The sequence below is a fragment of the Amia ocellicauda genome, chromosome 7 (assembly GCF_036373705.1).
Source record: "Amia ocellicauda isolate fAmiCal2 chromosome 7, fAmiCal2.hap1, whole genome shotgun sequence".
Taxonomy (NCBI): domain Eukaryota; kingdom Metazoa; phylum Chordata; class Actinopteri; order Amiiformes; family Amiidae; genus Amia; species Amia ocellicauda.
Window position 1 is genome coordinate 44,505,898 of NC_089856.1, and position 69,076 is coordinate 44,574,973.

Consider the following 69,076-nt stretch of genomic DNA (forward strand, 5'->3'; position numbering starts at 1 on the left):
GAACTATTTGTACAAACAAATACCAAAAGGATACACCCACTTCATGTATAATACAGTGAGCAATAGCTTGATAAGCTGTAATTGACAATTTAAATATTTTAGGCTGGGCTAATGACAGTTAACACATTTTCCTATTCACTTAAATCACTGAAACCATTTCAAGGTTATGTCATATGATGCTTTCAGTACTTTGAGGAAGTGCAATCTTTGATAGCCTCTGAAATGACATGTTCGCATTTAGAAATCAATTAAAACTGCCTTCAACAATGCACAATGATTCTCAAATAATTTGGGGATCCTGACATGCAGGACATATTCATACAAACCCTTTAATGTGATGAGTGACCTTTTAAAACAACTTTCTTCTCAAATTAAAGACCATCCCCACACAATCCCACATGGGAATTTACAACAAAGCAGAAACTGATGCATGTCTATACAGTTCTGCACACAATATCCAATATTCTGAAGCTAGGCAAATTTTTCTATACAGTAAATATAAATTTAGACCTAAAGGGAAAATTGTATATATTCCCATTTTCATGGATAGTTTTTACAATTGGGGTTGTAATCAGATCTATAAACTCTGTAGCTGCTTTCCTACAGTTATTCTGTATCTTTTTGGGAGTTTGCGTGGACGGAGCCAACAGACCAGTTTGAAAACATCAGCTATAATGTCAAATCATACAGCTGGAATGCTTTTCTAATGGAGAGGACAGTGGATTATAAAACAGTGGGTTCTTGACTCCAAAGTTAGTGCTAAACAGTACGAACACTGAATTCACTCATAACCCCTTGCAAGTTTCCTATACAATTGCTTGATTAGGATCTCATCAAATCTTGGGTTGAATAACATTTTGTTTGGAGCACACTGTGTATGTTTGCAGTGTCTTTATTTTTCTACCGCGTATCTTAGACTTGTGTAGGTGTTATTCCTCCTTTTGAGTTAAGAATCCCACAGATACTTCTAATATATTTACATGAGTGCTGGAGTTGTAGAGAGAAAAATATGAATGATATTAGGAAATCAACCTCTAGCACAAATGGTGGACTTGTACAGATTTTCAGTAGTAGGGCATAAGCCACTCTCTCTCCAAGTTTGTATGGCTTTTAGTCAACACTGATCTCAGTTGATAACTTTCAGTTCCTTGCTTTTGACATTTTGTATGGCAAAGAAACAAAATAAAAACAGAGCCTTTAAGTTTCATCTTCCTAGGGGCCACACCTACCATAAAGCAAACCACAACAAAATGGACTTGTCCCGTAGCCACCTCTCAGGAATTTAAAGAGATAAATATCTATTGCCATGACTATTACATTATTTACATTGTTCAACATTGCAGCAGGAAGTAGAGGTACTGCATTGGACACCCTTTCTTTACATACATTCATCCCAAAGTGCATGTTTGCTATAAATACTGAATGTATTCAAAGAACGGGAAAAGAAAGTCTTACCGACAATGTTCAGCAAGTGAAAAGGAAAAAGAACCTTCAAAAGTAAACGTGAGAACATTACAGGGGTGCACGGGTCCAGTCCTTGAAGTAATCCATAGAAACACGCACCTACAACGTAAGCCATATGGATTAACCATACTCTATATTCTTCTAGGAAAGGCAGTGCAAAAAGCAATACCCAGAGAAAAAACAATTTTTAACATTTTATTGTGGACCGTAAACCATACTGAGGCAGTGCAAACTAAAGCCGGTTTGCATAACATGGGAGGATAAGGAGCTCTCACACAGCATTGAATTAGCAACACAAAATAACATAGTAAATGTACTGGAACAGTTAACATTAAAATAAAAACTCTCCACACATGAACTGCACCCATCCATACGCTTGACTAAACCGGTCTGTGATCACCAAACTACAGAGAGAAATTCGCAGGATTTTGTCACAAGTCTGAAAAACTGATGGACAGCAGTAGTGTAGGTTTACTGGAGAGGAATAGGTATTTGCCTGTATGCAAGCAGTTTAATAATCATGCATTCCTGTAGAAGGGTATACTCCCAGCTTGCTTAAGGAACAAATGCTTACTCATTTGTCTAGCAGCCAAAAAGGCAGAACAAAAAAAAATCCAAAACCGAAGCAGTGATAATGTAAGTGCACTCACTACCCAAGCAGTACAAATCACACTACTGCAATGTTCCCAATGTTCTGAACTAGCAAATCCATTCCCGACTACAAGCAGTGAGCATTTTTTACTTGGAACTTATGAAAACACCTTTAAACTGATCGGGTCACGAACAGTCTAGCAACAATCATTTAAGACCATCATTTCCCTAGAGGAGGAAATGAGTCGAGCTTTCTCGAGAACCACGGTCACACACTAGGACCGCTAAATAATCTGGAGACAGAAATCCAAAGATTTTAAGACTCGACACTGTCCCCTTCTGTACAGGCATAAATCACAGCAGACACCTGAAAGTATGGACAGACTTCTCTGGAAAATAATCAAAGTACACTAGAGCTTTGAAATGGATGAAGAAACAAGATTAATCCAAGCGCAACCAGAAGCAATGGGCTAAAGATTATAGAAGAGAGAGACAACTGCAACCACTGCAAGGAATGCATTACCAAGTCTAGCTGCCTTGTTTTGGAATGGGACAACCGAAATGTGCGAGATAAGCCAGAAACCCGAATCTGGGCATCCAAATTCATTAGTCCCACTTCTCATTTTGCACAAATCTCTGCCCTTTGCCAATAAAGGGATTTACTCTGATCAAGAAGCTGCAGAGAGATCAATGAAGTGGTTGACTTTACAGAAAAGCTTCCTCACACTGTACAGGGTTTGGAGAGAGAAGAGGGGGGGGGAATGACTCTATGTAATCTTTATTATGAATGGAATGTGCTTTACACAAGTGTGGTCAGAAGGGGAACAGACTCCTGTACACATTACATTTCAAGGGACAGATGCCTAAAGTTTTGATTTGGAGAGGGCCGTGAAAACCAGCACTGAAGGGGATAGGTGGAATTTCCGCTCCTCAGTTAGCGAAGGTCGACCGGACGGCCGCGACAATGCACTTGGCGCTGATGCCATACAGGTCGAGGAGCTCGGTGGGCTTGCCGCTGCGGGGGACTTGTGTCACCGCCAGCATCTGCACGAGAATATCAGGCTCCTCAGCCACCGCGCTGCACACCGCCTCCCCAAGGCCACCTAGGGAGACCAGACAGGAGACAGGAATTAGTCCGAGTGATCACAACTGGCTTGTTAATTGTAATACAAGACCGAACCCCTGACTCTCAAATGCTAGCTGGAAGAAAATCAACATTGAATGGTTGGGAAAACAGTGGACATGTTACACTGGTGTAGGAGTATAAGCATTGGAAACCCATCAACCATTCAGCATGTCCAAGTGTTTCAGATTACCAGGCATATATGGTCTGGATCCTGGAAGCACCAGCCCCTTCACCCACCCACCCACCCACCTCCAGAGCTAGGTCCAAAAGGCTCCCCCAGCCTCACCTTCTTTGTAGTGGTCCTCCACCGTGATGATTCGGCCTCCGGTAGCTTTAGCGTTGGAAAGAATGGTCTCGGCGTCCAGGGGCTTGATGGTGAAGGGGTCGATCACACGGATGTGCTTACCTAAAGCAAGACAAACATCTGTGTTGGACACACCAGAGCTCACACAAACTAACCCAGGTGGGGGAAATTAAATACTGCAGAATTACGAGAAAAGGCAGACATGAGTTCTGCACAAGGGCAACCGGTTACAAATCTTGGATGTTATTAAGCTAAAAAAAAAGGCATTTCTGGATTTCATGTGGCAGCAGTGAAATCAGCATTTGCCACCAGGGGGTGCACTTACCCTCTTTAGCCAACAGGTCAGCAGCAGCCAGCGCTTCATGCAGAGTCACTCCAGCTCCGATGACGGTCACTGTGTCATGATCACTCTTCCGCACCACCTACGGAAACAGTCCAGTCAGATGGCTTGGACAAGGATTTCAGATGGGGAGCCATTTATTTTTCCAAAGCCTCTTGACATCGCAAGAGGGGGTTAAGGTTTAACCGGTTGCTAGGCTATACAGGCACACTGGTTAAGGCATAAAACACCAAGAGGTAGTTTCCCATTGTGACCCTGATAAAGGCAAAGGCATACCACTACATCAGCTATGGGGAAGAGGAGAAAATGAGGGCTGTGGGGGAAAATAATACACAGCAATCTTAAGTATTCATGGAATCCCTTCCTTCACAGACAATGGGGCTTTCATAGTGAAATTTGCATTCAACATAATGTGATACAACCAATTACACCTTCCACACGGCATCAGGGTGTGAGCTCGACCTGGGACGTACATCCGTTTGCAAATGTGTTGCGTCTGGTCAGTGTGAGGTGCTTAGCTGTGCGGCTGCTCACCTTGGCTTGTCCCACTTCGAACTTCTCATCTGGGGAGTAGAGGACAGCTGTGTCAGGGCGACTGCTGCGGATGAAACAGATCCCCTGGAGAGAGAAGATTAAATGTTACACCTCTACGAGACTGGGACAGGGCAGGTCACTATACACTCACCTAAAGGATTATTAGGAACACCATACCAATACTGTGTTTGACCCCCTTTCGCCTTCAGAACTGCCTTAATTCTACGTGGCATTGATTCAACAAGGTGCTGAAAGCATTCTTTAGAAATGTTGGCCCATATTGATAGGATAGCATCTTGCAGTTGATGGAGATTTGTGGGATGCACATCCAGGGCACGAAGCTCCCGTTCCACCACATCCCAAAGATGCTCTATTGGGTTGAGATCTGGTGACTGTGGGGGCCAGTTTAGTACAGTGAACTCACTGTCATGTTCAAGAAACCAATTTGAAATGATTCGACCTTTGTGACATGGTGCATTATCCTGCTGGAAGTAGCCATCAGAGGATGGGTACATGGTGGTCATAAAGGGATGGACATGGTCAGAAACAATGCTCAGGTAGGCCGTGGCATTTAAACGATGCCCAATTGGCACTAAGGGGCCTAAAGTGTGCCAAGAAAACATCCCCCACACCATTACACCACCACCACCACCAGCCTGCACAGTGGTAACAAGGCATGATGGATCCATGTTCTCATTCTGTTTACGCCAAATTCTGACTCTACCATCTGAATGTCTCAACAGAAATCCAGACTCATCAGACCAGGCAACATTTTTCCAGTCTTCAACTGTCCAATTTTGGTGAGCTTGTGCAAATTGTAGCCTCTTTTTCCTATTTGTAGTGGAGATGAGTGGTACCCGGTGGGGTCTTCTGCTGTTGTAGCCCATCCGCCTCAAGGTTGTACGTGTTGTGGCTTCACAAATGCTTTGCTGCCTACCTCGGTTGTAACGAGTGGTTATTTCAGTCAAAGTTGCTCTTTGATCAGCTTGAATCAGTCGGCCCATTCTCCTCTGACCTCTAGCATCAACAAGGCATTTTCGCCCACAGGACTGCCGCATACTGGATGTTTTTCCCTTTTCACACCATTCTTTGTAAACCCTAGAAATGGTTGTGCGTGAAAATCCCAGTAACTGAGCAGATTGTGAAATACTCAGACCAGCCCGTCTGGCACCAACAACCATGCCACGCTCAAAATTGCTTAAATCACCTTTCTTTCCCAGTCAGACATTCAGTTTGGAGTTCAGGAGATTGTCTTGACCAGGACCACACCCCTAAATGCATTGAAGCAACTGCCATGTGATTGGTTGGTTAGATAGTTGCATTAATGAGAAATTGAACAGGTGTTCCTAATAATCCTTTAGGTGAGTGTACAGTGTTCAACATTTTATTTCTTCTATCAATTGGACCATCCAATCTGTACACAAGAAAGTAATTAGATGGACTTGCTGACAAACGGGTGAATTTCTGGTGTGATGAACATACCAGGTAAGAGGGGAGTTTTGGAAACCATTTAAAACAAAAAGGTCAAAGGATCTGCAGGCACAAGTTTACTATTCACTCCTGCTTCTACACGTTGGTCAATTTTGTTGTGCGATCTGTCAGTTTAAGTGGTACATATTCAACTTCTGGAGTAACTGAAGCAAAAGCTCAGTTCTCAAAATATCACCCTTTGGATCCAAGGACAACATAACTGGGTTTCACTACAGCAGTGAAGTTTTGTAAAGTCACCGTTCTGTGGGTACCTTGGTATTGGCAGAGATCTCCACTGCTTTCTCCATTGAGACGGCATCGCTGGGGTAGAAGACCGTGCAGGTGGGGATAGCACGGAACATGGCCAGGTCTTCCAGGGCCATCTGAGAGGGCCCGTCCTCACCTGGACACAGGGCAACAAAAGCCTTTAACACAATGACTATTGCAAGTGGCGGGGGGGGTGTGGCAATTCAATAAGTGCCGCAGTGAATCCAATCCACCGGAGGGAGCTGCCGCCAGCCTTACCGATCGAGACGCCACAGTGGGAGCCGCAGAGGTTGACGTTGGTCTGGGAGATGGCGCCCATGCGGATCTGGTCATAGGCCCGGGAGAAGAAGGCGGCGAATGTGCTGGCGAACGCGATTGTGCGATCGCGGGTGGCACAACCGATGGCCACGCTTACCTGCAAGCCAAGAAAGAAGTCATCGTTTACCAGGGGGGAGAGAGGAAAAAACTACAAGACCCAAGACTGGAGCTTGACCGTAAACACCAGCAAGCAATAGACAAACTCTCCAACCATGACATACCATGTTCTGCTCAGCAATGAAGCACTCGATGTAGCGGTCTGGGTGGGCCTTCTTGAAGGTCTCTGAAAAGGTGGAGTTCTTGGTGTCTCCATCCAGGGCCACCACACGGTCACTGGCTTTTCCCAGCTTGGCCAGGGCATCGCCATAGGCCCGGCGAGTTGACACCTAGACAGAGTGGGGATTTAAAAAAAAAAAAAAAAAAAAAAGTTTAAAGCCTTTCCACATTAAAACAAGCATGACCCTTTGAGGACACTACAGGAGGGGCTCAGTACGTACCTTTTCCCCCAGTTTGTAGCCAGGAGGTGAGGGCATGGCGACACTCGTGATGTTGACATTGGGAGCATCCTCTACTGGGCATTCAGGAGACAATGGCTTATTGGTCTCAATCGCCTTCTTCAGGTCAGCCAACAAACCCTCCACCTTGTCCTTGGGGATGGGCTTCCCGTGCCAGTTGTCAGCATCCTCAATTCCTGGCAGGACAAACCAGTACAGGTTTACAGAGATGGGGAAACTTGCATCAAACTAGCCCAGCTTTAGAGCGCAACGCAGATTGTTCTCCACGTGGAGAACAGAGACAGAACCACCCGCGGGACATTGAAACATCAAACTGAATCTTCTGCTGGATCGGGGACAGAATTCAAAAGCTTAAAGTTTCAGCAAGACCAGCTCTCTATTTCCCCTGCCTTCTCTCAGCCTGCAGCTTTTATGGGTACCTTTCAATTAAAAACTGATTAAGGCCCAGAATACTAGAAATTAAATTGTGTTTATACTAAAGATGAGACCTGCAGTATGCATGCTGTAGTTGCCCATTCTCTTTAGGGGCTTTAGTGGGCAGACAGTAGCTCCTCACCTTTGAGTCCTTTGCCCTTGTAGGTCTTGGCCACAACAGCAGTGGGTTTGCCCTTGACTTGCTGAGCTTGCCAGAGCGCTTTGCACAGCTCCTCCACATTGTGACCGTCCACCACATAGGTGTTCCAGCTGGAAAACAAAGCGCAGTGGAAATTAGTAAAGCGCACAGCTGAGCCCTTAAATCAGGTGACCAGAATGAATACCGCAGCAAGCAACGGGCTGATGAGCAGCCCATACAGGACCATTGGAGCTCCATTTCATACCAAAACCCATAAAACCTTCATTATGAAATCAGTGTCTTCATGGTCATCAAGAACATGCAATTTCAGAACAGATTGAGTGGGTTCCTTGATTAAAATAAGGTTTACACTCCCTCACTATTTATTTTTAAGTTTCCTTTAAAAAGTGGACATTTGGGGAAAAAAGCAAAATATAAAAACAGATTACCACTATGATAAACATCCATTCACATCTGGCCTACCATAGCAAATTGTGAAATGAAAAATGGTGTCGTTAACAAGATTTGGGTTACACTGGCAAAAAAGATTAAACTGTAACCCTCTTCACTTAGGGACCAGAACATGCAGATTTACATACCAACTGCGATGCAGTAGCCAAAATAGTCCCTTGATATAATTTGGAAGGAGTAAAGTACAGTGCATCTCAAATCTCCAAATAAACCTGGAGTTTTTACTCCACGAACGATGAAAACCAGAATTCCTGGAGTGCTTGAGACTAAGCCTAGACAGACCGAGGGATGATCATATTAAAAGGGTTCAGAATGTCACAGGAATGGGGATATTGAGTTGAACACTGGTATGGTGCTGCATTTGTAAAAGAACAAGCATCTCCTGGACTAGATCCACAATGACTCATCCATTCTGCTATGCTGTGCAAGTCGATATTGATTTTCCTTCAATTCCATTCACTGCAACTGCCTTCTAGAATATACCATAACGATCAGTCCCATTCACTCACCCAAAGGCCTCGCAGCGCTTGCGGTACATCTCGAGGTCGTGCTGGAGCGGAGCTGGCTCACTCTGCCCAAGGCGGTTGACGTCAAAGATGGCCACCAGGTTGTCCAATTTGTAAAAGGAAGCAAAGGCCATCGCCTCCCAGACAGACCCTTCGGCGCATTCTCCATCTCCAATCATGCAATAGACACGGTAACTGGAGATGGGGAAAGAGGAGAGGTCACACGTGGGCTTAAATCACATGACTGATATACTTTGCAAATCAATAAACTCAAGTAATACCAAGCAGATTTCACCAGTGGTTTTGTGCAACTGGCTACAAGTCTTTCCAAATCAAGTGATGTGACCGAAAAGGCAGCGAGGGATTTTACACTATAAAACCCATATCCCCTTCTCGTCCTTTCCGTTTCACACTTCAGCCTTCCCTCCCTCTCAATCAATTCAGATCTCACTTCTCTCTCTCTCTTTCTGCTCAAACAAACAGCAGCACAAACTGCTCCCACAATCAAACACAATCCTGTAAATGGCAGCTTTGTGAGCATCCAAGTCACATGCCTGTGCCAAAGAGCACATAATTAGGGACTGTATGCCTGCATTCTCAAAGACATGCAGCCAATTCAAATGTTTAACCTCCTTTGATGTAAATAGATTAATTTATTGCATTTACTTAATGTCTTGGAAAATACCTTAACCATTTCCAATCACGTACAAAACATGTGACAGTTACCGAAAAGCATCATTGGACTGTGCATTTCAGTCTGTTTAATGACTTTGCTACAAATTGCAGCAGAACAGAAAGCAGAAGAATTGAGACACCACTATCGATTGCTCGGCTGCTCTACTGGGGACAGAAGGTGAAAGTACAGATTGAAAGGGTCATTCACTCTCCCCATTCACCGTCCTTTTTAAAAGCAACCAAAGCCCTTGTATAGCCATGTGTTTTTGTAGAAGCGAGTCTTACCTGGCCTTGTCAAAGTGTTTCCCAGTGTATGCCATGCCACAGGCTGCCCCCAGACCCTGTCCCAGGGAGCCAGTCGCCACGTCCACAAAGGCCAGTTTCTGGGGATGGGAAAAAAAGCTACATTATTGATTTGAGGTTTGAATTATCAAGCCTCAGGTGGAGCACAATTGTCAGAAGACGACATTCAAATCCCTTTGCATAATAACTGGTCCCAGACTTAGGTTAGATTCATAAACAGATTCAGATATTTTGAAATATGGAGAAAGCAACTAGCTGGTGTGATGATGATAGAAGGGACTCACTGGGGTGGGATGTCCCTCCAGATCGCTGTCGATCTTCCTCAGGTTCAGCAGGTCGGCCTCCTTGATGTAGCCCGCCTCGGCCCAGGCTCCGTACAGGATCGGGGCAGCGTGACCCTAAACAGAGGGCAGGAGGGGAAACTGACGTTTACAGACAAGGCACATTACAGATCCAACTACAGCTCGAACCGCAAGCAGGACATCACCGCTCCACTGTGAGGAGGCTGAGAAACTTCACATCAAGTTGCCCCGATGCAAGTTAGAGTATTCCTCTGTTGTCAAGAACATAAGACAGCTTACAAACGAGAGGAGGCCATTCGACCCATCATGCTCATTCGGTGTTCATTAATAACCAAGTAATCCAAGGATCCTATCCAGTCTATTTTAAAATAAGAAGTTATTCATAAAATACACATTGGACGGACAGGACGTTGTGAACTTCTGGTGTTGAAGATGCACATCCCTTCCCGTTTTTACAAGGACAACATGCAAAAATCACAAAGTATGAGGTCACCATGAAGAACACTGCATGGCTGACCTATAAGCATTTAACAAGACGGATTTAATTAAAAGGCGCTGTGTTCCATCGGGCTGCTCAGCCTCAGTCGCTACCCCCTCGCATTGGTGTGACGGAAGAACTCACCTTGGACAGGATGAAGCGGTCATTATGGGCATTGCGGGGGTCTGCTGCCTTGTACTTCATGGTGTGGAAGAAGAGGACAGACATGATGTCCGCTGCACTGCAACAGGAGGATGGGTGGCTGGAGAGAAAATCAAAACGTGATTATACTGGCAAAACTTAAAATGTATACATGCCTGCATGGGACTGCTGCATTGAAAGGGCAATGTGTAGTGTCAATATAAATACAACCCCAGACAAAAGTCACAAACACACACAGACATAAAATGCTCCTACTGGGCAAAGGGACACGACTCAGACCAAGATTAGACATGCCTAAAGGGATTTTAACCACTTGGGCTGCTTTTGTACTTTTAAAGCACAAACTGATCAAAGTAGGGATTGCCAGTTCAATTCCAGGATGTGCACAGTACCCTCCGGTATTTGTTCCAGCTGCCTGGCTTCCTCATTTAATAATTTAATGTATAAATTTGGCAGAATGACTTGAAGTCTGAAGAACCTTGTTGCAAGAGCTTGGCGGGAGGCAATTGTGTAACGTTCATAAAATGGGAAGAGAGTGAAGTGACACGTCTGAAGAGGGAGATCACCATTCCCCATATCAGCAAGGGTGTAGTTTCAGCAAGAGCAGTTGTGACACCATGTGGGGAGACCAACATTTCGAAAGCACAGGTAGGAGACCGACTGCAGATTACAACACTGTGCAGCTTACATGTTTGCAACAGAACAACCTTGGCCTCTCAGCAGCGACACTTGCAATTGCAATACCATACCATGTTTTTCCCCCAAGAAGCATTAAAATGCATTAAGAGAAGGAAGTATATTAAATAAATTACGAGATGAAGTTGTGGCTCTCTTCCCCATTTGATTTGTTTGCCACAACTTTTGAACTCACTTTTATTGATTTAGAAAGGTTATGCATTTAAAGCTACTGAAACATCCATTAGGAATAAAGACAGTATCCCACCCCCCCAATTTGCTCATGCAATTAAATGGTGGTTTTGATTTAGGCATTTTTGTTAAAGCCAAAGCAGTTCAGTACATTAACAGTTGTTCTTAAAGTCTGCACTTCCATTCAATACAAAAGTCGTTGTTAACAAAAGCACAACTCTTTCAACGCAGTAGAGGATTAGATGTGAAGATACTGGTTCTTGAGAAGACCAGATTTCTACAAGATAGCCGGTTGTTTTTTCTGAATCATTAAGGGACAATGGGTGGAAAAACTATGAGGAAGGAGAAGAAAAAACGCCTACGCACGTCTGTGAACAAATCTGAAGGATTTACAAAAACTACATTGATATTCACACCCTGGAGACCCTGCTACCCGTTAGTGCAGCTCCAGTCCCTCGTTTCTGCAGGTGTAGATCAAAACGGACGTGCATGTTGTAATTAACAGTATAATTCGTGTGCATGGCGGTACATGTAGACACATGACACGGGGGGAAAGCATGGGTCGGACATCACTGCGGCCCGTCAGTCAGCACGGCCTGCACGGCTCGGTTCACACGGGGCTGCAGAGCACGGAGTCTGCGCGGCACCACGTGACCTGCGCAGCGCACCGAGGCTGTCGCAAATGAGCGCACAAGCTGGAGGCTGACCCGCATTCAATCAGGATCCACAGCCGCCAAGTTCAACAACAAGCGCCATTATATAGAAAACTATCGTCGCATCATAACGTGCAAAGTAGCTACACTTCAGAAATAAGCAGTTTGCAAATGTTAATTCATCAAGCAAGGAAATATCAAAATAAATACCATTTCATGTATGCAAAATATATCTTCTGTAGCGTACCTATAAGCCTCAACTACCGTAAGCCATAAGCCTCAGCCATGCCGGCCACACGCACGCACGCACGCCAGGTGAGCCCAGGCCTGCTCATCCCGGCTCCCGTCAGCCGCCGCCTCAGCGCAAACACTGCAACCACGCGTGGGGTTTCTGCACAGGACCGGGATGCGCCGACACATGTGTCCTGCTAGTGTTCCTGCAATGCAACATGGGACTCGGTTTGCTCTACACACCCGGAGTTGGAGGCGCATGTCGCCTTGACGGAGTGAATCCTCAGCTTGTTGGCCGTGTCCCTCAGGCACTGCAGGGTCTTCTCGTCTGGCTTGTGATAACTGGCCATCTTCACTCGGCAGACTGGAGCTCTGTGCACAAGGTGTGTCGTCGCAATGGAAACCCAAGCCCTCACTCGCCCTCTGCTCCCTGCGATGGACGTCCTCGGCGACTGAGACGGACCAGGCCGGGAGAGAGGAGGGGAAGAGGCTTTAACACGCCTTTCCGGCCCGCCCCCTTTCTCCAAAGAACCGCTGGCGTTCTTGCAGCGCAGATGTCCTCAGTTCTGCGCAGATCTGCGGAATCCCCGGATGCCATTGGTGGAGCCGCGCAGAGCTGCGGACATCTGCGCTACACGATCGCGTCTGCTGTCAGCTGCCGCACAGGCGAGGCGGAGTCAGCCGGCCGCTGCATCACCCCACCGCCGCGCAGGGGCTTTGCGCGGATACGGGTGGCTTCTTCATTTAATCTGAGCATCTAATAAGGAGTGTTTTGTTAGATGGTGGTTTTTGTCATGTACAAGTACATAATCCTGGAAAAAAGAAACAATTTGAAAGTATTTGTAACTTAGACCAATTATCTATCAACTTATAAACATACAGTTTTAAAAGCACGAAATAAATGGCACAGCGTTTACAATTAACTCTCAGATGCACGGAATGCAGCATCAGTGAAGTCATATAATTGCACATTTTGTTTTCAACAGGAAACAATTTAACAATATTATTTAACAATAAATAAACGCCTTGCAAATGCATGCATCGTTTAATAGATTAAACTAAGAAAGTGACCAAACAATAATACAAACATACATATTTTTCAGGTGCATAGTGTTATCAGATTTGATGTAAATCAAAGTTTTCTGCACGATTCGCATGAACCCGGTCTAAATCTGCCAATGCCTTGAATAAGCAAACATGACCAGGCGAAATGTTATCTTCCATATGTCTACAATACACATGACGCATTTGCAATTTGCATGTGTGCAAGTGTTAGACAAGATTCAGCTATGATTAGATGTAACTAATATTTTAATTGCAATTATTACTCACATTCAATTCCCAGATTAAGTTGGCCCAACGTTGGTTTATTGTTGGCTTGGTTGGCAAGTGGTCGGTTGGCACACTAACCATTGGCCAACTTTGGCCCAACCTAAAATTGCTGTTGGGTTGTAATTGATTGTCTGTCTTACGAAGAAGAACGTAAGAACTTAAGAATATTTTCAAACGAGAGGAGGCAATTCAACCTATCGTGCTCATTTGGTGTCCATTAATAACTAAGTGATCCAAGGATCCTATCCAGAAGAAATGTAGCACATATAATACCTTTCACCAATACTTTCAGTACCGTGAACTTCCAATTGATAACATTATATTAGCACACCCCCCTTCACTTAGGAGAGCTGGGCAAAGGTCAGAACATATTTATGCACTACTAGGTGGGTTTGCCAAACTGTAGCTCAATGGTCTGGGTAAGCCGTTACAGTCAGTAGTTAGTACAGTTTGATGCCTCTAGTGAGAAAGTATGTTCAGAAACTCATGGGAAAAGTGCTGGACAGCAGTTGAATGAGGGAGTGTTGCCGAGGCGTATCCCTGGCATGTGAAGTATCAGCGAGGCGCGAGTGGAATGTCGCAGCTGTTTTGCAGAGCCAAGCTCACTTAACATTAGCACTCTCTGTGTCATTCAGTTTTGTTATAGCAGAGTATCCACTCAGGAAACCCTCGGCCTCCTAGGTAGTATCTATTTGTTCCCCTACTATTATATAATCTTGAAAACACAAAACCAGACATCCCAAACTCAGCTCCTGGAGGGCCACAGTGTACTCTGGCTTTCGTTCGAACTAGGCTCCCATGTTACTTCATTTGTCTGCTTACCTGATTAACTGGATGAATAATACTATGCACATAGGCTGAATATTGAGATATGGAGCAGTGTATCTTGAATAAAAATAATTTTCCTTAGCCATCAACCTTAAAAAATCTTAACAATGTTGTACACGTCCAATCGATACGATAACTAGGTGAATGAGAGGTGCAGTTGCTACTAAAGCCAGAAGACACTGCAGTCCTGCAGGAACTGATGTTAAGACCCCTGTCATGCTCTGCTAATAAAATGATCATATATTTAGTATAATTAGCGGGGACAAAAAGCGAAATATCTATATACAGAAGTAAACAGTTTAAGACGGGTCAATAACATATGAACTGAAATGAATCTACTGTATCCATTCGAGATACTCAAAACCACTGTGTGTCAGAGATATTACTATCAACATTATTATTACTATTATTAGTATTGTTATTATCTGTTTGGGATTCTGTTTAAGAGCTTAAAATGTGGTGCTCATACTAAAACAATTCTGTCTATAATATTTTCAGGTTTACAGTAGTCATTTACTTAAAAAAAGTCCTATACTTAAATGTTTTGGGCTATAAAGGATCAGACTTGACAAGGGAGATCTGAGTGTAACCCATCTGTCTCCTCAGGATTCAACCCTTCTGCTGCAACGGTAAAATGCTGAGTCACAAAGTGGATACTGTGAGCCAGGCCGACTGTGGCTCAGTTCCAGAAGCACAGTCCTTGCTGCAGACAGTTACACTTCCTCAACCAGAAATTCAACCTGTTTTCACCTTTCTCTCTCTATGGCACTTTTTACAAATCACTTCCTTAAAGAAATGAGATCAGCGGCACTCCCTGTGTTGCCCATTCACAGTGACTCTGGCAAATGCATTATGGGAATGTTTTGTGAAATATCATTCTGTGTCACTTTTGGTTGTATAATCATGGTTTGTACCCTACGGTCTGTTATATTCTGATGTAAGCGCTGTTGAATGTAATGTTTGTTTTTCTTTTGAAAAGAAAAAAGTACATGGCACACTATATAAGAAATCAAATACCATAAGCAATACATTCATATTTTAAACAAGTAATACAAAAGGCTCAGCAGAATAAGTGTTAATTCAAGAGATCAAGCTTGCAAATCAGTTCTTATTGATTTGTTCTTAACTGAAACTAAACCTACATAGCATCATGCACTGTATTTTGCAATTACTCTTAGTTCATCTCCACTTATAACTAAATTGTACAATGCAATACTGTGGCTCTTACTGTATTATGCTTCATGAAATATAAATATTTAGTGACAGCTGTAAGTCACAACTGGTGAGGGTGCTTGCTGAGTAAGAAATAATAAAACCCACCATAAAGAAAAATATGCAGTACAGTAATGAAACAGGGATGTGTAGTTTAAGATCAAAATCGTACACACCCCCCGGTGCAAATATTCCCCGCTGTAGCTTTAAAGGATTTGCTCAGAGTAAGTCTGCCGTTGCCAATAAGGAAGTGTCTGTAGATCTGCCATCTCATACTTACTCTGCGCAAAACAGAGTGAGATAGATTACATTTTGTATTTTTGATCCTCTTCTCCTTTCTTGTCTGTGGTTTTTATTTCTTCATTCATTGTCCCAAATTAACTTTCAAAATAATTCACAAAAAAAACATGGTTAATCACCAAGTAAAATGATGACTAATAAAAAGGGTTTCAGCAAAAATACTGCATTTCAAAAACTGCTATTGTTCAATTGGGCGCTATACCTAAAAGCACCTTTTATTTCTCATTAAGGTTTCCTGGAATTTAACACCCTATGCAGCAGAGAAAGTGGCCATCAATTTCTAAGTATTTGAAGTGACAGACCTGCTTCCCATACTTTGTCACAACAAACCAGTTCAGCCAAAGTAACAGCAGAAAGCTGCAGCCCAGCACTTCACAATATCATTACTAATCTGTTAACCGGCTAGGCTCAATTCCAGGAGTTGGGATACCCACTGAAAGCTGTTGACACTTTAATGGATCCTCAACAGCTCTAGGAATGTGGCAGCTGGGAGGTACAGGATGCCAAGCAATACTGTCTCACAACAGCCCTCTGCTGGCAGGAGACGGCATGTGTTTAAATCTACACATTTTCTCTTTAGTGTGTAGAAATAGAATTCACTTGGACTGTGTTCTACAATATTGCGTTCAGGAGGGCACTGGCTCTTCCCGAAAGTGTCACAGATCATGAGGTTGTGACCCCCCGTGCAGATGCAATATCCACAATTATCCAATTAGATTTAATGTCTTTTCCAAAGCTTTTGCATGCGTACCAGAGATCACAAGGTACCATCCAAAGATGGCTTTGGTCTGTCAAACAGGAGCAAGCTTTGATAGCCTGTGAAATGACAGGCACATTCAAACAGCAATTTAAATTCAAAACTTATAAATCAATAAATAACATTGGGATATTGTAACTGCAGTTTCTGCATTAACGAACATCTAAGATACTTAATCCTGTAGCACTTCCCCCTGCCCCCCCCACGCCTATGGTGAAAGTAACATATCTCAAAGCTGTCACTTTAAGTTGTGAGATTCAATTGCACAATGTAAGGTTGCAATGCCACCCTGGTTCTCTAAAATGGAAATGCACCCCCCAGGCATGAGGTTTCTGGGATTGGACAATGTTTAAGCTGTCGATGGGCCCTTCTGTGCGGGGAAGCATAGAGGAGAAGCAGATCTAAGGTGGCTGTGGAGATGTGACGGTGCGTGTCCTTTAGGTACAGGGCGGGGAACCAGTCACTGAACTGGACGGGCTGGGGGTCGTGCTTTAGCATCTTGAGCTGCAACACCTTTAAGCAGAGCTCTAGAAAAGGGCCCAGGTGAAGTCAGGGGCCTTTGGAGGAGATGCTAGTTCAGTCTCGGTATCTGACACTGGGGGACTGGGCACCTTTGCAGCAGGGTGAATGTGTCAGCCTTGGCCTCAGACACCTCCAGGGAGAGAGAGAGTGTAATCCCTGCAGTGTATCTGCCCCAGGGCTGGACACATGTCTCTGGTGCAGAGAGAGTGGAGGGAGGAGCTGCAGTCTAGCAGAGAATCCCCAACAGGTGGCACAATGGTGGGTACTGTTTCTATAGATGTTGGGTGGGCATACTGAGGCACTGCTGACTTGTTCATGTAGCATGGCATGGTGTCAATGCTCTCGTTACTGCAAAGGCACTTGATCCTCCTTGGGGAAAAAAAACACATATACAGATATTTATACATTGATGTATTCATTTTAATGAGTAAATTTCATGTTTAGTCTCTGTAACATGTCGGCCCTGTCCTGGCACCGGTGAGGGCTGGGTTGTCTCTCCTCAGTGTCCACAGCTATGTCTCATTTAGAAGCTGTGGTGCACCAGGTAGTTGGACGCATCTGCACCACAGACGGCAAACAGTGCCCTCACCACAGCTGTGCCACACCCTATTTAATCCCTGTGTTGTTTCTTTCATGCTGAGCCCTGATCACCGCAGCCTTTTGTAAGCCTTGGTGCGCTGGAAGAAGCTTTACTGTATTTGTTTGCCTTTCTTTTGTCAGTTTTCATTATTTTTTTTTAACTCCATGAGCAGGATATCGTTATTTGATTGTTCCGATAATTTGAATGTGCTGAATAATTTAATAATCTCTCTCCCGATTACAGTGTCTTATAAAATTCAGGAGCTCAAAGTGGGGCTAGTACCCACAAGGCTAAGATCAAGAGTCTAGTTACTGAGCAAACCATCCCACATTGGAAAACCCAACCTTTGCCAAAGTGATGGCTTCTTTTAAGAGATCCACATAGATTCCCTCCAAGTCGTGCACGAGGGACCCACGTCGCTAGTCTTTCAGTGGACACCGCACAAACACAGAATATTTAACATTCGATTCAGTGAATGGGAAGTAGGTAGGCGCTGGACAAATCAAGTCTGCTCCCTTCTGTAGCTGTGACCTCTCTCCAGGGGCCAATACAGGAGCCACCCTCTGCGGCCTTTCCATGCCCACCTGCAGCCGACCTCTGGCCTGCTCACTCGCTTCCCTGTAATATTCATTGACTGGCCTGACACCAACTCTCCTCTCCAACTACATCAGGGGTTCCCAATCCTGCTCCGGGAGGACCCCCTACCCTGCTGGTTTTTGTTCTACTGAACCTTCATTGATCCTTAAATGAAGAAACAATCTGGTTAGATTTGACTTTTAAAATTGTGTAATACGAGTTGGTCCTTTAATACGTTATTTATACAATTATATACTTAACTTAAAACCCCTACTGTTTAAAATCGTAAAGGCGTAAACTTATTATAGTCGAGTCGTGCTGTTATTCCAAATTTCCTCTGAGTGTACTTGTCCATAGATTTAAGAAGGACACGTTCTGTGCATGTTAGACTCGACCTGGGTGGCACCTCTTTACGCACAGAGCAGTACGTGTCCGTAGACCAGAGCTGCCAGAGTCATACGACTGTTAGTCAGACAGTTGGCATCGGAAAGCAGACACAGCCAAAAGCCCGAGGGGTGATGACTACCGTGCCACTCCCTACTCCTTACTCACTGAATCGAAACTGAAACATGCTGTTGTTCTGTGACTATATTCTCACAGATCAGAGTTGTTTCATCCGATATGCAATCCGTCGGGGACGACCTGGAGAGACTCCGCGGGGACCTAACGTGTCCCATCTGCGCGGAGCTCTTCAAGAAGCCGGTGATGCTCGGGTGCGGTCATCACTTCTGCCTGGCCTGCATCAAACGGCACTGGGAGGCTGCCAAGGAGGGCGCTCGATGCCCGCAGTGCGATCAGCGGGCATCGACCCAAGCCCTCCAAGCCACCCCGCTGTTGGACAGCGTCGTGGCCAGGGTGAGAGAGCTAGGGTCCCAGGGAGAGGGGACGGGAAAACGGAAAAGAGGGATGTACTGCGAGACACACGACGAGAAACTGAAACTTTTCTGCCAGGAAGATCAGGTGCCCATCTGCGTGGTGTGCGGCTGCTCGCAACAGCACAAGAGCCACGTCATTGCCCCGCTGGATGAGGTGCTGCAGGAGTACAAGGTAAACCGAATATTACATTATTAAACCGAGCTGTTTTTCTCTTAAAAACATAAACCAAAACCAATATAGACATATATAGACAATATCTGCTTTAGTGTGTGTAGTCTCTATGCATTTAAAATTGAAGTATAGCGGTTGGAGGGTAGAGGCTCTGTGCATGTCTAGGTTTGCATGTAGTTTAGTTATTATTATTAAAGTTTTATAAATAGAAAACAATCAATGCAGTCGGTTGTATGTATGTAGACTACCCTACACTAAATGTCCGTGATTTAAAACTGTTAAAAGTCGTGTGTGTATCTGTGATTCAAACGCCAGCCTGTGTTCCCCACTCACTCCCAGGTGAAGTTGCAGGCCCTGGGGCAGCAGATCCACACAGAGCTGGGAGCAGCAAGCCAGTGTCTTGGCAAGGTAGAGCACAGGATAGCAGCTCTTAAGGTGACTCTGTTTAATATACTGTAACATTTTCCACAGATTTGGAATAAGTATTTATTTTTTTCAGAAGGCTGTATAGGTCTGAATGAACACTTTCTGAAACATACAGTTAATCTTTAAAGTAAATCATAGGCTAGAAGCTGGGAGTTAGTCCTTTGGATTTAAGTCTGCCTTTTATTCCTCTTTTAAGTAAATTGTGGGCAATGCCGATTCTGTGTTATATCCTTTGAGCAAATTAGTTCTCTCATCTGACTAGGTCCCAGACCAAATCTAAACTTTCCATTTCAAAAACCTTTATTTGTAAGTTGTAGAAAGTGCCTTCTGTAATAAATTAAGTCACAATTATTATTAATGGTTTGTTCTGCGTTTTCACAGTGTAAGCACAGTCTTCTTACTTCCTATCATTGTTTAAAGTTTTTATCCATTGCAGAAGTCAGCAAATAAAACTGAAGAAGACAGCTTTTTTAAACAAAACCAGTGTGATTAAATGTTCCCTGCTTTTGCTTCTTCTGTTGTGTTATCTGAAGATCTCTGCTAGTAATATTTGTCTCCATGCAGGTCAAGCATTTGTAAATGTTAGGCTTCTTTCCAGGAGGACAGCCAAGCCATACAGCTCAAGATAGCAACTGAGTTTGCCCACATGCGGGCGCTTTTGGACCAAGAAGAGGAGGCTCTGAAAGCCCGCGTTCTGGAAGACGAAGAGGAGAAACGCAGAACGCTGGAGAGCAACCGGATGCATGTTAAAGGGGAAATGATTCGGCTAGAGCAGGCGGCGAGGGACATGCAGGGGGAGGCAGCCCTCTGTGACAGCCCTGCTAGGATCAAGGTTTGACTACCAGCACTGCTAAGATGGGTCTGTATGTGGTATAGAACCGAGTTAGTAGGCTTGTTCAGTTTGCACAAAGAGAGGAGTAACCAGCACTGTAGGAAAACAAATGCAATAGTTTAGGAAACACAGGTTGCAAGAGCAGATCCAGCTTTGTAGATTGACCCTGAATGTGTCCAGATAAATAATGTATCTGATTTATATGGTTTAAATCCCCCCCCCCCCCCCCCCCCGGGTTCTATTTCTCATTATAACAAGGTCTTAATCACTGTTGGATACATTTGCATACTAGCATGTCACTGTGGTGGGAGACGTTTATGTATATATTTGTTTCAAACAAACCCACACAAACAAATATACTCAAAGTGACTTAATTTCTTTTGGTCTCTTCACAGGATCTTACAGTTCTCCTGAGCAGGTAAGAGGTCACCCGTCAGCCAAGCAGAAATTTAATTTGCATTGATGTTTGTAGAAAATCGTGTATTTCCATTGTTTTCCACTTTGTTCTTATTTGACTTACACCTACCTCCTGACCTGCATTGGAAGAGATCATACAGGTTTTGGGGCCTATAGGAAGTGTGTAAGGGAAGAAATAAACTGTTGCACAGTCCTCTGAAGCTCAGTAATGTTAATAAGATAAAAACAGTGTAACATTAATATGTCTCTCTCTTTTTTCCCGTCACACTCAGTTGAATCTTCAGTAAAATAATATTTCTTCTTATTTTGCAGTCTCCGTTATTGCATGTCACTGTCAGTCAGAGTGTTTACACGAGCAGGAGAAATCTGACAATTCATTCCAGTATCACATACAGGAGTTTAGGAAATGTATGTCAATTTTTCTAGTACATTTGTTTCCAAGTCCCATTATAATTTTTTCTGAACACTAGCAAGATTTCAAGGGCCCCACTTCTTAGGTTAAAGATCCGTGTAACTCTACTCGAACGTTTAACTGGGTCTCCATATTAGGAGAAAACCAGGTATCTGATTCAGTTTTGCAAATTCATTTGTTTTCTGAAAGCCTCATGTCCCGAACACAGTAGGTGTGCTTTGTGTCCACAGAGGGGACTGGGCTTTTAAAAAGCCTGTGAGCGAGAGTGTCCGCCTGTCTGTGGAGGAGCACGTGGGTCCGCTCCAGTACCGAGTCTGGATGAGGATGAAGCAACTGATTTCTCCAGGTATGGGACAAATGGGAAACAGTGTTCAGTGGACAGATTGCCGCTAGTTAAAACACCCGCTCTAGTGTAGTAAAAGAAAGTGTTGGGAAACAGACGTGTAATTTCTCTTCTCTTGCTGGCTTTAATTCAATCTATTTTCCGCTCTCTTGTCAGTGTCTTGCATCCCTTTTATTTAGATGTGGGGTTGAGCCATTCATTATACATATCCTGACAAAGAAAAAAATCTAATGAAATAAAATACATTTTAATCAGATGTTTTGTTTTTATTTTATTTTACATTTGAGTGGATTGGCTTTTAAATGCATGTCTGTTGTAGAAAAAGTAACATTCATTTTATGTAAAGTCAGGCAATCACTGTTACTGACACATTCGTGATTGTTAGCCTTTTTGATGGGTTACTGCTTGGATGCCGAAGACAAGAAAACTATCTTTATTCACAGTCGAACAGCTTGGGAGTCTTCAACGCAAAATTAACATGGCGTCCATTGTTCTGCCATTGTTCCAGGTCTCATTCCCTTGACCCTAGACCCTGATACAGCCAACGCCTACCTCAATCTATCCAGTGGCAACACTAGTGTGAAAACCACCAGTATCAAGAGAGAATTCCCTGCAAACCCAATGCGCTTTGAACACTATCTGGGCGTGCTGGGCTCCGAAGGGCTCAGTGCCGGGAGGCGCTATTGGGAAGTGTGGGTGGCCAAGAAGACAGAATGGGAGCTGGGGGTGGTGGGGGAGTCGGTGAACAGGAAAGGCCCCCAAAATGTGGTCCTTCCCAAGAATGCTTGGCTCCTGAGGCTGAAGGATGGCAAATACGAGGGCCACGGGGAAAATGTGGTCCGTCTGTGGTGGAAAACGCCACTGGAGAAGGTGGGGGTGTTTGCGGATTACGATGAGGGGAAAGTGGTGTTCTATAACGCCGAAGGTATGATCCCACTGCTGGCCTTCTCCCATCGCTTTGAAGAGAAGATCTTCCCATTGTTCAGTCCCGGCTTCCGGTACTGCTTTAAAAACAGGAGAGCCCTGAAAATAGTCACCCCCTGAATATCCAATGTCATTTGCTGTAGTACAGGGCTCTCGAACCACAACAGGGCACTGTAATCACTGTACAGGGGACTGATAGTTAGGCCATCCATGCAAAAGTGGTGGAAATGTATGCTGCAACTGTAGTTTCTTTATGCTTTTGATCCTTTTTTCCACATCATAGTAAACATCTACAATGCGTGTTTTCAGGGGTAAAGTGTGACTGTTGTCTTGTTTTTCATTCCACGTAGAGCTATCAGTTCATTACTTAATCTAATCACTTTGTCAATTACGCACATCTAACATTGTTTTATGGCCTTTTGCAGTTGATGGCTTAAAACACAGTCCTGATCCATGTGAACCCCAATCTAGTTGGTTTCATAGCTGTATGTTGCTACTGGCATTGGCCTCAGCTACACTGATAGTAATAAACCAAACTGTACTCATCTGTGCTAAATAATCCATTCCAGTGTATTGTGTAAAGGAGAAATTGGGAAAAATCACACATTTGTATTTAGGTTTGTAAGTGAAGGAACATTTGCTGTTGAAATGTGGACATTCATATGGATTTCCACCACACCCACATTTAAATGAAGGTGACCCAGGGCCTGATACATACATATAGATGTAAACAAAATAAAGATTTCATATTCTTTAGAAAGAATCTAAAGTTGCAGATGTGCAGATTCCAGTGCAGATTCCATATGAAAACTGCACAGGGCTATTGTCTGCGGGCTGGGGGCCTCTAGTGGCGCAAACAGGAACTGCAGACACGCTGACTAACCGTCTTATTTGCAGATCCCCACCTGGAAATACGCCATCGTCCACATTAACACATCTCCCTTCAGTTCTGTCACTGTTTCTTTTTGGTTTGTCTTTATTGTTTAATATAAAAACGAATAGTATCACATTAAAACACTACATGCAATGCTTACGTCCTAAAAGTGTAAGTGTAACTAATGTGTATTAATCTCAAGAGAAACCATTGATTGTTGCTGTATTTAAACAATGCATTCTGGATGTAGAATTTGCGAAATTAAGCTACACTCGGGCAGGCGCATGCGCACATCCACTGAATGCACTGAACACAGCCTATGCAACGCATTCATATAATTAAATTGAAATCCTCAAACGAGTCCGTGAATACAATGGAAATTAGAAGTGTATGTCTCGGTACACCTCGCTGCACAACAGCTACACCTTGTGGAAAACTGTGGCGTTGACACCCCGGGTAACTGCTCGTCATCGATTTTTCTTTATAGAGCGCAAGTCACATCAAAAAGACATCCCGACGCACTTAAGCCTATAGTAACATAAAGTCCGAAAGGAGTTTAAACGCAATATATGACAACACAAGCAGAGCCCCTGACACGGCAGAGCAGCCTTTGATGATGGAAGCGTTGTCATGGAACTCATTGGGACGTCACAGATGTCAGAAGCTCGTCATAGAGCGGGTCAGTCTGCGCACAGGCCTGCAGACTTATTTCCGAGTCAACCCGGTCGGTCAATTACACGTTTCGACGTTGTTTTTTTTCACAAATCTAATCGCTAGGTTGTGTCAGGTAAATCCAGCATGGGTGCCAAGCTCTCAACAGCAATCACCCCCAAGACGATTGTACGCCTGTCTGCCGCAGTGGCCTCTGCTCTCCATCTGAGTCCAAAGGCAGACTCAGGAACTGCCTCTTTGCCGTTTTGCCTCTGGATCTCTGAGTCTTAAGAGCTCTCCTTGTCTTTTTTCCTTTTATTATTAATTAAAGCACAAGTGGTGCAGTCGGTCAGGCTGAATATATAAATGAGAGATTCATCCTCCAAGTCACGACAGTATTATTAAATATATGGATAGCATCTACGCTCCTGTGTTGTACGGGGGCCGAGTGAGTGGACTCCTGTGCCCCGCGATGTGTGATGTGCGATGTTGGATGTGTATAATTCATTTTCAGTGCAGTAGAGCTTCCCATTGTCTGCTCCTTGCTGTCTGAAGTTGAGCGAGGGACTCTGCTCCGGTCTTCATCGGAGGGCCAATGACCCAGGGCCTCATGTACAAAGACTTGTGTTGAATTCATACTAAAACACTGCGTATGGACAAAGCTGTAAATGTGTTTACGCACAAAAACTTGGAACTTTGTCCTCCAGAATTAATAACAAAAGGAAAAAAAATGAGTGGGAGAGTTTGGCTGACGCCGTTAATGCGGTGGGATCTGAAAATCGCACTGTAAATGACCTTAAAAAGAAATGGTCTGATATAAAGGTGCAAGTTAAGCGGAGAACTGCTGCGCACCGACAAAGTGTGGGTAGAACAGGCAGTGGTACAGGGTTCGATGAACTTACACCCTTTGAGCAGAGAGTTGCCTCTATCATGGGTGTCACTTTACTCTCTGGAATAGTATCTGATGCTGTGGGAGACTCGGATTTACTACAGGACTGCCACAAAGGTAACTCATTTCCCATTTGTTTGCTTAACTGTGGTACACATAGCTTACCAGCCTGCATTTAATTATCAAATGCATGCAATGTAGCTGACCAAAAGTACACCAGAGATTTTACGTATCCATTGCATTTATGGCAAATGCGTGTACCCATCAATAAGGAACAGACTCAAATCTCAGTTAACATGTGCCTGTGTTTATTTTGACTTATATGTTGCAACAGCAGGAATGTCCACAGGCACGTTATGGCCATCGGAGAAATTAACAGTCACCTGAAAAATATCACTGACGCACTCATAGACATAAGCCAATAATTAAAGGAATTGGTCAAAAAATTAACTTTGTCTCTGATTACCATTTATATTGTCGCAATCACATGTTGACGGGCCTGAATGGCTTGTTGGTTGGGCTGCACATACATTGGTCCTGGGTCTGGGTCATCTGGCGGTGCTGCCACCTCACCAAGTGGTATGTCGTGCCTGTGTGTGACATTGTGCAGCACACCACAGCCCAGTACGATGCGGCACATCTTGTCAAGGCGGTATAACAGCATCCCCCTGGTCCTGTCAAGGCAGCGCCACCGACATTTCAGCTGCCCAATCGCACGCTCTACAACTGACCGAGTGCGAGAATGGGCATCACTGTAGCTGCGCTCTTGAGGGGGGTTAACAGCCACATCTTTAGTGGATAACCGCGGTCTCCTGATGGGCAGTTGGATAATTAAACGGCAAAAACAATAATAAAAATAAAATGAGATAGAACCATAAATTTAAGCATCACTCACCAAGAAGCAACCCCTCATGCACCCTGCCAGCTTGGAGCCTCATCCCAACCATGCTGTTTGTAAGGATGTATGAATCATGGGTTGACCCAGGCCACCTTGCCACAATATTTGTTAGGCACATTTGTGCATCACATATTATCTGCACATTTATTGAATGGAAATGTTTCAGATGGTGCCTTTATAGCAATGTGTGTGCAGTCGATCGCTCCAATTACCTTAGGAAAACCGGCTATCGCTGCAAATTGCGCATTAATGTTTGGCTGGTCAACTGCATCGTATGGGAACCTTATATACCTGGTAAACATGCGGATGATCCCGTCCCATACAGCTGGCATTGCGCGGCTCAAAGACGACGGGCTTATTCCTGAGCAGTCTGCCAGTTCCCTTTGGAAAGAACCAGTTGCCAGGAAACCAAGTGTTATCAGCCCCTGTAGGGGAACGGGTATTGTGCGGCTCCTCGCTGTCTCTCTCTGCAAATTCAGACCCAACCCCTCACAGAGCTCCAAGAGGATAACCCTTGGAAATCTGAAACGGCTGATAAGACAGTCAGCATCGTGGGCCAGAAAATCATTGTGGTCCCTAAAAACTTGTTCTCCTCGGATTCTGCCATTATAGCAAAGTCCTCCAATAAGGCCAATGCTGCCATTGCCATAGACTAAGGGTTGTATCAATCTGCACATGCTTTATATGTTCTTACTTAATTGCATAATTGATAGAATATTCCCATAAGGCTCGTGTGACAATAGTATTTTATTATAAATTTCAAATTAATAGCAATGCTTCTCACAGGTGGTGGTGCGATAGACTTGTACAACAATTCGTAGTGTAATGTTTGCAACTTCACTTCATTGCCTGTAAGAGTCGCCAACGGACAAAAACCATGAGAAATATATGTACGCCAGACATGAAGTTGGCGTGGAGGAACACACATTCTTGCGTTCATTTCACTGTTAGTACATCCGACTGTGAGCGTGAAAGATGGCGTACGCAAAGTTTTTGTGCTTATGCAGCGTTGATACATGATCCATGTGAGGGTCCATGAGTTGGACTCCTCTTGCTCCACGTTGAATAGTTAGGTTGTTGTTTCCAGCGGAGGCCGCCCAAAGCACTGACCACAGGTTACAAAGTTGCGTGGGAGTTCAGTCTCCTGGCAAAGACGCAGTTCCTGTGTGTGTGTTACCATATACACACACGAAACAGCAAGGGACTGTCTGGGTGACACACACAGGGGCATATATGCAGCTTGGACAGAAAAAGTTATTAGGCCTAGATGTGAATACATTTTTTAAAAAATCATGTGGAGTGTCAGGTTTATTTCTTGCTAATTATGTAGTTTCCTAAAATTATATTTTTTAAATCTAGTTCTGAAGCAGTTTTAATGTGTCTTGCTCTTGATTTGTGGAGTTGGCTGATTCAAACTTGATCACTCATTTCTTTCTGTTTAATGTTATAGGTCAAAGCAATCATCTAGTAAAATCATATTATACAGGTTTAATTCGGGGGGGGGGGGGAATATATATGTTTGGTAATAAAAGTGAAATTCCACTAGCTCAGATTAATGAGATGCACAACAAACCTCCATGATTTCTCTTACACACGCATGTATTTTGTGTATGTTTCCACTTGCTTCAATCTACAGCTTCTCTACTCCATGTCACGCCTGCAAATTTAATTATTTAATCTTTCCATCTTTTATATGGTTGTCTTCTTTATTAGTCTCTTGGTATCCATTTAATAGCCTCCTTGGTCCATCTTTCATCTGTTCTTCTTGCAGCATGTCCAGCCCCTTGCCATTTTAACATTTTCACTCTTTCAATTATGTCACATTTTGGTACTCGAATCCATCTCTTCTTATTATTCCAAATATACATCTACCCATGCTCCTTTGTGTCATCTGCAGTCTCTTATAATTCTTACATTAAGGGAAAAGGTTTCGCAGCCATAAGTGAGCACTGGTAGTATGCATTGATCAGATATTTTTCTCTTCAGGCAAGTGTGTAGATTTTTTTTCAACAGTGTGCTGTTTCCTCCAAATTTATTCCATCCCATTTTCCCCCTTCTTTTCATTTCTTCCATAATATCTTGGTTTGCGCTGATTTGTTGTAAGTAGGTAGGTTTTGACTTCTCCGAGTGGTCTCAAGTTTTCTTGGATTATTTTAAGGTCCAGTTTTCTTGTGTCTGAAAGTTCTTGAAATTTAAGTCGCAGGTCTTCATGTGTTTTTGCAAATATGATGCCGATATGATGTCATTGGCAAATCGTCAGTTGTTCAAACAAGATCTGTAGATATACACTCACCTAAAGGATTATTAGGAACACCATACTAATACTGTGTTTGACCCCCTTTCGCCTTCAGAACTGCCTTAATTCTACGTGGCATTGATTCAACAAGGTGCTGAAAGCATTCTTTAGAAATGTTGGCCCATATTGATAGGATAGCATCTTGCAGTTGATGGAGATTTGTGGGATGCACATCCAGGGCACGAAGCTCCCGTTCCACCACATCCCAAAGATGCTCTATTGGGTTGAGATCTGGTGACTGTGGGGGCCAGTTTAGTACAGTGAACTCATTGTCATGTTCAAGAAACCAATTTGAAATGATTCGACCTTTGTGACATGGTGCATTATCCTGCTGGAAGTAGCCATCAGAGGATGGGTACATGGTGGTCATAAAGGGATGGACATGGTCAGAAACAATGCTCAGGTAGGCCGTGGCATTTAAACGATGCCCAATTGGCACTAAGGGGCCTAAAGTGTGCCAAGAAAACATCCCCCACACCATTACACCACCACCACCAGCCTGCACAGTGGTAACAAGGCATCATGGATCCATGTTCTCATTCTGTTTATGCCAAATTCTGACTCTACCATCTGAATGTCTCAACAGAAATCGAGACTCATCAGACCAGGCAACATTTTTCCAGTCTTCAACTGTCAATTTTGGTGAGCTTGTGCAAATTGTAGCCTCTTTTTCCTATTTGTAGTGGAGATGAGTGGTACCCGGTGGGGTCTTCTGCTGTTGTAGCCCATCCGCCTCAAGGTTGTACGTGTTGTGGCTTCACAAATGCTTTGCTGCATACCTCGGTTGTAATGAGTGGTTATTTCAGTCAAAGTTGCTCTTCTATCAGCTTGAATCAGTCGGCCCATTCTCCTCTGACCTCTAGCATCAACAAGGCATTTTCGCCAACAGGACTGCCGCATACTGGATGTTTTTCCCTTTTCACACCATTCTTTGTAAACCCTAGAAATGGTTGTGCGTGAAAATCCCAGTAACTGAGCAGATTGTGAAATACTCAGACCGGCCCGTCTGGCACCAACAACCATGCCACGCTCAAAATTGCTTAAATCACCTTTCTTTCCCATTCAGACATTCAGTTTGGAGTTCAGGAGATTGTCTTGACCAGGACCACACCCCTAAATGCATTGAAGCAACTGCCATGTGTTTGGTTGGTTAGATAATTGCATTAATGAGAAATTGAACAGGTGTTCCTAATAATCCTTTAGGTGAGTGTATATATACAGCTCTTGGAAAAAAATAATAAGAGCTGTATAAATATATATATATATATATATATACACCCATCAGCCATACATTATGACCACCTGCCTAATATTGTGTAGGTCCCAAAATAGCCCTGACCCGTCGAGGCATGGACTCCACTAGACCTCTGAAGGTGTGCTGTGGTATCTGGCACCAAGACGTTAGCAGCAGATCCTTTAAGTCCTGTAAGTTGCGCGGTGGGGCCTCCATGGATCGGACTTGTTTGTCCAGCACATACCACAGATGCTTGATTGGATTGAGATCTGGGGAATTTGGAGGCCAAGTCAACCCCTTGAACTCGTGATTCATCAGACCAGGCCACCTTCTTCCATTGCTCCATGGTCCAGTTCTGATGCTCACGTGCCCATTGTAGGCACTTTCGGCAGTGGACAGGGGTCAGCATGGGCACCATGACTGGTCTGCGGCTACGCAGCCACTTACGCAACAAACTGCGATGCACTGTGTGTTCTGACACCTTTCTATCAGAACCAGCATTCACTTTTTCAGCAATTTGAGCTACTGTAGCTCGTCTGTTGGATCGGACCACACGGGCCAGCCTTCGCTCCCCACGTGTATCAATGAGCCTTGGCCGCCCATGACCCTGTCGCCGGTTCACCGCTTTTCCTTCCTTGGACCTCTTTTGATAGGTACTGACCACTGCAGACCGGGAACACCCCACAAGAGCTGCAGTTTTGGAGATGCTCTGACCCAGTCGTCTAGCCATCACAATTTGGCCCTTGTCAAAGTCGCTCAGATCCTTATGCTTGCCCATTTTTCCTGCTTCTAACACATCAACTTTGAGAACAAAATGTTCACTTGCTGCCTAATATATCCCACCCACTGACAGGTGCCATGATAACGAGATTATCAGTGTTATTCACGTCACCTGTCAGTGGTCATAATGTTATGGCTGATCTGTGTACATCTACAATGAGTATTTCAAAGGAGTTTCGGGGCAGTCCAGAAACTGGATGATATCTTCTTGGTATATGTCTGAGGCAGTTCCGAGACACGGGAAGTGATAATTAATAAGGTATTCTTTATAATTAGTTCAAGCATGGAGGCGTTGATATCAAGGATACAGTACATGGTACATGGTACATAAGACATGGTAAACAAAATCTCATAAGGCTTTTTTTGTAATTAGTCCAGACATGGAAGCGCTGGTACCAAGGACACACTGTACTGATAAGAATGTGTTATAGATCATTTTGGTTCGTTACCCAAAGAATTTGCCATGGCAGCAGAAATCTGCCACACAGATAAGTCTGAGCAGAGAAATCCTAATAAGAACAAGTTTTAACTAGTAACTTACTGGAAAGTTTCTTATATTTTCTAACAGTTATGCAGTGGGTATATACAATACATAGGGGGCAATTTTACCCCAACACTGCCTAATATATCCCACCCACTAACAGGTGCCATGATAACAAGATTGCCAATGTTATTCACTTCACCTGTCAGTGGTCATGATGTTATGGCTGATTGGTGTATATATATTGTGTAAAGCGGTGTGTGGAGAGGTGGTGGACAACAGATATGTAAGCTTAAAACATCAGAGGGCGCTGTTTCCAGAAAGCTGCTAATTTCTAGACAGTTCTCTCTTGTGCCTTATTGGCTAATTGAAGACAGCTGGGCCTCAGCTGCACCTACTAATGAGTTAATCTTGCTGGGATATAAGGTGTCTCTGTTCATGCTCCTGGGGGAGATTTTGGAAGTGCACATGGAACGGCGACGATGACGGCGACGGCGACGGCGACGACGGCGACGACGGCGACGACGGCGACGACGACGACGACGACGACGACGACGACGACGACGACTGGTTAAAGAAAAATAACTTCTGTTTCATTTAGCCTAATTGTTGTTTTGTTTGTTGGACAAGTGGCTTAGCCATCCCAACTCTAGCTAGGAGAACCTGGGTGTAGTCGGTGCTCGTTACAGAGCTAGGTTTTAATTTAATTGTTAATTTTGTTTTATGCCAGTAAGGCCCTGTATTTTGTTTGCTTTTGAAGACCAACTTCTTACTCTGAACATTTTGTACATTTTTGCATACAGTCCCCATCAGGGTCTCAATTTATTTGTTTTTGAAATCCCAACCATTTGGGAAGAAATAATACATTGCACGTTGATGATGTTATTGCCTGCCTGAGCTTTCGGAAGGAATAAGTTTGGCTATTGTCCAGGAATCACAGAAACCGTCATCAGTGGGGCTTAGAGGTGGTATCTGGCAGTTTGCATAATGATTAAATTGAACGTATGTAATCACTTCTAAACACACTTGAGGATCTTGATCTACCCCCCCACTCTCTCTCAGAATGAGCTTATATGCATTTTCCTGTTGGTGGCTCCACCCATTCAGTTATACCACTGATATATAATGGTGTAGGTTAACTTAAACAAATAATGATCAATAAAAACAAATAATGTATATTTTATTTTACAACACCTGTAGTTATACATATCAAGCAATTCATACAAAAACAGTTCTGGGGCTAAACAAAGTGCCTCAATTCACATGTATACTGTCACATATCAAATGCTCTATATATACACATTTACCCCTCTGTTCAAGTCCCCATGTGCGCTCCCATCAGGGCCCTATAAAACACTGCATGTCAAACCCGCTGAACATGTTAAACAGACACAGAAAGTAAGGTAACTACTCTTGTTAAGGCATCTTGCTATGTTAACAAGTAACTGCCCACCTTCATTGATTACAAACCAGATGTTTGTGCGTTGCCTTCCAATGCTCATGAATATTAGTTTCAAACTGTTTTAACACACGGACATAAGCGTTGCGATGCTATTTTAATGCCTATGTGCACCAAGACAGTAAAATATCAAAGCTTTCATCCATGTCTTTTACAGATTTTATACTGGCAAGTACAAAAACACAACAACAAAGTACATGCACATTTTGAACATTATTTCCCTGATCTTCCCCTTTCAGGTTCCATCATATTTTAACAAGATATTTTTACAATAAACAAAGATGTATAAAAGTTATATATGGTATGTTTACTGCGGTGCAGCCTCCATTTACATACACACAAGGTTTCCTGATCAATATCTAGCCAGATCAATGACTCGTGAAAGGGCACGCTTTCCCAAAACTTCCAAAACTGGCATGTCCAGAACCATCACCAGTGTCTCACAGAGGATAGAGCTGCAAAAGTTTCTGCTCACCCTATTTATTAGTACCAGTAGGAGCATATTTTATTGATTCAAAATTTATCTTTATGGCCCTTTATAGAGTAATTAACTATAGATAAAACCATTATAATGTCTAATTAGCCAATCATTCAATGCTGATGGATGTTGCTACCTTATCCTATACAGCTGTATTTATATATTTGCCGTTTCCACAATGCAAAGTGATCTGTTGTGCATCCCAGCTATTCTACTGAATGTAATTTAACTCAAATTACATTTACAATTGTCCAGCTATTCCTGAGTGTCCTGGGAACAAGAGCGACTGATCCCTTTTTGTAAAGCCATATCTTTTTGTCCGAAGGGTAATGGAATGTAAGAGGCAGCTTCTGCAGTCTGTGGCATGGAGACATTCCCAACCCTAGATGCTGTCAAGATGGGTTAGATTTGTGTCCTTAGGGAGTGGGTCAGAGGATGGGGCATGAGCCATCAGGACTATCCTGAAAGAAGATGACAAGTCAAGTCAATGCAACCAAAAATAAAAAATAGATACATTGTACTACATTATGCAATACATAATACTTCCCTGTTCTTTGATGTTGCAAGTATCTAAAACTAAGAAATACAACTTTTTAGGTTATCTGTATCTAACTGATAAAATCACAAGATCGATTCATTGTACAGTTCTGTTAGAATGAAAACCTAAACATACTTCAAGATTAAACAAACATACAAAGCAACTAATAAGGCTCATAGTAATTTGAGGGCATATTGCCACAGTTATAGATAACTAAGATGTCAGGGTCTGTAAACCAAGTGAGAGAGGACCAGAGAGAGAGGAGTAGGGGAGGCAGAAGTAAAAAAGAAATACAGGATTTACTCCAGTACAGCACTCTTAACATTTTGTGGGATAGAGGATAATATATTGTATATAGTTTATTAATCATTCCTTTCCCCTCTTTAAGCTGCAATGAGGTGATAGCGAGTGAGGCACCTGTTAGAGTAAATAACTAGTCAGTCAGTGTGCAGTCGTTTAACTGTTTCAGTGAAGAAAGCAGACTCATTGAGAAAAGATCTACAGACCTATATATTTTAAGGGTCAGTATTTTACGTGACTTTCACCCAGTGTAGGTAGAAGCAGGTGTGTGTATATTGAGAGAGAGAGAGAGAACCTCACCGACCAGATTCCACACCTAGAGCAGTGATGAAGATGTTGACCAGGACGGTGAAGAACACCAGAACTGTGGCAGCGTTGTTCAAGCGGTTCAGTTTCGGCTGCTTCTTGACGTCATTCAGGTCGTACTTAACTGGGAACCACCACAAAGGGGGGAAAGCGTCAGAGGCAAAAAGCTGCCCTTATAAAAACAACCTGTGCAGAGTCTCGAACAGTAAGTCGGTCTAAAGAATATGTAGGTTCTTGGGTCTATGGATCAAAGCAAGTGGAAACATCTTGGGGAGAAGGACTTCATCCAACGGTGGATCGATATAGGCGGATAATGATGGACCAGTCCATACGAATACAAGATCATTGAAAGGACACGTGCACTTTGTGGAGAAGCGGGACTTTAATCAACAAATCGATTCAGATTAGCTCACTCACTTAAATGGAAGCCAACAGTTGGTCCCTCTCAGAATCTATTCCTTGTACTCACCTATGAAGACCAGCAGAAGACCCACCATGACCTGCAGAAACATTGACATGGAGATGAGGAAGAGGAGGGGGTAATAGTATCGGTAAGCCGACCCTTCGTGAAGCACAGTTCTTAGTTGGGAAGAATTGGCCATCAACAGCGCGATGTCCAGCATGCTTTGCGCCGCGCTCTTCTTCGTGGCGTAGTGGTTCATGTTCATGGACCTTTGAAGACCCTGCAAGGCAACGGAGAATAAACCAGTCAGACTGGCGAACCAATACGATACATCATAATAATAATAAAATGAGCATTTCATGTTCTTTTTCATAAATACATCTAACGAAATACGTCACACATTGTCGGAATATATCAAATTAATCGAAAAGAAGTAATTTATTAGTTATTTATTTACAGGGTGCTGTGGAGTTTACATTGGAAACATTTTGAAGCAATACGGAGTCCAGTAACACAATCCGTACGAAATACATTAAGCACACATCCAAGTACCATTAGTACAAGTGCAAACAATACAGGTATGTCCTAGATATGGGTAAGCATAGGAGGAGTTTCAGTAAAACAATAGAAGTGCTAACAATACATAAGGAAGCATAGTTAGAAAGTGCATAAAAGCAAGTGCTGAGCAGCCCAGGAGATTCATATAATCGGCTGCTTTACAGGAAGAAGGAAGGCAACAGTTCTGCTTCTTTTGTTCTTGTTTCCCCTTTGTTTCTATGAAGTGTAATTTCTTGGATATCTGAACGTCGTCCCACACAAACTCTATCGACATTTCCCGAGGACTTTGGCAATCAGAAAGCTTGACATTTCGACTGCGGAGGAAATTGAGTGCAACAACACATGAGACTATAAACAAACAGGGTGGTTTGTATACTGTGCCATTTCCTAATTCCTCGCCGTTCTGCCTGATTGTGACCAGTTTTTGGACCATTGTTTTCTGGTGGTTCATCAAACATAGTAAAATAAAGAAATCAATAAATAATAAAATAGCACATTATGCTGCTGTTGATGAGGCGGTGTATTTGGCTGGCGACTTTCAACGACTTGAATTAAACAAGCAGTGCGAAAAGTGCAAAGCACACAGACTACTAAAGAGCACATTCATGCAAAAAGACATCCATCCAGGTGTTGCGCTGCAGGCTGCTGACGTCATTCCAGCGCACTTTTCCGCAGCTCTGCGCGGCTCCACCAATGGGATCGGCGGGATTCTGCAGGTCTGCGCAGAACTGCGTAATGTGCGCTATAAGAAAGCGACCATCCGATTGAAACCCTTGAACGGCAGGTGTGAGATGAGTAATTCTCGTCTGAATGAACTCTGACCAGCTGGCAGGAAATCCTCAGCAAATAAGTGAAAAAGTCAACACCTTTACTAGCAGAGATTCTTACTGTGGAAGTTACACTTTCAAATCTGGTTTGAATCCGTTGTTGTACTGCTGTGTGCCTTAAGTCATTTAGAAGAATAATTTCGTTTTGTCTTGGCTGAGAAACTAAGAACTAAGAAATCCAGAATTGAATGTGGTTAAAAAGACGGAAAATACCATATTTAAATTAAAAAATCACCACCAAAAAATCTTTATTACATGTAAATGCATTCTGAATAATTCTGCCATAGCCTGTATTTCTAACTGTTGTTAAATATAACCAGGTTTATGTACAAAGAAAAACTATGTCGACTTTAAAAATAAAACCTTACAAAACGTGCTGCTTTATATTTTCCTAAACACGTTGCAGATATCTGATCTATTTTTTAAACAGAAATGCACACCAATAGTGGCAGTACAAGCCACTGCAGGAAAAGCCATGCTTTAATGGCTGTATAATAAACTATGCTTATTTCCTTTAGTAGGTTTGCATTTCAACATTAAAATCACCTATTTTCTCGGTTTAACTTACTTCCACATCTGCGCTTGCACTGAGAGGGATGTCCTCGCCCCTGGCAGCTGTCGTGTCCTGCCTCTCCATCTTCCCAGGTGCATGAAGAAGACAAATAAGATCCCAGATAATAACACACAACGATGTAGCAATATTGTTAACTGTGACAAAACGACACAAAGCTGTTCTCTAAAATGTGTAGAGGCTGTTTCTGTGTTGGTCCAGTGATGGTGGGATGGCGGCTGTGGTCCAGCGTCTTCCACCAATCCCCCAGCAGCTTAGGTGTGAACTGCTCCTGTTTGGTCAGTGAATTCTGCAAGCCTTCACTTTCTCCCAAGAAAAAAGCATCTGCCTTCCCAACAGAGGGGAGAGACAGAAAAGCAGCGGAGGTGTGGCCACATGTGCGGGTCTTTCCCTGCAGTGAGCGCAGTGTGGAGCGGGCAAACGAGACACAGCCCCCCTGGAGCAGGGATTTCCCAGCCAGACCTCCGCTGTGTGCCCCTTGCTTTGAAACCTTTACATTCACAATGGCAGCCGATTGCACACCGGTGTACATCCTATTAACACTCCTGTTGTGCAATTCATATCAAACAGAGGATCCAAATGTTTAAGATAAGGTTGCACTTGGAAAAAAAGACATATATTTAAAGCTAATTTGTAATATTTGTACTTTGCAATTTGTACTTTTTAACCAAATAAATAAATGCACACACAAATACCCAAGTACAAATCACTTCAGTCGAATTTGGGGGAGCAAGTCGAATAAAATTGTGCCCCTCTGTCTTTGTTTTTTGTGCAATGTTCAGAGAATCACAGAGGAACGAGTTTTTAGAAAGAAGTTTTATTGTATTGTTATGGCAAAATGAAACTGAAGCATTCTTCCACAATTTGTGCTAGCTGTACAGTTGTTACCTGACAATTATTTAAATACTTCAATTACTAAAAAAAATGCATTCATCTTTAGAAAGAAATACTGTGCACAAATGTTAGTACCCTATAAGACTAACAGAAAAAACAAAAACATTACAAATGTAAAAATGAACTTACACAACCAGAAACATTTACATATGCATTTCTATCTATCTATCCTTCTGTATATTTTTAGCATTATCAGACATACCAGATTCCCTTTAAAATGTATCCATTTGAATTTCTTGAGAAAAGGAACAAAGACCCCAAAGCACTTAATTAACTTGGGAAACGGTAATTGCAATTGATACAACACAGATGTGTGTTTATGACATAGTGGCCCAAATTAAATTTGAAAATAACACAACCTCCCCACAACCCCACCCTCTAACATTGTGAATATGCTCAAGGAAATAAAATAGTATAAATCTAATTTCCTTATGATAGAAAAACACACAATGTTCTATGACAGGTAATAAACCCTTACAATTCAATTCACACACATAATTATATATAAGATGTACGGGTGATGAAGTTTGATTAATCTTCAGTGTGTTTTTTTTACCATTGTGTACACATTTCTTGAAAAATAAAGAAACTTGGTAAATAATTACAGTTAAAACAAGAAAACACTGTGTGTGAGGAAACACATTAATAAAACTGGTTAAAAGAATAAGGCACCTGATAAATGATAAAAGCTTTCACAAAAAACAAACAGCTTTCATAAAAATGCTAAATGATCTCGGTCATCCTTAAAAAGGCTCTTTATAGTGGAAAAAAAAAATACGCAAACTTCTGTAAAGCACTTCAGATTTGACAAGAAATGCTCCAAATAATAGAACAACTCGTTGAAAGCAAAGACAAGCTTTTATGTGGGTTTCGCAAAAAAAAATAAAGGAAGTGGCTGGCATTGAAGACAAATGTAGATGTAAAGTTCTCAAATGACAAGACCCTGAAGCAAATCGACAGGACATGATCACAGTTTGCTTATTTCAGCATGCCTCTAAGTGTCTCCTCTGTCTGAATCCTGCACACTGCGGTTCGGTACACATATATGGGACTTTTACAGAAAAACATCTCATCTTTTGCCAGTACACAAAGACCTTGGACTAAAGGACTAAACTGGGACAACTCTGATCTAACTCTGATCTTGCTTAACCATGTGTAAATTATTAAACTTTGACTCCAAAAACCAGGGCAGTGGCAGAATTTAAACAGGAGTATGAATTAAGACATTCACAGCAACACTATCCAAAACCTATGAAATCAATAACTGTAAAATAAAAAAATGTAAATTAGAAAATAAAATGCTGCAAATTGTTCATGACGATCAGAAAATGTAAAGTATTTAGAACAAAAATACAGCACTTTCTCCTGCTATGAACAAGTAGATTCAGGTTGCACTGCCAAACACCGCAATCTTTTTTTGATTTAGAAAAGCAGTTTTGGCTTCACTGAACTGCAGCAAAACGCTAAGCACACAAGAGAGCAGACACCAACACTTCCATAAGTAGGTAACTTGGCTTAGAAGGCTGACGACTGTCAAACGGCAAGGCTAACAGAAAGGCCGTGTTCTTTAGGTAAGGCTGAGAGCTCTGCAAAGCTTCTGTGACGATCCTTTCTGTTATACATCCATGTAAGCAGTGACATCACATTGTAAGGAGATCTGAGTGTCCCATTTCTTTCGCTTCATTGTTATGTGAATTGCACACACAGAACATCTGATGACAACACTGACACCTGGTAATCCACCCTGGTATGCCACCTAAATGACTAAATCCAGATGCAAGACCTCATATATTGTATACACTTGGGTAAATTGGAATTTGTCAAATATATTATGCTTTGAATTGCTTTGTATTATGTAAATTGGAATTTGTAATGTTTTATGCCTTGAACTGAACTGTATTTTTGCACTTTATATTGCGCTTATATATTGTAAGTTGCCCTCGATAAGAGTGACTTGAGCTCTTGTTTTGGGAGGAATCAAATTATTTTCCCCAATTCATGAATTAATACTAATACCCTGAGGGCTCCAGTTTACAGTTAGTGTTTTCTAGCTGAAAACAGAGCATGTGATTATGCTTTATACACAATGCCATGACAGTATTTGGGCTGTTGTTCAGGGTAGTAGTGGTTGGTAAACCTGGAAAATTGGAAGCATGTGGTATTTTAAAGGAATTTCCAGATAAAGACATTTGAAACGGGAGTCTAATGAAAGAGTCGATGCCATTCCTTGACAGCATTATCTCTTTGAGGGGGACAACTGGGAAGACTCTTTAAAAGACACAGCGCTGTTGATTGGAGGAGTGGGACAAAGTGAAACGATTTGGTTTTATTGGTAGAACGACTTTAGTGGTGCATCGAACTTGGTATCGAAGGTGTACAGACGGTGTCTATTATCCGCGTCGTAGAAGGTGAGCTGCCCCTCCGCGTAGTCCAGCAGGCAGCCCAGTTTCCTCGGAGGCGAGGCCGGGGTGATGGGGAAAGGGCTGGGGAGCAGGGCGCGATAGCCTGTCGTCTCGCTGCAGGACAGAGCCCAGACCCCTTCGCTCGTGGAGGACTTTTCAGTAACGGTCACACCATCCTTCTTCACTCCCACTATCCACTCCTTCTTTTCACCCACCTCTACCTCCCAGTAGTGATTCCCCTCTGCCAAGGCTGGGCCCTCTGAGCCCTTAGTAAGGGAAATGCCAACTATGTGCGAAAAGGAGGGAAAGACAAGATTTCACTTTCCTGCTCTGATCTCTTTCAGCGGTCTCTCAGAAAGCTATCTCGAGACCGGTGTTTTCATTAACAGAACAATTACCTTGTTTACATATTTATCTTGTATACCACCAAGATATCTTTCTTTCAAGGACTGTGTTTTTCCAAACTTCCACACCCAAGCTTCCACCCACCATGCAATGCCGTATAAATCCCATTACCTGATAGTGAATTTCTACTGGGTACAAGCAAGAGTTTTTGTGAATCCCAAAAACTCACCATCAGTTTGTAATTTGGGATTGGTTAAATTAAAATTGTGATTTAACAGGTCTTTTTCCAGTGGGGAGAAAGAGATAAATGGTATCTAAGTATATGCCAAAAGAAATCTACTACCATTATGTGAATCTGATTAATCTATAGGAGTTAAATCCATGAATACAAGACACTGTGCAGAACAATACACCTGCTGTTTATATACTTAACGCACCAACTTCTTGAAGTAAATTCCTTTCTTGCTTGGATTTTCAAAGCTTAACAAAAAGCTTTGTCATGTCATTTCTGCTTACGCATGCTTGTAAATTCTCAAACCTGCAAAGCACACTACAATGAGTTGAAAACTGAAATATATAGAAAGTGCACAAAGTTTAGCAATCGTTTCAAGTGTCTGGTGACTTCCGAGTAGCTTTTGGGAAACACAATCACATCAAACAGCAATAATATATAAACTAAATTAAATGACGAGGATTGACGACTTACCATGTTTCTTGCTTAGAATGCGTTTCCACTCTGTATAGAAACGGGGAAGAATACAATTAAAATCAAAGGTATGGTATCCTGCCCTGATTATGGTACTGAATGCAGGCAAAATGTTATAAAATATAAATTTTAAGGATAATCCAGTCGTGTTAATTCCAGTGCAGCCTTCAGTCGCTGTATTTTCGCATTCCAGTTATGTCACTTGAGCAGGATCAGTCATGTTTTACCAGTGTGTCACAACTTTAATACTTCACACAAACACTGTGTTGTTTTTCTAAGATGGACTTATGGAAAGGGAAGGGTGACTCACAACAAACTGGCAGCTGTCAAGTTATTAGGTAGCACTAGACCAGCAAAAATGTTACTGGGAAATTACCTGAATTGTTGACCACCCTAGCTTCAGCTGAAGAGGAAAAAAAAAGTCTGGTGAGTAAATTACAGATGTTAGCGAGTCACAAACAAGGACAAAAGGGCTCTTTTAAAGGCCCGGTTTATATATGGGAGATTCATCTTTTGGATTTGGCCACTCTGCTGCTTTTGTTTTGCCTTATGTAAATGGTACACAAATATGATGCCAGGCTTATTCATGTAAATGTGCAAATAGGGTTCAGTCAGAAATGTACCACCTTTGCTCTTAATATTTCTGTTTCTAGTCTGCATCTAGCTGTCAAAGACATATCTTCTGATTATGACGAAGTATTCAAGTGCATACACAAACAAATACATAAACAAACAAACAAATAAAAGGACTGCATGTAAATTCTGAGCCTATTGGTGTTTTTAAAGCCTGACTCAATTCCCAGGCCTAGTCTAAGATGTATTTTGATCTTGTTTAATATTTCCAGATTAGTTTAGATTAGATTGATTTCATATGAAAGCCACCATAGAAATAAAAATAAACATTTAAACTAAATTTATGGACCTTTAAACAGGAAAAACATGATTTGGTGAAACAGTGTATCCTCCCAATCGTGAACAATTGAAGTTTCACATGATAGAAAACAAAGCACATAGACACCCTGAAATTATTCAAAAAGATTCACACACACCAAGATATAAATTACTTACAAAGCTCCTTCTTCAACTTGACGTATTCTGAAAGGAGAAAGCAATAAGGTGAGGATAAGAGCATATTTCACGTCACCATTAAAAGAGCTGTCAATGCCACGCCTTCATAAGATTTAGATTGTTTTGCCTCCACCTCCCTTGGTACATATGGTTTCTCTTGCTTAGCTCACACTGCGGATCAATGCACTGAAGCCGAGAAGCGATGCAAACATTATCTAGATGTTTTTATTTGATGGAGGATCTGAACTTATGGTAGAACAGAAGGATGTAAAGATGGGAATAAGGACACACTCACCTTCTTTGGTCTCTTTCTTGTCTTTATTTTCTGTGGATCAAAAACCAAAAAGGCATTGAAAATGGCATTGAATGGACAATATATTGCAATATAACTGCCTTAACAGTTATTTGTTTCAAGTAAACACCCTCGGTATTAAGTGGTCTCGTGTTATACAGCCCAGTTATGAATGAATGTATCTGAAGGGATTTTGGATCTTACCGTGCGCGCCAAGAAGGGGTTCCCTCTCTGAAAAAGAAACAAGATATGAGGCTTAATGAGCAGAAATCCCAGCACTGCAGCTTCGTTTGTGGAAGTGTCATATATCTGGTCCTTCAAAATTCTTCCCAATATCATGAACTCTTAGATTGGGGTGTAACGCTATTAGATTTTTACGGTATGATAACTGTCACAAAAAAAGATCATGTTATTATGGTATTATGGTGCATTGCTAATATTATTATATATGTTTGATAAACACACAGACAAATTTCAGTTATAACCAATTCCTGAACTTTATTTTGGATATCTTCAACTTTATTTATCTTGAACTTTAGAACATCTCTTAATCAGATGAGAGGCAACAAACAAAGTAAAAAAAGTATGACAACCATCTGTTTTTACAACCGAGGTGCACCATGAAACCGTGAAACCGTTACATCCCTAGTAGCAAATAAGAAACTGTCTCCACGTTGCAAATCACAAAATGAGATCGACTGCCATGTTTTAAATCTTATTATTTCGGTCACTTATAACAGGTTATTTTAAACAGGCTACTATAATCTATATTCTTGAGCTTTAGAATAGGGTTAATACTGCCATGTGATTTAATAAGCTTTTGATCCGATCTCTGAACTTTATAATGCACGTAACAAGCGCTTATTTTTTCTTGTTTTTAGTTTGTATTTTTGGACACAAACATTATGCTAGTGTAGGGATTCTTGTGAAAAGAGTTTGGACTGTATCTCAGACCGTCAGCATTATCAGGAACCGAGAACCAAGGCATGGTCTTATAGTGGAAAGCAGAAGGAAATGAAAAAATTAAAGGTCAGGAAATCAACGGACCCAAGAAGACAACCGAAGTCAGTACTCAACGGTTGAATCAGTGTTCAGCAAACTCAAGATAGCTTTGATAGGTATCAATGGTAGAGCAGTGTACTGTACACAAAATTAGACCAATCGTAACACCGTAATTGCTTATTTCTCTCCTTTCATTATTTTGGAAAGAGGGGTATTCATAATTAAGGACATCTGATGAAGTGCAGAATGTATCCACAACACTTAAAATATGAAGTATCAATCAGTATTATCATAATTACCATTACTGTTGAGGGAAGCCAGTTCATACTTGTTAACCAACACTATGAGATTATAATCCATTTCTCCCACACAATGGACTGTTCTCTTTTTGTTTGTTTAGTTTCACTCCAGTTACTCGGTGTTGGGAGGCAACTATGAGAAAAGAGCAGCTGTGAAACCCTGATCCACTCACCAGCTTCCTTGGCCTGTCTTTCTTTCTCTGGAAAACAAAAGGGGAAGCAAAGATGAAGAATGATGAAGGCAAACAAAACATGAACGTATTCCTTACTAGCAGGCTCAGATAATCATGTTATAATATAATATTAGTTACATATGTAACCATATTCACCCTTAACAGGGATTTGTCAGTTAGTAAAGTGGTGTGATATCATCTGAACGCCCTTTGTGGCACTGAAAGGCATTTACTGTTCTCCCTGAACACAAACATGCACAGTGAACATGTTTTTCAAATGCCCATATCAACAGTTTCATATTCAATAACTGTGTGACTGAAAGCAAAAGAGGAACACTGGAATTTCAACTATGTTAAAATACTTCCTGATAGATGCAAAAGGAAAACAATATGAACAAGAAACTACTGTTAAAAACAAAACAAAATTTTAGCTACACAAGCAGTTATGAATAAGAAATTATTTTTTTGAAGTGTTCTTGTACTTGTTAATCAGCGTCCTCTTTGCATTATGTTGTGTGAATAGGTGTGTGTTTTAATAGTAACAAGAAATTTGAATAGTACATTTCTAATATTGTTGTACCACCGTTTTAATATCCATGTTGCACTATGGTGTCCTCAACTAAACTTTCTCTTTCCTGGCTATAAAGTTTCTATGGTTTAACCAGAGTCCTTAAAGGTCTACTGAGTAGAAGTATTAAAACTGACCGCCATTTCCTTCTTAATAATAGATTTGAGTCACTTAAGAGTCACTTTAGTGCTTCTAGTCGTCTGACTTTAGTGTGTCAGTTTTTTGTAATGACACAATGCTCAGTAGACATGCGAATCATCCCTATTTTTATTGTATATTTTGAATGCCCCACTATCCATGGTTTGTGAAACACTACAAATTGTCTAAGCTGATCGAAACTGCCCCTTGTATCATTGCGAAGAGGACTGACTGCATTAAAAACAGCTGGGCGTGGCTCTCGTTGGCAGGCTGGTTGGGGACGATGTTTGCATAAATGCAATATTTGGGTGCAGTCCTTGTGTACGGACTGGCTTGAGAACGAGGCCCGCCTCAACACAATAGTTGAGTGCAGTTCTTTCTTGCTTGCATATAAAAACAAGAGACCCCTGAAACAATAGGTATGTGAACTTCTGCAATGACGAGAAAGTGACGTCTGCTTCAGCTTCCGTTAACCAAGCCAGTACTTTTACAAATCCCTTCTCTGTCTCGCCTCATGTTAATATGATATGATACGAACAGGCCAGTTACCTTTAATGGCTTCTAGCTTCTTCTTGAAAAAGTAGAAGACGGTCCCTGCTACAGACAGCACAATGAAGAAAACGATCCAGAAGGCAATGAGCCAGGGGGAGACGTCTGGGGGGAAGTCACCTGAAAAACAACATTTCACAAAAATCACGAGGAGCACAGAAGTCCAGCAGAAGCCATTGAATCTGAACCCCTTTAACCTGGGTCACTTCAAGTGTGTACCCTGAAGAATTAAAAGGGGATGGTGATGGAAAAAGGGTTAAAAATTAGTTTTAGGCTAAGACTAAGGAAAGACAGTTAAACAGATAATGCATATGTATTGTAAACTCAAGACTGCAGTTTACAGGCTGAACCCTTATTGTGTTGCTGTTTGGGATTTAAGTTTGCACTGTTAAGCTGTACAAAATAAATAAATAATTGATACCCTGTTGTTGCAGATTCAGTTTATATAGACATTTGGAGTATTCATACATCTATTTACTTATTTTGTAAACAGGGAATTCACTGGGATCGAATGCATTTATATTTTTATTTTCAAAATGGCAATTAGAAAGTATGTTGTCTTTTTATTCGAAGGAGCAAATAGTTGTTACAGGGAGGGAGTTACAAAAGTAACCTGGTTTAACCACAGTGTCAGGCTGAGGGAATTGTGTCCAACTTTCTGCATGGGGCCCCTGTTTTGGACTTGCTTTTAGCTTTCTGTTGCAGTTGCATTCTCTCTATGTAAAGCCTGGGCAATTTTAAATTATTATTATTATTATTATTTTATGTTACCTGTTGGTTACATATTTCCCCCCCACACACACCATTACCCAGGGCAACTAACAAATGTACTGAGGGCCTGTTCACACTAGAGCTTTATTCATACTCTGGTTTAACTCATTTAGAAAAAGTGAATGCAAAAGTGCGATTGGCAAATGAACCTAACCAAACTGAGACCTGGGAGAGGTTTCTCAGTCGGTTTGGCAAAGGAACTGAGTTAGTTTCCCTTGAAAAAGTGAATGTGAACACAGGAGGTCTCGGTTCTTTTGTAAACTGGAAACAAACCATACATTTGACGCAACGGAAATTACATGTATGGTAGTTTTGGCTGTACAGTACTTATGTAGTCACTGCACTGAAACAGGTGTTAAAAATGTCTAGGGGAGTGATTTTGGCTACAGAGGAAACAGAAGCACACTTAGAAATTTGATCAGATTAACTGAATGCACTTATGATTATTATTGCAATATGAACACACGTGAACCAAGTAATGGGAAAACATGATAGTGAACCACAAAAACAAGCCCCAATTCACATCCAGACGAACCCCGCACATTGGTAGCCGAAGACAAGTGTGAACAACAAAACAAACAAACAAACTGAACTGAGAACGAACCCAGTGTTAATATCTAAAACTGGAGCTGTTGCATTCATGCTTATTTCAGTAAATGACAAGTGAGCAAAACATGAAGGATGCAGATCCCTTTGAAACCTGCTTTGCTTGTTTATCACCTTTCTGTGAACAGCGCCGCCATGTGGTGAAGTACAGTCGTACAGTCAGTGAAAATAGTACTGTACATGTGATACAGGTTGTTTGCAGAGGAGGTATGCGACTGAGTGGCCTTTTAACTCCCCCGTGACAGTCAAAATAATGCCCCTCAAATGCACCACCTTTTCTATTCGGGCTTCATATTTCTTCTTAAAATGTAAAATACACCAGTTTGAGTTCGTAGTTTCATTATGAAAGACTCACCGGATATCTTGAGGGTCTCCTGAGTTTTGGTGGCGAGTACGGGGTTGATGATAGCGCAGGTGACTTTGGAGCCGTCCTCTACTGTCAGAGTAATTGAGCTGAGTACATTGAGCAACCCAGTAGAGCCCGGGGATGTCTTTACGGGTTGCCCAGAAAGCGTCTGACCATCACCGGCGGTCCAGACCACCTCGGGGATGGGATGCCAGCCTTCGGACTTGCAGGACAGAGACAGGGAGCGTACCGAACCAAACTTGTCCATGACCAGGATAGGTCGGGTGCCCAGGCCTGAGTGGGGAAGGGGAGAGAGTGAGAGAGAGGAGAACAGGAGAAGAGACAATCAGAGCAAGAACAAATTAACAACATACACACACACACACGTTAAGAGTACAGATACAGCTCATTACAAACTCAGAGAAATCTCAGGGCTGGACCGTCTTGTACAACACAAAGAGGGGGGATACTCACTGCCTAGTTTAAGCTGTGTCGTGGCCAGGGCAGAGCTTCCCACGCTGCAAGTATATTCTCCTTCATCGGTGATGGTGGTGTTGGAGAGAAGCAGGGATACATCGCCTGTGCTTAGGGCTTTCTCAACAAGGTTTGCTCGTTCTAGGTACGCTGCACCTGCCTTGCCTGTACCGGAGGCACCCTGGTAAGTGTACACCTCTTGTTTGCCTTTCAACCATCTCACTGTCATTCTTTCAGCACTGTGTTTGCCCGAGATTTGGCACGAAATTGATACCTTCTCAGACAGAGTGCCCCGGATTTCAGGCTCTGTGGAGAGGTGGACATCTGTGGATGAGGGAAAATAACAAAATATTTATCAAACCCTGACGTTCCCTATTGCGTATCCATTAATAGTATTAACAGTAGTAGTAGTAATAGTTGTAATACTAATTTAGTTAGATTGGCTCTCATCCAAAGTGACCCAAGATCTTTCCACACTAATCTCGTCACTTCAAGGTGTCCCGTTTAATATCTGGACCTTGCAGACAGAGGAGTCATCAGGGGTCAATGTCAATAGTTGTTGTGTTGACTCCGAAGTGCGAGACTGCTGTACGGTCTACCTGGTCCCCTCTGGGGTGTCTGTCCACCCTGACTGGACAGGCAGGCGCACCCTTCTTCACAGGTTGATGTGTTACAACCTGAAATCTAATTAATTAATTATAAAAAAAACTTCATAAGTGCAACCAATTATGGTTTGTGTGCAAAACAAAGTGGTTCACATGATTTCTGTAAGGTTCAAAACCTATTTATCAAACCAAGACATGTTTTTTTTTTCCATTAACTGTTGTTTCACAATAAAAATAAAAATGCAAGGGGAGTGAATATTCCCTACAGCTATAGGCAACGTAAGTAAATAAATAAACTGATTGATTAATAAATTAGTAAATTATTTATCTATTTCGATAGTTTGGCTTCCCTTAATGCCTACACACATTTTAATCCTTCTTCACCTACAAAGGTTTGTCTATAGTTATTCTGTACAATACCAAGTGACAAAATAATAATAAAGTTCTCAGCAAACTGCAACACTCACACTGTAACAATTATAAAATGTATATTGTGCATATTGTTAACGATGCGTGGTGCTGATTCTGGAGGTGGAGCTGGGGTTCCCATTTTTACCTTTAAATTATCATTACTTTAAATTATTAAGTAGTAATCCTTATATAATGTAATTAAATAGCACATATTAGTGTTCCAATCACTTATATAAACTTACTGACCGTGGACTATTATTTAAATGTTTCAATGGCACTGCTAATTTATAATGATTCAAAGTTAATACCATTTTGCTTCTCATCTACTTTCACGAATATAAGTTCAGTAACTACTCTCGTTCCTGTAATTGAGTAGCTTTTTCGTGTACTTGTACTTTTTGAGAATTTTTCTAATTTGATCATTTTACTTTTACTTAAGTATGTTTTGAGTGAAGTATTGTACTTCGCTACTTTTAAAAAGGCATTTGTACCAGAGTACAAATTGTGCAGGCTGTCACAGGGGAAGAAAATGGTGGGTGACAGACAGACAAATAGACCAATAAATGAAGGAGCAACACATTCAAATGTCAAGCATTCCCCCAGAGCACTCAGCAGGCCATTTTGAAATAATACAGACTTAAATCAATAGAATAGTTACTTTATTGTTATATATGTGCACTCTGGACATGATTGAGAATTTATTTATGTATTTATGTGCTCAATTATGGCCAGAGTGCACATATATGCAACAATAAAGCTTATATTGATTTAAAAGTTTGTATTATTATTATTATTATTATTATTATTATTATTTCTAAATGGCTGTTGCTGGTATTTAAATAAATAAACACATATTCAGATGGGTGACAAATTAAAGGAAAACCCTGAATAAATGAGTGGAGGAACATAACAAATGCAGATGCCTCCAAACAGCTGTACTGCATGATACAATTAAGCAATTAACATCCCATAATGCTCTGTGGCATGTATACAAATGCAGGGCAGGCTCAGTTGACCTTGATTTTGGATCAAGATGGCAAAAGGAAAGGAACTCAATGACTTTGAAAGAGAGCATTGAAGCTGTTCTGGCGGCTCGTGGTGTCCAACACTTTACTGAGACACTTTGTTGTTTTTTCCTTTAATTTGTCATCTGTATATATATATATATCACACATACATACATTGAGAGTTAGTGTTTGCTTGGAGATCATGTGACAATGCTTTGATAAAAGTAACTAAAGAACTTGTACTTTTTAAATGAGCTACTTTTTACTTTTACTTGAGTAATTTTTTATACCAGTACTTTTACTTCTATTTGCGTACAATTTAATCAAAGTAACAGTACTTCTACTTGAGTGGGATTTTTCAGTACTCTTTCCACCACCATAAGTTAATAGTATAAATTATATTCTTAAAATGCTATTAATCTAATATTGGCCTGATGTTTTTGAGATAATGATACAATTGATCTAATAGATTAGTTATTTAATTTCTACACATACTGTTGATTTTTTACCGACAATACTACTACTACTATAATAATAATAATAATAATAATAATAATAATAATAATAATTACCCTGTGAAGAAACGGTCGCGATGCAAACAAGAAACAACAAAGTCTTCATCTTCATCTCCATGGCCTGTGAAGGAAGAATAACCCGTTAAGTAAACAGCTGCGTTTCAAATGTTAGGAATATAGACTTTGTCGGGTTTGAAAGCATCTTAAATATTATTTGTTATATTTCCAGCATATAAACACATTGTATTCTGCGCAACAGCAACATACACTCGTAGAATAGAGTCTGTTTACAACAATGTGGGAGCCCGTGTCCCTTACGCGAGCCGCCGCCACTGAACACTTTCACTTTTGTTTTAAAATGTCATGTATTGAACGAATCATTAAATAAACCACTTAAACCCATATGTATCGATATATTAATAATATCAATGTTAATATAAGGAATAAACACAATACGCATACGTCAAAAACTTAAAAATGTCTGTATTGTGTTACAGACTAAACGAAACTTAACTGCGCAAAGGACACGCCTCGGCTGCGCGGCGGTCAAAAGCGTCGAGAAACAGGCAATTGTGACGTGAAAAAATAAGCACCGATATCAACACCACCACCTGTGAACACGCCTGTGAACACGCACGCTGGACCCCAGGGTCTGTAAGTCTGTAAGGATAATGAACCAGCACCCCAGTACCGACACCAGCGCCCCGCCGCACAGCACAGCCTGCACTTTCACTTTCGCTCTCCGAAACCTGATTTGATTGGTCGATGCTGCTGTGGAAATGAAATAAATGTAATTTCATGATTGTTGCTTGAATGTCGTGGCTGTGTGGAGTAAGGGCGGGGCAGGTATCCAAAAATACCCCCGGCAGCAGCGGCGCATGTGCAGGGCTGAAGGGCAAGCGGCCACACTGTGTTTCTTATGATGCCACCTGTAATCCCGACCCAGTAAGAGCGATCAGTCCCGATCAGCATGTAGGGACATAATGAAATCATACGGGCGGCACACCATGCATGCATGTCTGTAATACAGCTCCAGCGCAGTGAAAGGCATGCGTCCCATTTCACCCGCACAATCTGGAGTTGGCAATGCTGTTCATGTCCATTTAAAGACACAATACGCTGCGCTCGTCTGGCCCGGCTGCACCCTGTGGCGTTGCAACCCACCAGCAGAGGCTTTTTCAAGAGACATGCCTATACTGATATCACTTACAGTTTTTTTTACAATCGCTAAGACCCTTTTCAATACTTAGATCACTTTCTCCAAACTGCTCACACAGTTCTTCTAACCAGCTTTCAGCTTGGCACAGCAGATAACTTCACATCCAAAATACACTAAAACTACCAAAACACTTCATACATGTCTCAAATCAACTCATCCTTCCATAACAGTAGCAAAGGTTATCACCCAACAAGCACAATGACCTAAAAACACTAACAGGTAGCATTACACAATGTTTTCTTTTCTAAAATGTCTTTACAAAACTAGAATGGCACCTTTCTACTGTTTAGAATTCACTGCAGTATATGTTACAAGAATGAATCAGACATGATGCAATGGGTGTCAATATGTTTTATGTCATTTTTTTGGCATTGAGTGATTCCAAAATACAAGAATTTGTATTTACACCATCTACAGATACAGAAACAGCAGCAATGCTAGTCAAGCCTGTCTTCTGCATTTGGCCACAGGTTCTCATCCACATCACACCTTATGTTATCTTGGGCAGTACACCATCCCTGGCAATCTTCTGCAGATCTGTCCAGGCATCCAACATTCATCACGTCCAGGAGGGACATTTGATCATGTGGATGGTGGTCATTAACCTTCCAACTAGATGAGGAAAATAATTCCTCTATGGGGTTGAGGAATGGAGAGTAAGGTGGGAGGTAAAGTGACACCATCCTGGGATGGGCTGCAAACCACTCTGTGACTGCACGGGACTTGCGAAATGCCACATTGTCCCATACAATTACAAACGTTGGCCGATTTCTCGTCACTGCAACCCTTTCATAACCTGGCACAACCCTTCCATAAAGGTTCCTGAGTTGCTTGACTCATTCAGAGCTCCTCTCCAAGGGGACAGTGTACAACTGCTTCATCCTGACTTGATGTTGTTTCAGGACTCTGGAAATAGTTGTTATGCTTACATTGTGAATATTTCCAAATGTAATGTTGTCTGCCCACACTCTGTCCCGAATCTCTCCGAGTTTTATGCCATTGTTTTTGATGACCATATCAACGATTGCAGTTTCCTGCACAGCAGTGAAAATCCTGCCTCTCCCGCCTGTGGGAGGTAACTGTTGGGTTCTAAGCAGAAATACAAACACAACTACACACACACTAAACACACTGCAATGTGCAGTTCAGTCAGATGCCTTGGCAGACTGCACATCTTACCTGTTGTTTTGAAAACAGATGCCAATGTTGAGTGTTGCAGATTTGGTTGCAGTCTCAGACCAGCCTCTGTTCAATTTTAGTTGCCAAAATCTCATCTGACACTACAGCTCTTGATCTCCTGTGACTGTGAATTATTGATTTCTGTATTAAATACTGTATAATTATAATACTTATGCCACTGCTACTACTAATAATAATTATACATTAAATGTGTGCATACAGGGCTTAAATACGGATTATTTGTCATGTTATTATTCCATATTATTCAGTCTTGTCACAATACTGCGCTAGGAGACTTGTTAAAAAAGCGCACATGTCTCAGTTCATTCCCTATAATGCAGAATGTTCTCTATGATTTTACGTGCTTTATAGAAGCTTTTACCATACAATACTGTATCATAGCATATAAACTACATTATATCAGTATAATACTGTTTTATATTCTAATATGTATTCACTGCCACTACTTACATACTAAATTTCATTCGTTAATTGGTTTATATACTAATACGTATTACACAAAGGTTACAAATAATAAAGCACATTAAACTGGTATATACGGGACTTTAGTACCGATATTAGCGCACATGTGAGGCGGTGCTGTTTACGTGCAGGCGATTCTGCGAGCCTGTCAACCGGCTATTCATCCTATTATCCCATTGCGCTCTGTGTTCATACTAGAGCTTAACATTGCATGTATGTGTTTATTATAACTTTAAGTGCTTAATCTGTTTAATGTATACTGGTACATACCAGTCTTTTAAATTCATATTAAGTCAATATAAGCAGATCGTAATCATACAGTTTGTCAGAGCATATCCATCCTATATTTACAGTATTAGAAAGTGACTATAAGTGTGAATGTGCGCATAGTAATGCTAAGTTTAATGCACGGCATGAGTTAAACGTTATATCGTTATTTCAATAATAGTTTAAAATAAAGTTCCCACAAAATAGTGGCGAATATAACATTAAAGAGCCCTTCCTTCACAATACAGCACAGGATAGTCGAACAAGAAGAAATACAGATACAGAGATGTGGAGAAAGACAATAAGACACTACCCGACCAGCCATCTGTTGTGACGTGGGCTCTAAACAAACGGCTTTTCACTTCCCCATTAAGCCACGCCCCTCCCAGTCTGCACTGCTGTAAAGTGCCAGTCCGCTAATAATAGTACTGGTATTTTAAAGCAATGTAAACATGTTCTGCCTAAAGCATGGCCCCTCTGACAACCAGTTTAAAATACGCTTTTGTCATACTTACAAAGGCCATCCTAATAATAATAATAATAATAATAATAATAATAATAATAATAATAATAATAATAATAATGAATTATACAACTTTATATAGCGCCCCATAACATTTCACAATATTTTTGTTTCATTGTCAATAATAAATGCAACCTAAACATATGACTGATAGTATACTGTAGTACCTTGTCATGTACTATAGTATAACAAATAGTACAGCTCAACAACAAAAACTATAATAGTGTCATATACTCTAGTTTACTGTATTACCTTGTGATGCATTATATATATATATATATATATATATATATATATATATATATATATATTACTACAATAGTACAACACATACTGTAGTACAATATTTTACCATAATACACTATTATACTACAGTATACTGTAGTAGTTTGTGATATACTACAGGACACTTTTATACTTTAATATACTAAGATATACTATAGGACAGTGTTGAATACTGTAGTACCTTGTAATACACTACAGTACTACAGTTCTACAACACATACTATGGTACAGTGTTGAATACTATTGTATACTGTAATACTTTGTGATGTATTATCGTTATTACTACACTACAACAAATACTATACAGTATTTTTTAAGAGGACAACCAAGCATGGATGTGCCACGTGAGGAGATTTGGTCCTGAAAAAATTAAAATAAATAAATAAATAAATAAATAAATAAATGAAAAAAGGTCAAATATAGCCTGTTGATTCTGGATATTCCTGCTCTTGAGTGACATTCTTTCTGCATTGATGATCTTTGGTCAAAACGTTTTAGGAATAAATACTATAATTATAGTATAAACAAATGACACAGACATGTCAAAGTAGGTTAACCATGTTAGGGGATATTGTAAGTAGTTAGTATTTATTGGGCTATTATGTAATGAATGATTGAAATATCTTTCCATTTGATCACAAGTTGTATGTTTTGATGGAGGTAGTTGATTTTGTGTCATGTATTTAATGTTTTGAGAGTCTTAGTGCATTTTGCAAATGAAATGTTTCATTTTGGCCAATGTGTTTCAGTTTGGGGCTGTGTGTTAATTGTTTTGAAAAAGTGAATTCTGTTTGGACAAATGTGCTCAAGCAATTGAGAAAAACTGTAAGTTGCACTTGTCCACACCTGTCCTGAGTATAAGAGAGACTCTAAAAGCAGGGGTTAATGGTGAACTGTCTGTAACCTTTACTTTCACTCTCACCTGGCATGAGAAATTACATTACAGGAGACAAAGGAGTCCAATTACAGGTGTTTCCCATGAGAGTCAACATCTATTTGCGTATCAAAGTCCAAGGGCTTCATAAGTATCCCTACAAGAAACTTCCTACACATTGTTTGTACATACGGGTCGAGGAGGAAGTGACACTGCAACAGACAACACACGTTCTGTAAATGATTTTAATGTCATGTGTTTGAGTGCTGATTAGGTAAAAGGTACAATAATCTTGGAAAAATATATTTAACAGTGAAATATAGTGTAGAATAAATAATTTAATACAGTCTTTTCTTGGTTTTCATAAATTCTTCTTATGAGAAGCTTTTGTTTTGGTTGGAAAAATATTTCAATCAGTCCAGGCAAATGTTTCTCAAACCAGTCAAACATAATCACACTCCTGGTCTAGAGCAATGACAAAATCTACACTGTTCCACTACATAGAACACATGCCTGCATTTCTCTTTTCAATACACATCTGGGATGTAATAGTGTATTATGCATAATGTACATCTGATTTGTTTTAGGGTATTGCTGTATTGCTGGATGGAGAGAAAAAACAGACTGGTAGTGTGTATAGCAGAGAGAGGGACACAGATTTGTACAGAACCAGAGGGGGCAGGGGATGAATTAAAAACACACTAAATCACAATAATCACACAGAGATGTCAGATCGTGTACAGAGACTCCGTGAAACCAACGTCTTAGATTCTGAAGCGACGAGGAAGAGAGAAGTCTGAGGTTCTAGCAGGATCTGCACATCAGCATTCAGCAGTCGCAAGGATAAACTTTTGGACTAAGCACAGGAGGAAGTCTAGGGAGAGAGAGAGAGAGAGAGAGAGAGAGAGAGAGAGAGACAAGGACAAAAATTGATGGATAGCACATATTAGGACTAATATGTTACATAGCAAATTAAGTTCTGCTTTCTTTGTGGGTGTGAAGACCACAATGCAACTACTGTGCTGTTTCCAAGTGGAACACAAACCAGTTTGACAAGATACACGGATTGGAAATCATAGTTTGAACCATTCAGTCTTAATGTTATTTTCTGACATTTGTTTTGTGGTCCCTTTACCAACTCACTTCTCATCTTGCATCATCTTGCCCTGGCCTTTCTGTTATGTTTTATACAACACAAACGATACTCATTTGGTTTTCATTTAAGATTAAATATTTCTCCTCTGTAGTTTATCTTGTTGTGCTGTGTAAATAAAATTTCCGGTTCAACTACCTTGTTCAATATTTTGTTTAAGGTTGCCTTCAAGAAACAAATAACACCAATATTATTATTAATAATAATAATGTGGCATAATGTTTTCAAGAGTCTCAATAACTAATATTTAGTGTTGTAGGCCTAATTTTAAACTCATCTTTTGAACTGGTTATGGCAGTTATTTTTTTACTCACCATTCCATTTTCTTCTTTTGGATGGCGTGTCCCCTGGAAAAAACACACAAACAGGAACACGTTCACACACATACACATGGCCAACAGAATATTATTAACATTAAGATATGTTGTCAGTTGACTAATATGGTTTAATAATCAATATCATGCATTCTTCTACATGGACACAATATTACAAGGGTAAATCACAGTGAAAATTACTTTGACATTACAGTGAATAAGATGAAGGTATAAGAGATGTTTAGAATGGCCTACAGGTGTTAATCTACACAGATGAGTTTTAAGGTAGGCTAAATGGAGCTGAGCCACTGTACAGTTCATGGGCAGCTCCTTCTGCCACTGTGGGGCAAGAGAGAGTGAGAGGGGCAGCTGCAGCTTGTGTGCCTCTGTTGTATTTGTTGAAGCACCATTAGAGGGTGCTCTACAGATCACATGATCAGAAGTCCATCCATTTTCAAAACCACTTATCCTGGTGGGTCACAGGGGATGCCAGAACCAATCCCAGCAAGGCAGGAATACACCCAGGTCGGCATGCCAGTCACTGGGCAACATACACACACCTACAGGGTAATTTAGCTTGGCCAATTAACCTAACCAGCATGTTTTTGGACAGTGGGAACCGGAGTGCCCGGAGGAAACCCATACATACACAGGGAGAACATGCAAACTCCACACAGAAAGTCACCTTGAGCCAAGACTCAAACCCAGCACCCCTGTAGCTGTGATGCAGGAGTGCTAATCACTGCACCACCGTGCCACCTATGATCAGAAGTCTACTTACCAAATATGTTTTCAAATATTTTCATGCATTCAGGTCTCCTGAAGAAGCCATCCCTGATACAAGTAAAGTAAGCTGGAACGGAGATCATAGGACGATCAGTGGGAGAGGCAGACAATACAAAATATCAAATACACTCATCTTCAGGTATAAGATGACAACGAGTTTCATACGAATACTACTGACAGGTAGTCTTGGAGAGCCAAAATCCAATTATTTCTGCTTATCCTTAAATCATCATGTACTAAATACTGAGACAGATTGAATTTTGATTACTTATGAAACATTGTTCAGGTAATAGTATTATTCTGGCATGCTACATTCCTGCCCAGTGAGCCTTTATATCCATGTGACTTTCTACAGAAAGATGTTCTCTCACATATCACACAGACCGCCTCACCTTCTGTGTTATGCTGCATCTGATGGATATAGTTCTGCGCTGTGGGAAGAGGAAAGAGTCAGATGGGACAGAGTGAACAGGATGCATGTGTACAAACATATATGGAAATGAAAATGACAAAACAGTAAAAATACAAAGAACAAACTCTCCCAGTATACTTTTATAGCAAATCATTTTTCAACGCTTAATACTCTGGTATCAATGCCAGTGCAGGTGTAAGTGGGCTGTATCAAGACAGAGATATATCTGTTGCCCAGGTTAAAGAAAAAGCATACACATGTCCTTGATGTCCACTTCAGAAAACCCGTCGTAGCATTGCAGCATATCTCTCAAAGACCGCATCAACCAGCAGGACATGTATTCTTGAAGGAGCAAAACAGAACAAGAGAAAGACAAATGTATAATAACTGGTTTAACATGATTAACAATACTGAGGACACCTATAAAACCTGAAGGACTAGTTTTAGAGACCTCTCCACATTATTGGTAATTTAGTACCATACAACATGAGGGCCACACTGCCCTGTGTCAACTGAAAACCATTAATTGTCAATTTATTTTCTTTATTATCTTCTAAAATCATCAAAAAATCCATAATTTCTTTTTGTATTCATTCACAGGCAGAGTATAGAAAATAAATGTAAACAATGGTGCATTAAAACATAAATAAATCAGCAAGTAGTTTAAGCTTACTGTGGAAGAAAAATGAGGACCAGCCAAATGTTGTATGCCTGGGAGTGACAGAATCGAATCAGAAGCTCTTCACTAACACTTAGCTTGATTATTCGCCCCCATAGCTGACATTACTTCATCCGGGGAAAAGATCTATACCTTGTTCAATGTTCAGAGTAAACAGCACCACCTACAGCCTACATGACAGTATCTTGGACTAACAAACACAACACCAAACAGTATAGCAGGTGCTATCAGTGTTCAATCCTGATGGAAATATGAAACACTATTCTGTTCTCATAAGGATATTTTTTTCTCTCTATGACATTGTGTTCATCCTGAAAACATGTAGACCTCAAACGACTCAGAGCAAAGGTAATACCACCAACATTTACTGTTCACACCACAATACCTTAATGTAATAAAAATAAAAATAATCCCCTGTTTAATAATGGATACATTATTCTTCTTACGATGCGAGAGATACAGAGTTATTTGTAGAGCGAGGTATGCTACAGAAGTAGTTAAACAAAATGGTACTCTTTTCAAGACTATCAGAAAGATGTTGGGACACTGAGACATTTAAGTGACAAGTGGGACTGTCCTGACTAAACACTGATGTCCAGTCACCCTCCTGTCTAGTCTAGAAGAAACCGAATGAGAGACATCAGACATCAGACACAATTGTAGAGTTGCAAAGACAGATAAAGCACAATAAACAACAACAACATATATGAACTAATGCTAATCAGGCAATACTTATTGTCAATATTGATTATATCCAGAAATACTTGTCAGTAGTCCTTTAATGAGCGTGTGTCAATTGTGTAAAAAGGTGTAGTCTTATTTGCATGTAATAATCAGGTTTTGATACATCTCTGGACTGCAGACATTAGGACTTACCGTGGTGCTTAAAATATTTCTTAAACATAGCAGTGAGAATTGGCTGGATTCTGTTAAGTAATCGATTCATCAAACAAACTGCAAAGAGAAATATACATTTTCTGAATCAGTTATAAAAACATGTTTGTGTCACAGTTTCATATGTCATGACAAATTATTATAGGGGAGCTTTTCTGTAACGGGAAGAATTCAGTGAAACAGTCAATATAAAAGGCTGGATCGTGAGCTGTACCTTCCCACACTTGACTGTAGTTTTACCCTGGTAAAACATGGGCCACTACTGAAACACACCAGAAACCTTTAATCTCTGACCTCCTTTTCCCCAGTTAACCTGGGATCTCAGTACCTGTAAGATTAAGTGTATTTCCAGGATCCGTTGTTAACCAGCATGCCATGTAGGATTTTATAATCTCATCCATCATCATATCTGCAGCAAAATAGAAACACAAGAAAAGCCTCTGTGCTGTGTGTATATTTTAAATTGAAAGCATTAACCAATGTGAGTTAAGAGTAAAAGAGTTACAAATATATTGCAGGCAGCAGCGCATTCTGCCAAAACCATATCTAGGTCTCAGCTCACAATAGAGTTCAATGTTCATGTTTAGAGACAGTTCAAGGTTTAGATAAGTATATACTGCCTTCATAAAAATATTGTAGTTTTATCAAATATGAAAATCAGCTGATAAACAAATGGGGATAGGAATAAAAAGAAAAACAATTGCAATAAGCTATTCCATTGACAAATACTTACCCCAAGTACTGCACATTAAAGACATATGTGGACCATCCATTTCTGAAAATAATAATAAGACAATAAGAAAAACAATTGCTGAGTGGATGGGATTTATATTGAAATATATCTTCAAATGTTTATAAACCAGCAGTCAAAGATTTGACTACACTGAGGAGAAAGTGAGCTTTGTTTAAATTAATATAGTTGAATTTGAATTAACATTTTAGAATTTTATTTTTGGGGTTCCATATAGTATAAAAACTGGATGCTTCAGTATTATGCCTCTAATTAAACACACCACTAAAACCTGTGTAATAAACCACAGAGATCTATTGACAATACGATCAGCAGCAAGACAAATACAGCCCTGTTTTTCATGGCAAATGTGTCATAATAGCATGTAGTATATTATAAGTTCATGGGAAATTAACAACCCTGTTCTTTCTCAAAGGAATCTGGTCTCCCTAACAATGGGAGAAAATCAGATGTGTCAATAATATGGAAAATGAATCTGAGATTGACTCGTGCTTACTTGAGAGATGGGCAATAGAATCCATCATGTCCTTTCCACAATGATGGGCAATTCCTTGACACTTCTGTACAATACAGCCTGGGGGAGAAACAAAATGAAGACAATCTTGTGTACTGAACCTACTGGACAATAGTATTTAACATACCTATATATTTAAATCTCACACCCCCCTCTGTTTTTCTCTCTCGCTTTTATATCTATATCTATATATATATATATATACATATATATATATATATATATATATATATATATATATATATATATATATATATATATGCAAACACACACATTGTCATGAGAAAAAACAAACAAAAATCTACTTAAATACAGGAACACTTCAATAAGTGTTCATGACACAGAATTACAGTACAGTTCATATTTCCCTTCTCCAGGTCTCTTCTTTATCAGAAAGTTATTTTCTAGACAATATGGAGGTTTAGCTGTGGAACAGAAAGGCTGAACTGGTATTTGTCAATATTTGTTTGGGGATACACACTTTTACATTAGCTAACAATACCCACCTTTGAGTTTGGCTGTGAGGGCTTTCCCGTGGGTTTCAGCACAGGCTCTGGCCACAGAGGTTTTGTATGCAGGCTGGGAAAACAATGGGCACAAGTGGGTATGTAATCATTACTGGATAGATTTGTATTTTCATTCACTTTCATCCATATTTGCAAAAAATAATGAAGGAATCTGTTGGAGCCTCTGAATGTAGGTGACAAAATAGATATTGTTTACAATGTGTTTAAATTGGCTCCAATATTCAGCATGATGCTCAAAAGAGGCATGATAAGAATTTGACTCTCAACCCTGGTCCTGGAGTGCCCATGTGTCTCCTGAATTGTGTTGCATCTCAAAAATTCGGGTATTGCAGCCACATCGGTCATGATTACTAAAGCGAATCATTAGCAGGAAAAGTTCATATTTCGGACAGTGGGCAATGCCAAACAAGGTGCCAGAAATTTTGGTTGATTTAAATGTTCCATCTTTTAAGTTAGAAATCAGCGGCAACTGAAACCAAAATGCTTTTAAGTTTGAACCACAGACGAGATCCACTGGCTTACTGTACCTTCAATGTCCGTATTTAGGCCATCAAATTTCACTTTCAGGCTCTCACTGCAACCCACAGCTTGAAAAGTGGGGGGAGGGAAAAGTTAGTATGGACAGTGTTTTCATACCCAAGAAAAGGTGTGTCCTTTTAGATGGACCAAAGTGTATCATTCAAGGATTCAGAGGTGTAAACACAGTTTGAATATGTGTGCTTTCCTGAAGCTACAGCATGTTTGAGATTTAACCCTGCCTTGAGATTTAACTCTTTCACTGTCTTGCATTTGACAATTGACCTTATTGCCTTTCTGAGTGTCAAAGAGAATTGAAAAGCATGTCTAATAGGACACATGAGTCGACATCTCTACAGTCAGACACTGTACAAGTGACTGGCAACTGTTAACAGAGATTGACTCCTGCAGTTGTTCTTCAGTAACACGTCCTAATGGAGTGTAAGAGTAGCTCTTGTTTCTTTCTAATGCATCTCTACAGTTCGGGTATTGCAGCCACATCGGTTTAATTAATGGAAAATAACAGTATGAATGAGTTAAAGTGGTTTAAATCAATTAAATATACAAATTGCTTATTTGAGATCATTTCAGATAGTTAATATCACTGGCCCTGATTGAGTGTGGCTGAGTGTTTAAGAAATATTTCTGTACCACAAAGAAAAACAAGAGCCGCAGTCACTGCTGTTGTTCTCAGCATCACCATTTTTGCAGGTTATCTGAAAGAACAAAATTAGTGAAGTTCAAGAAAGTGACTCGTTTGCAAGTACATCTTACAAACCTCCATGGGATCGAAACACATCGACAGCAGAGCTACCTGAAAGACGTCCTCCTGTGCTCAATGTTTAAAACATTTGCATGAATTGTTGTTACCGTGAATGCCACTGAAGGTAGAAGTGAATCAGAAATAAATGCTTTCATTTTTGTTTTGTACTCCAATGTTTGGCTTAATTTTAATGACCAGGAAAAATACATAATGCTAACACCTTACAATAGTGTTTTCCTATTGTTTTGTTGTGAACACTAAAGCTATGTTCCATTGAAGTATTTACTGCAGGTACATTCATACAATGTATTTGACCCTGCTTTTTTCAGTATTTAGAAGTGCTAGCTAATAATTACCATTAGACAGGTACAATGATGTTGATGTACAATGTTAATGAGTATATTTTATTGTGTATATTGTAATGTTAACTAAAAAACCTTCCTACAGGATTGGTGTTTTTGCAGAAACAATAGTCTGAACATAGTATTTGTTTACCTCAGTGCTTGGATGTGGAAAATGCAGATTATTCTCTTTTCTATTCTCTCTCTGAAAAACAGAACAAAGTAAAAAATCAGATTTGAGATTTGCATCAGTTCAGTGGGTATTACTGTATTATACAGTACAAAAATGTATTAAAAGCACAACCATATACAGAACAATTTCTGAGGTATCAATTACTTATTTTCTTACACCTTATACACCTGCAGATCATTGAGTTAACATTCTGTTAATTGTTCCTAAATACCAATACAAGGTGGTATGTTTTTCCTTTTAAGTAACGCACCTTTAGATTTCTGTATGGACTTTGTTTTTATGGTTTAGTATTCTTTTCAGTAGTATTAGTATTCTTCTCACCAAACGTTGTGATAATGGTTGCAGTGAGATGCTTCATTGTGTAATTTGTTCTATAAGACAAACATTTTTGCTGACTGCTGACATGTCATTTAATGGAACTATTGTTACATCTACTGTTAAAATCACCTTCGTAAGAAATCTAATAACATGCTGTTACTTCTGAGGATCCAAAATGTTTGCGTTTACAAGCACAGCAGGGAACACATGAGCCCTGGAAAAGGCTTCAAACTCAAGGCTACAGAAATAAAACAAATTAAAAAGACATTTATCAGACAGCTCTATCCAAAGCAACCTATATGGTTTTACAAGCACTATAAACTAGTAAACTACAACAGGTAGTGTCAGATGTTTTGTGAATTAACTAGATTAGTCTCAATATTAGTTTAATCCCAAGTTATCACTTGCCCCAAACTTGGTTCAAAGTCATCCCAGAATACTTGAATAAGGAATCCAATAAGGAATAAGGAATCCAAATTAAGTGAACATACAAAAACGATCAGTGAATATACAAAAAGCCTGCCTTTATGTAAGTTGCTAATCAACAAGCTTACCTTGATCAGTTTAAGATCCTTGCTGGCTACATCAAAGACTGGATGATTAAATGCATTATGCCCTTATTTTCAGTTTCATTTTTCTGTAAATCCAACTGTGGGAATTTACCTTCCCCTTGTAATAAGAGACATTATATTACAATCAGCATTTCACCAGGTGAACCCAAGCGTAGGCTTCAACACGTTACTAGAAGATTTAAGGCACTTGTCCTTGCTAATCAAATTTGTGTTTGGGATGTAGATGTAGAGATTGTAAAATAGCATGCAAACAGTTTCCATAATCTTACCATAAAGTCATAGCCATAAAAAATCGTATTTATACACCATGCCTGTCATTGCTCTCACAAGTCTTGGCATTTAATTTAATTTAATGTATTTTATTTTAAATTGGCTAAAAATGTATTTTGATATATTACTTCTGAGTGGTGCATCTAGTAAAAGTCCCCATTTTTGCTGATCAGGATTCAAACCTATAATCTCTCACAATAGAAATTAGTGTCACTTCTAATAACTAGTCTGTAGTCCATATATTTATTTTATAGGTTGAAAATATATGGTGAGGTGACTTGCTACACTACATTTTCAACAGATGAACATATATTAGAAATATATCACCCTATATAGGAATTATACAAAAAGGGGGCACTTTTGGCATATGTAAAATATAGGGGGGGCCTGGGATGGCCACGGCCCCCACTGAAAGGAGAATGCCCCCCCCAGTGGCCCCACTACGAACGCCATTAGCCTCCCCCACCGCTAGCGTGAACGAAACACCGTCAGCACCCCCCCAGCCCCACTAGCTGAAATGGTCTAGAACCGCCATTGAATATAGGGATCCAAAAGTCTACCATTTATTAAAAGTATATGTTTGTTTCACATGGGAGGGGTTGATATAACCTTGTAGGATGACTAGTTCACTGAATTATTCCAGTTAAACACCTGTGATCTACTTTCGAGAGAGAGAGAGAGAGAGAGAGAGAGAGAGAGAGAGAGAGAGAGAGAGAGAGAGCAGCTCACAACCTGAGGGACAAAAGACAATTAATGAACATGCACCTGTGGAACGGTCGTTAAGGCACTAACAGCTTACAGACGTTAGGCAATTAAGGTCACAGTTATAAAAACTAAGGACAATAAAGAGACCTTTCTACTGACTCTGAAAAAAGAGAAAGATGCCCAGGGTCCCGCCTCATCTGCGTGAACGTGTCTTAGGCATGCTGCAAGGAGGCATGAAGACTGCAGATGTGGCCAGGGCAATAAACTGCAATGTCCGAACTGTGAGACACCTAAGACAGCACTACAGGGAGACCGGAAGGACAGCTGATCGTCCTCACAGTGGCAGACCACGTGTAACAACACCTGCACAGGATCGGTACATCCCAATATCACACCTGCGGGACAGGTACAGGACGGCAACAACAACTGCCGAGTTACACCAGGAATGCACAATCACTCCATCAGTGCTCAGACTGTCCGCAATCGGCCGAGAGAGGCTGGACTGAGGGCTTGTAGGCCTGTTGTAAGGCAGGTCCTTACCAGACATCACCAGCAACAGCGTCGCCTATGGGCACAAACCCACCTTTGATTTCCTGCAAGACAGGAAAGTCAGTGTTGTGCCATGGCCAGCTAAGAGCCCGGATCTCAACCCCATTGAGCACGTCTGGGACCTGTTGGATCGGAGGGTGAGGGTAGGGCCATTCCCCCCAGAAATGTCCAGGAACTTGCAAGTGTCTTGGTGGAAGAGTGGGGTAACATCTCACAGCAAGAATCTGGGTCAGTCCATGAGGAGAAGATGCACTGCAGTATTAATGCAGCTGGGGGCCACACCAGAAACTGACCGTTACTTTTGATGTTGACCCCCCCTTTGTTCAGGGACACATTATTACATTTCTGTTAGTCACATGTCTGTGAAACTTGTTCAGTTTATGTCTTAGTTGTTGTATCTTTTTATGTCCATACAAATATTTACACGTTAAGTTTGCTGAAAATAAAAGCAATTGAAAGTGAGAGGACGTTTCTTTTTTTGCTGAGTTTATATAAAGGACTTTCTTGCACCGCCACTCTGCTGTCTTCACCACTGTACACCATGTGGGTTGAATCCTTCGCTTTGCAAAGGTTGAGGAAAGCAGAGTGTGAATCTTAACGGCAGCGCTGTCTGTGGTAGCATCGGTTCACTGCAGTTAGACTAAAACAATACATTGAATTACTGTAATAGTACCACTAGAGGACACACTTTGCGCAAATATTTGGGTAAACCATATAATCGCAGTGCACTGTACTCTTTGCCACAAATCTGCAGTTCCGCTTTCCTGTCCCCATGTCTCGCGTTATTAGATTTCACCTGTAGCCAGTTCTGCTCATGTCTCCCACCTTAATGTACTGCACCATAATGCGTGGATATCATTTGTATAGTCTTTTTGTTAACCTAGTTATGATGTTAGCATTTGTCAAACCACTGAAATTACCCTGTAACGGCATGTCTTCTAAAATATGTATTATTATTAATAGTAGTAGTAGTAATAGTATGATGATGATGATGATGATGATGATGATGATGATGATGATAATAATGCATTCCGTAAGAAGTCCATTACTTTCCATTCCTGTCCATTGTCCCCAAGGATGTTTATGTGGGATACAACTTCATCCTATGCCATTTCAATGGATATGCATACAGTTGAGTGGCTAGACCAGTGAATCAGTTTTTAACCTGACGTTATCATCTCTGATTTCATTTGAGTAACAGTAGAGTAACTCTGGCTGTACATTTAGGGTCAGTACTGTCATTAAATCAAGGCTGATGTCATTGAGATGCTGCCAGTTGTGAACTAGATCTTGTTCAGTATTAAAGGCATACGGAGTCACAGAGACACAGTGTTTGGTGTTTGCTCGTAACTGCAAAACTGGAAACTCTGTAGAGAAAGTGGAAACTATAGCAGATTTGCAAACACTGTATTGATGCCATTCATGTTAAATGATGATGTCCAACCAGCATTAAAAGTATGATAATGGATGTTAGACAGAAACAAATATGTGTTTCTTCAATTTGTAGTTAAAGTGTTTTGAGGTATGATTGTGACAACTGTACTGCCTGTACTGTCTACACAAATGTTTAGATAGCTGTAGCCTAACAACGAGTTCAGGATCAATTCTATTTCAGTTCCAACAGCGCTTTTGTTCTCATTTCTGGTGCATTTTTGCTCTGACTCTAGTGTGTGTGTGAGTGTAATCCTTGAGAACAAGACCTGGAGTATTCCTCCCACTCCTGTAGGAGCAGTGTGTTCTCTTTCACTCGGACTTCCATCCCGATGCACGACTCACGAAGGAGCTGGGATGTGTTTCCAATAATGATGTCACCTTTCATTTTCCCTCTACTCACTCTTGATAATGTATGCCCCCCCTCTCCCTCCCCAACCCCAACCATTACTGTCTCTCGGGGGACTTCAAGTGATATCCCTATAATTGAATAGCAGAAAGCACTCTGCCTCCTTCTAATTGACATAATGTGGAGAGCGGAGAGGAGCTGGGCGGTGATGTAACCACTGCTGGAGTGTGTGGGCAGGGTAGCCTACTGGAAAAACGAGTGGGATCTGGCTTAGTCACACACATCGACAGGCATTGTACCTGCCAAGAGCCTGAACAGCCATGAAACAAAGAAACAAAGAAACAAAAAAATCAAATACAAAATGAGAATATGTCCAAACGTGCTGTGCAGTCAAGACCTTGTCGCTCTGTTTTCAGTTACATGGCCAGTTACACTGATCAGCTTCTGCCAATGTTATGCTTTAGTAGGTACAGACACTCTGGCAACGATGCATTGGTGTTGGTCTTGCTGTTCTATGTGTACATGTCTGTTGGTGTTTGTTGATCCTTGCATCTGTTTGAATATCAACCAATCAATCAATCCATCAGTGTACTGTAAGACTAATGTAATATATTAATATTATCTGATAATATATTTGTCTGTCTGTCTGTCACCAAGCCTGTCAAAATTCCAGCCTCATCTCCACAGAGCATGTGTGGGATCGGCTGGACAGAAATGTTTTAAGCATATTTCCACACCAAATAATGTCCCCATTGGGTACCACGACATTCGCTCTATAAAGCATGAGGATTTTGTTTTCTCATTGCCTAAAATGTTTTCCTCTCTGTTTCCAATATAGCCATGAAAACAGCTCAAGGTTACAGGAGGAGTCCCGTCTTGTGCGTTTGGTGGCTGGTAGCTTATTGTCCGATCCCATACAGCCAGTGCGTGGTGTGGTTTGTGGCTTGCAGCCGGGTTTATACTTAAAAATTAAACCTCGTTTTGTTAAATTACTTTCCTGAACCCCCCCCCAAAAAAAAAACACAAACAGTGTCCTGTGAGAATAGGAAAGAAAAAAGATATGAAAAACACATACGCACCCACACAGAAATGTCAACGAACAGAAACTCTGCATAACTAGGCCACACCGGCAGTCTGTGGTGCAACAGCAGGAAAGGGCAGATGATATCAGTTTCTCCTTTAAGAGCCTGTCCTTGCCGGGTGCCAGCACGCTGCGTTAGCTCGACTCGGAAATCCCCTGTCGCCAGTCCCCCCCGTTTGCATTGTGGAGGAAAGAGAGCCAAGGCCCAGTGGCCACGTCGGCTTTGCTGTTGACATGAGCGCTCTTAATTAAACAGGCCTCCATCCAGAGATAAGCGATTCACCATTTCCATACAGAGGCGTCGGATCGATAGAGTTCTTTTGTGTTTGTCTCCGATTCCAGCGGGTTTGGAAAGTCTGCAAAGTTTGTTGCATGACGTGCCCTGAAATTTTTATTTTTATGGAGTATATTTTGATGATGATAATGAATGACTATTATCCAAAGCATCTTACATTGCTTTTCAAAACATCATAGTACATATACACAACAATACAAGGTAAATAACGTAATTAATTAATTAATTAATTGATCATATGACAGTGAGACACAAATTAACAATTGTGTCTGAAATTGTAGTTAATTTCGCATGTTTAGAAAAACCCACATCATAAATCTCTGATTGCTGGTGGAAATGTCAGTGTGGTGCTTCTCAATATAGACAATTGTTTGTTTTTTTCTTCTCTTTCATTTCTTGTAATTCTGTAAAGCACATTTGTATGCTCTTGGTATTGCTCTGTGTTTTTCTGTGCTACTCCAAACAAGGTTATTTCTGAACCAACAACAAAAGCATGTATCCTAGATTTTGACCTGAAACTTGCAAAATAAGTTCAAACTAAGATCAGAAGTCGCTGTTTTTTCTTTATGAAACAATAACGGTAATAATGTTGGAAAACATAGTGAAATCTGTAGTAAATGTGTAAATCTACACTCAGTATTCTCAAATATATTTTGTGGAGAAGAATGGTAAGTTAAAATGGTAACACAAATTGCATACTTATGGAAGTAGCAAGTGCTAGCTTTAGTGTTAATAGTGAAAATACTCTCTTAGCAACAGAGTTATTTATAGTAAAACTAACACTTCTTTTAAACAATCATACAGTACGGGGGAAAGTATTCTTTGAATGGAGCTCGTGTGGATCTGATATTACGGATCTGCCCTTCTCTTTCACAAAAGAATAAAAGGTCACTCTGATTTAGAGCCAAGCTTTCTAGTACCCCCCACCCGCCCCCCTCTTCCAAGTGTAGCAAAAACAAGCAAGCGGGTCTGTTCCCTCCATTTCCTTTCTCACAGCCACCCACTTCCTGTTAGCACAGAGGCCACTTCCTGTGAGCTGCTTCCTGTAGGAAGTGACACAGGACTCCTGCCCAGGCTCGAGGGAGTGCCAGCCTTCAACACACTGTACTGTATGTCAGCTAAGAGGCAGTGCTAACGGGAAACTACTGGAGTCTTGTGTGCCATGTTAATATGATATTGCAACTAGCTTCCCCTTCATATAAATAAATCATTTTTTATCTTAATGGGGCTTGAGACTATACTTCCTATGGAGCTGCTGCAGTGGCGGCTGTGCAGACTATAATGATCGACTGTGTGGTGTTTCATTGACGAAAAACATATTCACACTACACACTCTGTTTCCTGATTAATATTAGGATTATGTGTTGTTTGTTGGTTTGAAGCTAATGCAACCTGGAGGTCAGCTTTTAACGATTAGCCATTAGAAAGTGTCAGACGTCTCTCAACCAGTTGGTTGTAAGAGTCAATGTGACATCACTCTC

The 69,076-nt window shown here is 41.0% G+C and overlaps 4 protein-coding genes across 8 annotated transcripts; 1 reads left to right on the forward strand and 3 right to left on the reverse strand.

The window, feature by feature from the left end:
- Positions 1-1,645: 1,645 nt before the first annotated feature.
- tktb (transketolase b) lies at positions 1,646-12,608 on the reverse strand. Its single transcript, XM_066709844.1, has 14 exons — positions 12,374-12,608; positions 10,362-10,479; positions 9,722-9,835; positions 9,420-9,517; positions 8,463-8,654; positions 7,486-7,613; positions 6,912-7,105; positions 6,636-6,800; positions 6,355-6,511; positions 6,102-6,232; positions 4,360-4,443; positions 3,811-3,907; positions 3,468-3,587; positions 1,646-3,158 (listed from the first exon to the last, which is right to left on the reverse strand). Exons 1-14 carry the CDS (start codon positions 12,478-12,480, stop codon positions 2,986-2,988), a joined length of 1,878 nt encoding a protein of 625 aa, XP_066565941.1. The 5' UTR covers positions 12,481-12,608; the 3' UTR covers positions 1,646-2,985.
- Positions 12,609-18,727: 6,119 nt separating this feature from the next.
- Positions 18,728-24,083, forward strand: LOC136753596 (zinc-binding protein A33). Its single transcript, XM_066709845.1, has 6 exons — positions 18,728-19,284; positions 19,624-19,719; positions 20,309-20,542; positions 20,938-20,960; positions 21,602-21,717; positions 22,223-24,083. The coding sequence occupies exons 1-6, from the start codon at positions 18,859-18,861 to the stop codon at positions 22,756-22,758; spliced, it is 1,431 nt and encodes a 476-aa protein (XP_066565942.1). The 5' UTR covers positions 18,728-18,858; the 3' UTR covers positions 22,759-24,083.
- Positions 24,084-31,904: 7,821 nt separating this feature from the next.
- On the reverse strand, positions 31,905-36,561 carry LOC136753597 (ninjurin-1). 2 transcript variants are annotated; one of them, XM_066709846.1, is made up of 4 exons: positions 36,179-36,561; positions 34,292-34,505; positions 33,817-33,946; positions 31,905-33,139 (listed from the first exon to the last, which is right to left on the reverse strand). In XM_066709846.1, the coding sequence occupies exons 1-4, from the start codon at positions 36,245-36,247 to the stop codon at positions 33,061-33,063; spliced, it is 492 nt and encodes a 163-aa protein (XP_066565943.1). In that variant the 5' UTR covers positions 36,248-36,561; the 3' UTR covers positions 31,905-33,060. The 2 variants fall into 2 exon arrangements, with proteins under 2 accessions (XP_066565943.1, XP_066565944.1); XM_066709847.1 differs by having other exon boundaries at positions 33,044-33,139; positions 33,821-33,946; positions 36,179-36,560.
- Positions 36,562-36,982: 421 nt separating this feature from the next.
- LOC136753599 (butyrophilin subfamily 1 member A1) lies at positions 36,983-50,159 on the reverse strand. Of its 4 annotated transcripts, none has more exons than XM_066709848.1 (12): positions 49,964-50,159; positions 49,410-49,473; positions 46,815-47,138; positions 46,350-46,634; positions 44,618-44,737; positions 43,363-43,389; positions 42,093-42,119; positions 41,892-41,921; positions 41,597-41,623; positions 40,905-40,931; positions 40,529-40,558; positions 36,983-39,763 (listed from the first exon to the last, which is right to left on the reverse strand). In XM_066709848.1, the coding sequence occupies exons 1-12, from the start codon at positions 50,150-50,152 to the stop codon at positions 39,402-39,404; spliced, it is 1,512 nt and encodes a 503-aa protein (XP_066565945.1). In that variant the 5' UTR covers positions 50,153-50,159; the 3' UTR covers positions 36,983-39,401. The 4 variants fall into 4 exon arrangements, with proteins under 4 accessions (XP_066565945.1, XP_066565946.1, XP_066565948.1 ...); XM_066709849.1 differs by having other exon boundaries at positions 49,867-50,158; XM_066709851.1 differs by having other exon boundaries at positions 49,946-50,157.
- Positions 50,160-69,076: the final 18,917 nt, after the last annotated feature.

Excerpts from the sequence above, each read along its gene's own strand:
- LOC136753599 (XM_066709851.1), bottom strand. The coding sequence starts at position 50,152 with ATGAAATTACATTTATTTCATTTCCACAGCAGCATCGACCAATCAAAT. Across the intron at positions 41,922-42,092 it reads ACCCCTTCTTGGCGCGCACG|AAAATAAAGACAAGAAAGAG; the intron begins GTAAGATCCAAA and ends TTTGATCCACAG. Across the intron at positions 40,559-40,904 it reads TAGGGTGGTCAACAATTCAG|AGTGGAAACGCATTCTAAGC; the intron begins GTAATTTCCCAG and ends GTTTCTATACAG.
- LOC136753597 (XM_066709846.1), bottom strand. The coding sequence starts at position 36,247 with ATGGAGAGGCAGGACACGACAGCTGCCAGGGGCGAGGACATCCCTCTC. Across the intron at positions 34,506-36,178 it reads GTGCAAGCGCAGATGTGGAA|GGTCTTCAAAGGTCCATGAA; the intron begins GTAAGTTAAACC and ends GTTGCCTTGCAG. Across the intron at positions 33,947-34,291 it reads TCTTCTGCTGGTCTTCATAG|TTAAGTACGACCTGAATGAC; the intron begins GTGAGTACAAGG and ends GGTGGTTCCCAG.
- LOC136753596 (XM_066709845.1), top strand. The coding sequence starts at position 18,859 with ATGCAATCCGTCGGGGACGACCTGGAGAGACTCCGCGGGGACCTAACG. Across the intron at positions 19,720-20,308 it reads ACAGGATAGCAGCTCTTAAG|GAGGACAGCCAAGCCATACA; the intron begins GTGACTCTGTTT and ends GCTTCTTTCCAG. Across the intron at positions 20,961-21,601 it reads CTTACAGTTCTCCTGAGCAG|AGGGGACTGGGCTTTTAAAA; the intron begins GTAAGAGGTCAC and ends TTGTGTCCACAG.
- tktb (XM_066709844.1), bottom strand. The coding sequence starts at position 12,480 with ATGGCCAGTTATCACAAGCCAGACGAGAAGACCCTGCAGTGCCTGAGG. Across the intron at positions 10,480-12,373 it reads ACATGCGCCTCCAACTCCGG|CCACCCATCCTCCTGTTGCA; the intron begins GTGTGTAGAGCA and ends TTTTCTCTCCAG. Across the intron at positions 7,614-8,462 it reads AAGCGCTGCGAGGCCTTTGG|CTGGAACACCTATGTGGTGG; the intron begins GTGAGTGAATGG and ends TTTGTTTTCCAG.